This window comes from Ursus arctos, unplaced genomic scaffold, assembly GCF_023065955.2.
Source record: "Ursus arctos isolate Adak ecotype North America unplaced genomic scaffold, UrsArc2.0 scaffold_7, whole genome shotgun sequence".
In the NCBI taxonomy this organism is placed as follows: Eukaryota; Metazoa; Chordata; class Mammalia; order Carnivora; family Ursidae; genus Ursus; species Ursus arctos.
The window spans coordinates 27,945,762-28,017,850 of record NW_026623089.1 but is presented as its reverse complement, the minus strand read 5'-3'; the positions used below and the strand labels follow the sequence as shown (position 1 = coordinate 28,017,850).

The window sequence follows — 72,089 nt, the reverse complement described above, 5'->3', positions numbered from 1 at the left end:
AAGCAAGTTCTCCTCTAGGAATCTATTCTAACGAAGCTTATACAAGTTTGACAAGATAGGTAGGTACAGAAGTATACAGCTGTGCATTGCAGCATTGCTTTAATAGAAAAATACTAAACAACGAGAGACTTTCCAACAAATGTGTCATTTTATAATGTAAAAAAATCAAGTTTTTATTGAAAAAATAACCGATTTGAAAGAGATTTCACAAGAATGCAAAATTAAGATAGTCTCTAACAATGATAATTAATTAGAACAGGAAGAAAAATAGTTGTCCGAAGCACTATAGATGTTGCCATTTAAAACTTCAGAAGGGGGGCATCTGGGTGGCACAGCGGTTAAGCGTCTGCCTTTGGCTCAGGGCGTGATCCCGGCATTATGGGATCGAGCCCCACATCAGGCTCTTCCACTATGAGCCTGCTTCTTCCTCTCCCACTCCCTCTGCTTGTGTTCCCTCTCTTGCTGGCTGTCTCTATCTCTGTCGAATAAATAAATAAAATCTTAAAAAAAAAATAAAAATAAAAAATAAAACTTCAGAAGGTATGAGAGACTACTTTTAATAAAGAATAATGTGGTGTGGGGCGCCTGGGTGGCACAGCGGGTAAGCGTCTGCCTTCAGCTCAGGGCGTGATCCCGGCGTTACGGGATCGAGCCCCACATCAGGCTCCTCTGCTATGAGCCTGCTTCTTCCTCTTCCACTCCCCCTGCTTGTGTTCCCTCTCTCGCTGGCTGTCTCTATCTCTGTCGAATAAATAAATAAAATCTTTAAAAAAAAAAAAGAATAATGTGGTGTGTTATAGTTTAGAGCTAATCTGGAAATCAAGAGAGCTATAAAAAAATCACTCGTTAATAAAATAGTGATTTTTTAAAATATAAATCCCAGACCTAAATAAAACAATTCCTGGCACCTAGTAGACAATAAATATTGGCTGAATGAATGAGAACGACACTTGATCAGGGTTATCCTAAGACTTGATACAAAACTGCCTGAAGATTAGTGCTTGATACATAACAAGTGTTTAGCAGATAACAGTTCACTACTTTCCTGGAGGTCTGTTGGTGCTTAACACCTGCCTGGCACATTACAGGAGTTTGTTTATTTAAAGCCATGTATATAGTGCTTCCCATATGCCAGGTACTGTGCTGAGTGCTTTACAAACACGAACTCATTCAAATTACAATAAGCTGAAGTAGCTGGTCTCATCCCAGTTAACAGATGAGGCAATTGAAGCAAAAGTAATTGAGTAATTCGCCCACAAGGGCCCAGCAGGACAACGGCGGGGATATGAACACAGAGAGTCTACCTTCAGGGCCCCTGCTCCGCTGGGCCACGTTGCTGGTCATGTGATAAAAATTTATCCAATGAAAGAATGAACATTACTGTTTTTAGAAATTACATTGTGCTTTTAAAATCATACCTGAAAGTTAATCCTGCAACTTCCCTTTGAGGGAGAGCATGTTTTAAAAATATTTAAAACGTATTACTAGTTCATGAATTGTGTTTGAAAAGACCATGGGCGGTCCTTGTTCCTGGCGATGAAGTCACGACATTTGCTTTCTGATGTCATAGAATTTCCACACAACAGTTCAAAGTTCTGAGCAGAGATTCTGCTATAGAAATGGAAGAGGCATAAGAGTTTACAGAGAACAATTTTGTAACAAGGTTAAAATTATTGAAAGAGTAAGGGGGTGTGAGTTTGAATCTTCCACGTGACTAAGGCATCGGATCTCCACCTTTTCCAACTAGGAATCCTTCTTCTGTAGCTAGGATGTGTAGCCTTATTGAGAGCTTTTTCCTTGTTCGTTTAAACCTACTTTAACTTCATCTCATTACATCATACCACTGTTTCTTTTTCATGATTTATTGATTCATGTATTCAATTCATTCAGTTAATGTTTACTGACCATCTCCTATCCGTCAGGCAGAGTACCATGTTAAGGATAACATGGTGAACAAAAAGACAAAGTCCCCATCCTCATGGTTTCTCTAATCTGATGGGGAAGACAGATAACAAGAACACTGCATAAATGAAATTAGGAACATCACAGCCAGGATAAGTGTTACATACCTTTGTGGAAAAGGCACATGAGAGTATATGAGGGGGGGGATGAACCTTGTTGAGGCCAGTTCTTTTCCTCCCAGAATGTTCCCTCCAGCATGGATAGCATTCCTCTTCTAATTCCCATCCCAGCAGCCCCACTTAGACCCTGCAGTGAGCACGTATTAATCTTCAATTTCTGGAATCCATTTGGCAGCCAATATATTCAAGAGAAAATGGTCCCCTTAAAAACAATACCTTTATTATTTCAATATCGCTTCTAGCTCTTTTGTTTGAAAAGATAAAAACACCAAAACATCACTTTAAAAAAATCTAATTTCCATTAGTAAGAGATATTTTTTTAAATTTAAAGATTGAATTGGCTTTATTAAATGATTCACGAACGTGCCCCCGTTTAGGGCGTGGTATTCTAGGATGAGGGCATCCTGATTTAGCTGATGTAGAAGACGGGCTTCTTTGCCCTCCATCCTTCCCCACCCTGTATTCCTTTTCCTTTCCTTCTTTCCTTCGTTTTACCAAGTGTTCATCATTCGGACGACACCCTACGTCTGCTGTTGGGTCGGGCTCTCCATTGTATTTAGCTCAGCACCCTTTCCTTACATGTTTATCAGTCAGAGTGCGGTCCTCAGGCCAGTGACATCAGAGTCACACGCGTGCTTGTTAGGAATGCAGTATCTCTGGCCCCACCCCAGGCCAGCTAAGGCAGGATCTGCGTATCGAGAAGACCCCCAGATTTTCTCTAAGCACGTTAAAATTGAGAGGCATCATTTTATCCCTATTAGCTTCCAGGAATGTAAAATGGACAAGGTCATTCCTGCCCAGCCCACCTTGCTCACAGCTTTGAATTAAAGATGCTCTCCGATTTCATAACAAAACAAAACAAAAGGCACTTTCGAGAGAGAAAACTGCTATGTAACTATTAAACACCCAGTGTAGCACCATTTGTTCTCACCTGGATGGCTCGATGTACTAAACCTGTTTCCAGAGGAAACGAAGATTACTCCTGCCGTTTGATGGGCTCAGTTCCTATAAAAATGCCTTGCATTACCTTAAAATACGCTAGAGTTGTTTTATTTTGTGTAATGTATAGATCTTTCAAATATTGCTACACAGGAGAATTTTCAGATTTTTTCCTGAAAATCCAAAGCCTGAGCCCTACTCCCAAAGATTATTCTGATTCAGTGGGTCTGTGGTGTAGCTTGGACAGATGAATTTTTTTAAGGTTCCCCAGGAAATCTAAGGTACTGCTAGGGTTAAGAATCATTGATGGAGGGGCGCCTGGGTGGCACAGCGGTTAAGCGTCTGCCTTCGGCTCAGGGCGTGATCCCGGCGTTATGGGATCGAGCCCCACATCAGGCTCCTCCGCTATGAGCCTGCTTCTTCCTCTCCCACTCCCTTTGCTTGTGTTCCCTCTCTCGCTGGCTGTCTTTATCTCTGTCAAATAAATAAATAAAATCTTAAAAAAAAAAGATGTTTTATAAAAAAAAAGAATCATTGATGGAAATAAATAAGAGATGAGAGTTAGACCTACAGTGTAATACACAAACATAGAAATCGCAACTGCATTTCTGTTTTTAGGAATTCATTCTACAAGGATGTGTGTACAAAGATGTATGTGCACAGAGCCTCATTGCAGCCTTATTCATAAGAGCAAACATATGGGAAACAATTTTAATGTCCACCAGTCAGCGACTGATCACACAAGCAGGACACATCCGTATAATTTAGCAATACCGTCCTGATGTTAAAGTGAATGAGGAAGCCATATCTATTGCCATGAGAATATCTCCAAGAAATACATTATTACAGTTTTAAAAGTTACCTAACAATATGTGATAAATGATCTTGCTCATGTGAAAAGACAAGTGGGCATATGTACATACATGGGTATGTAAATGTTTGGAAAGATCGCTGAAGGATAGTCACCAAACTGTTGACAGTGGTCACCTCTGGGAAGAAGAATGGGTGGGTAAGGGACTTTTCACCGCGTAAACTTCTAAATATTTTACAACAAGAATGTATCCATGCACTACTTGCGTAAGTATTCAAAACACATTCCAGGGCTGCTGGCTGTCATACCATCTGTAATCCTGGATAATAGACTATTTAAACTAATTATTATTTTAATATTATAATCTTGAATATAATTGTATAATAAATAGGAGAGTGGCTGACAAAAACAAAACAAATCTGTAATACCTACGCAACACAAACAGTTTTTTGCTGGGGCACCCAGCATTTTTGTTATTCGACCTGTCACTTCTCAACTCTGGGATTACTGGAATTACGTTGTTCTGACTTCTCCAGATACCATCCCATCCGATGTTATACTTGGCACTGCCTCTACCGACCGCTCTAGTACCTTGAGTAACTCACCTGTGCAAGCAGATCCCACTTCTAGAAGGATCTCTGTATTAGCACTCTGGAAATTCTCCTTTGTCCAGCCCTAGAAATCACTAAGGACAGAAGGCCACCTACAACTCACCCTTGCTGAGAGCCAGGCCTCCTTCGTTTTAGGTCATCGGGAAGAGCAGGCCGATGAAGCCATAGTCTGAAGGAGGTGCACCCCGTCTAGGGAAAAATTCTCCAAGTCGGCTGTGAGAGCGCTTCCTCTTTGAAATGGTGAGGAAGCCCTGGAAGTGCATAATGAGAGAAATTACTTATGAATCTGTCCCTCTCGGCCCCAGGCCACCTCTCGTTCTCTGAAAGAAACTGAAGGATTTCAGGCTAATAGCATTGGAATAAAGTCAGCGCAGAGGCCGCCTGACAAAGAGCAAGGCTCCCAGCCCAGAGCGGGGCCCTGCTGGCAGCTCGTTAGAAACTGTCTCTCTCCCGAGCCCCCTTTCATTTCTGCAAGTTACAGAGCCTAACAGAGTTTGATGGGGAAAGCAAGGCACTAACATGCCCTGTGGCAACCGAGTCCCTGCTCGTCTCTCTGTGTCTGACAGGCAAGGAGAGTGGGTGTCACCTACACAACGTTTCACTCACCTGAGCCGAGTGTGCCGGGACAGGCCCTACAGGAGGGATCCTGACAAGACCCACTTACCCCGATTGAGATTTCTCTCGAAAGAAAATTATCGTCACCAGACAGTTCCTGGAAACCAAATGCCCCCTCCAGTCCCCAGGAAAGTGCGTAACACCTCAGGACTCCCAGGCAGTTATGCTTTGGTTTACGAAAGTCTTTTCCGGGTTACACCCTCCATGTGGTCTTGGAGGGCTGGTGACCATCTGAGATCTGAGAAGTCCGTCCGAGATTCCCAGCAGAGTGTCTGGAACTCCAGCTTTGCCAAATTACTGGGAAGGGGAGTGTGATGAAACAAAACGCTGCTGGGTTCAGACTGCGGGGAAAGAGCACGCTGGTGGCTCAAGGTCTTCTGTCAGCGGCTCTCCAACTGTGAACCCGCCTCTGAAACGTCTCTGAAGTCCATTTAAAATGCACATCCTGACTCAGAAGGTCTGGGGTCGGTCCAAGGAATCTGCATTCTACAAACTCTCTAGGGGATTCTGGACGCAGGTGATCCTGGGGCCCCACTTTGAGAAGCACTGCTGTTACCAGCGCCAGCACCTCCTGCCCGGCTCGTCATGGTGCTTCCAGCACACCTCTCGGCCAGAGCTCCTCTCCCCCTTGGCCCACAAGCCTGGAGCCGGTTCTCAGCAGCTGTTTCCATTGGAAGTGGAGCCAGCTGTCTCTAGGATGCTCCTTTGGGTAACAATAGTCCCCAGAGGCCACACCCAGCAGAGAGCATCTCCCAGAGACCCATCTTTCCGAGCCCCCTGTGGAAGGCGACTCCCAACAAAGAGCTGCTCAGCCCCCCCGCTGCCACATGGACCTAGTGGTTGATTTGAACCAATTGATTTTTATTAGACCACAGGTTCTTAAACTTCAGTATGCACCGGAATGACCAGGACAGCTTGGTTAAAGTCCACGGACCCAGGCCCCGTCCCAGGACCACCCCCGTTGAACCCGTGATTTAACAAGCTACCAGTTGATGCAGATTTACTACAAAGTTTGAGAACCGTCATCTTGAACAAAAGCATCATAACACTCCAACCACGGTACTGCAAAAATTGAAATCTAAAACATTATTTTTTTAAAGATTTATTTATTTATTTTAGAAAGAGCGGGGGGAAGGGCAGAGGGAGAGAGAGAATCCCGAAGCAGACTCCCTGGTGAGTGCAGAGCCCAGCACAGGGCGCTGTCCCAGGACCCGGAGATCATGACCTCAGCCAAAACCAAGAGTTGGCTGCTTAACCAGCTAAGCTACACCCAGGTGCCCGGAAATCTAAAACATTATTAACACTGAACACAATTGGTTCTCCTTCCTTGCTCTCTTAATGTCCCTAATAATTTTCCACCCAAGTATTCAAATACTTTCCTAGAGGAAAATAGCTACCAGACTATCTGACTTGCTAAGTACCAATATGCCGTGGTTTAAGAAAATCTATACTCAAAAATCTAAACTTGTAAAACTAATTAGAGATTATTTTTATCATGACTAAAAGTATAGTGATAATAACTAATATTAAGTTCTTATTATGTGCCAGGAACAGCTCTAAGCATTTTTTAAATGTTAAAATAACAGGGTGCCTGGGTGGTTTAGTCAGAAGAGCATGCAACTCTTGATCTCGAAGTCATGAGTTCGAGCCCCACGTTGTAGCGATTACTTAAATGAGTAAGTAAAAACTGAAATGTTAAAATAACTAGCATTTATTGAACATTTGCTTTGTAATGAAAAAGATTATTTCATTTAGTCTATCGTTTCACCTAAGCATTTTAGATGGAGTAACAGATAAGGAAACTGAGGCACAAGCAAGTTAATTTACTTGCCAAACATTGCACAGCCGTGAAGCAGTAGGGCTATATATTTTTTTTTCAAAGAAGAAATTATAATGGAAATTTTATTTTATTATTTTTTTTATTAATAATGATTTTTTATTATATTATGTTAGTCACCATACAGTACATCCCCGGTTTTCGATGTAAGGCTCGATGATTCATTAGTTGTGTATAACACCCAGTGCACCATGCAATATGTGCCCTCCTTACTACCCATCACCGGTCTATCCCATTCCCCCACCCCCCTCCCCTCTGTAGCCCTCAGTTTGTTTCTCATAGTCCATAGTCTCTCATGTTTCATTCCCCCTTCTGATTACCCCCCCTTTCTTTATCCCTTTCTTCCCCTACTGATCATTCTAGTTCTTATGTTCCATAGATGAGAGAAATCGTATGATAGTTGTCTTTCTCTGCTTGACTTATTTCACTAAGCATTATCTCCTCCAGTGCCGTCCATGTTGTAGCAAATGTTGAGAACTCATTCTTTCTGATTGCTGAGTAATATTCCATTGTATATATGGACCACAACTTCTTAATCCAGTCATCTGTTGCAGGGCATCTCGGCTCCTTCCACGATTTAGCTATTGTGGACATTGCTGCTATGAACATTGGGGTGCATATGGCCCTTAGCAGTAGGGCTATATTTGAATCCAGAGACCAATTTTTTTAAAATATTTTTTTATTATATTATGTTAGTCACCATACAGTACATCCCTGGTTTTTGATGTGAAGTTCGATGATTCATTAGTTGCGTATAACACCCAGTGCACCATGCAATACGTGCCCTCCTTACTACCCATCACCAGTCTATCCCATTCCCCCACCCCTCTCCCCTCTGAAGCCCTCAGTTTGTTTCTCAGAGTCCATAGTCTCTCATGCAGAGACCAATTCTTAACCATTATCACCTTGCTCATATTAATCATAAGAGTGCTTTATTCAACAGATATCTATCATAAGGCTATTGATTGCCACTATTGGGGGTTATGTTCTCAGTATACAGCTACAGAAAAAACAAATATGGGTCTCGCTTTCACAGTGCCCATGATCTGTTGAACTATCCAAATGTGTAAGCAAGTTATTCAGTGTAGCGTGAGGAGCGCAGTACCAGGAAATCACAGGTCGGGGGATAAGACACACAGCCTAGCCCTGGAGGAATAAGGAGGGTTTCTCACAAAAAGTGAGGCTTGAGTGAAAATCTAAAGGATGAGTATGAATTGGCCAAGAGAAGAGAAGGAGAAAGGGGAGTTGGGGCTGAAGAGAGTAGTTGTGAAGGCCCAGCGTCAAGAGAGCCCATGATGCGGTGAGTCAAGGAAATGAAAATGATTGGTACGATGGGAGCAGGGAGGGACGAGGGCAATGTGTGAACAGTGAGATTGGAGAGAGAAATCCACCCAGATTTTGAAGTGTCACATAAAGCATGTTAAAGGATGTTAGTGTGTGGGAAATGGGGATCCATTAAAAGGTGTCAGTCAGAGCATGGAGCTAAGGGGAGAGATTTGGCCTCCTCCGTTGACTTGCATATCACAGGAGATCATATCACCCAGGGAAGGGAAAAGCCAGAGGCCTTGGGACCACCAACATTCCAGGGCTGGAAAGAGAAGGAGGAGCCCCCAGAAGAGACTCAGGAGGTGTAAGTGGAAAACAATGAGAGGTGACTCAATTTACCGAAGATCACAAAGCTAGTAAGTGGCCAAATCAGAATTCAAAATGTCTCTGTCTTTCTCAAGCCACATTCTTGACCTCAAGGTCTCTCTTTTTCTTTTTAAAGATTGTATTTATTTATTTATTAGAGAGAGAGGCAGCCAGCGAGAGAGGGAACACAGGCAGGGGGAGTGGGAGAGGAAGAAGCAGGCTCCCAGTGGAGGAGCCTGATGTGGGGCTCGATCCCATAACGCCGGGATCACGCCCTGAGCCGAAGGCAGACGCTTAACCGCTGTGCCACCCAGGCGCCCCTTGACCTCAACATCTCTTAAATATTGTTTCCCTTACTACCTAAAATTATGGTTGATATAAAAATTTTATTTATACGTATTTTTCCAGTAGCTCATTTATACCAAACAAAAATAAAAGCAAACAAACAAAAACTTGTCAAGAAATTGGTTCACTGGATCCTTGAATTGCATTAAGGTTCTAGCTGCTTCCTCGTTTCTCTGGGGTGTGCCCCACCCTATCTTTGGCTTGGATATGCTTTCATTCTACCTAAGAATGAGTCCTAGGGCATAGCTATGTATAGCCCATGGGCAAAGGCTTAGGATTTCTCTTCAGAAGTCCTCCTGTACAAATCCAGGAACCACTCAGGTATCCGGAATTCTCCAAGGTGCAAACCAAACATTAGTAATAATCTTGTTCCCGACCACGTGTGTCTTCTCCAAAAGACAGATTAACGAAAACTCTGGCTGCTTAAGTTCACTGTTTATTACTTCATTAAAGCAATAAATGCTCATTCTAAAAATATATATATAATTGAGTGCAGAATATAATTGAGTTCCGAAGTTACAGAGTGAAAATAAATTCTTACATTCCCCTGCCTGCCTGTCTCCTCCACGCCATTGCCTAGAACCCCATTCCCAGAAATTCTATTGTTAACAATTCGACGCATAGCTCTATGTGCATTTTTCTGCACATACACAGAGTTCTTAAATTAGAAGGATCACATTATCTGCATTGTTCTGAGACCTTCTTAAAGCAAGCAGTAGGGCCACCTCCTCACATCAGCGCCAGTGGTCGGTGGTCCTAGCTCCTTTACTCTCCCGCAGACCCGCCCACGCACGAAGGTGCCATTATTTCTTCATCCAGACCTCCACTGATGGCCGTTTGTGTTGTTTCTGGGGATTTTTTGGCCTGCTTTTATTCTACAGAGCATGAGGCCCCCAAAAGAATGTTGTTTGGCCTCAACTTTGGACTGATCATTTTTCTGAATTTGCCATTGTTTGTCCTTATGTTTCCTCCCTTTTTGAGCTTGATGGACGCCTCCCCCCTGCTGTTCCCTTGCATCAGACTACCACTCAGTGTAAGGTATGTTTGTTGCTTTAAAGAGCTCCTTACAGAGTCTGGGACTCTTCGGAGGAGGTAGGCTCAGCAAATAAACAAACTATTGTCCTAACTTTACATTCTTATTCTAGAGGATTTTGGAGACACTGGAAAGAGTTCTCTTGTTATCTGGGAATCAGCTTAAAAACCTCCTTATGTTTGGACTGTGCTTTTTATTTCCTTTCAAAGAGCAGCCCAGACAGAGATGGACTGACTGTATTTAAAGTGAAGGCATGTCCGTATTTTCCAAGAGCTTACGTCTCCTACAGCCTGTTGGGAAGCAAAATTAGCTGGGGAAACAATTAGAAAGCAGTTGAGTGTTAATTATGTAATTATGTGTTACGAGCCCCTGGGTAACAGAGTTCAGGGAAGACAGAGCTGGAGGAGTTCTCTGCATTGAAGGGGAAAGCACTTGAGCTGGGCTAGGAGGCAGGAGATGACATTCAGAGAAGTCTAGGCAGAAGGGGGAAGGCTTTTCAAGTACCTGATAACTGTTCATACTGCTTTTTTTTTTTAATCTGAACTTTTCTAGTGTTTGTTTAGGATTTGCTGACCCACGTGAGAACATGAGCTTGACAAGGGCAAGGACCATGCCTTGTTCACTCCGGAATCCCTGGTTCCTGCAACAGTGCCTGGCACATGGTGGATGGCCAGTGGGTACAAGAACGAATGAATGAATGAATGAATGAGCAAATGACCCTCGGGTGTGTGAGGAACTGTGGGAAGACTGGCCTATTTGGAAAGAAGGATGTCTCTTTGAGGAGTGGGGGAACTCTCCAACAGACCAGCAGAGGGGCACCCAAGTGCCTGCATGAGATTCAAACCACAGGGCGAGTGAACCTCGCTGAACAGGGTATGGACACCACTGACAACCGCCAAGATAGACCATGTATAGAGTACAGCAGGGGACTGGAATCTGAAATTAAATCAAAGCACACACAAAACAAAATTGTTCGGCACCGTGCTTGGCCAGCCAACAGTTATACCTAAAAAAGAAAAAAGATCTGTTCAGTCCTTGTAAAGAGCACAGTAAAATGTTAATGGGATCACAATACTTTGATTACCACCTACAATGATTTTCTTCACCTTTTAAGCAGTTAGGCTCATCATCTCATACTGAACCAGTTATTGACCAAAAAATTTTGTTGTTGTTGTTTTCACATAAGCTGTTGTTTTGTAGGTCTTCCCATCTCATAACTGCACAATTGATTATTGGACCTAAACGCAGTGTTTCACATTCCTGCCACATCCTATCTTATTGATTTTAGGCCATCTTTCACCTTATGGAATTCATTTTAAACCTTGATCCTGTCATCGATCACAGTTATTCCTCCTAGCTGGGTGAAATCCATACATGTGATCTGCAGTCCCCCGAGGACTGGGATGCCTGGAGATAATTTCGAGAGCTCTAAGGGGCAGTGAGTGTTTACCAGCGGACACACCACCAGCCAAGTATAAGAAAGAAAGGATGTGTGGCCCTAAGATTGCAGATACGTGGCACAAAAGGCTGGGGGTGCGGTGAGGGTGGGTCTGGGAGAAGTAACCGCTGGAGCTCCAGGATTGAGCAAACCAAGTCAGCCTCCCCAGCTGAAGTCACCCATAAGGTTTTCTTCTAGGAACCAGCATTTTAGAAGTGGGGGAGGGTAGCTTGACAAGTTTTGAGGCAGGCAGGGAGGGGAAGGGGCATGTTGGTCCCTTTGGAAGCTAAACTGGGGGGTGAGAAAAGGATGAGCTCCTCCTTCGCTGCTGGGCAGAATCTCGGGCTGGTTTGAATATCCTTCCCCTCTAGCTCTCAGGACTAGAGCCCACTTTGTGCCGTAGGATCTCTCCCCACTTAGTCACCCTCCAGGTTTTTCACTGGAATTCTGCATCCCCGAGTCTCCTACGTACCTCTCCCGCACTCCGCCTCTGCTGTAAAACCAATTACGACTGGCTTGCATCTCCAGTTATGGGTACACGATCCATCTGCTCCCGGCATGCACACCCTTCCGCACCGCTGCCCGCTCACTGCCTCCCCCTCCCCTCCCCCTCCCCTCCCCACCCCCTCCCCACCAACGCTATCTTCTCCAGCGGCTCAGGAACACAGATGTTTTCACCCTGCTGCTGCGGCACACACGGGTATTTTCCCAGTGTCTCTGTGTGTATGCTCCAGGCACCGTCTCTCTGGGGAGGGAGAGAGTAAATGTTTTCATTCCAAACCCTCAGGGTCAGGTCTTGTTTGTCTAAACTGTGTTTGTTGCTGTAATTATCAGATTAGCTGATCTCTGGCAGCAAGTTGGGGGGCAGGGGAGGGGGGAGTATTAACCCTTTGTAGGACGGTTGCTGTGCTCCGTCATGGGAATCCCTTTGGGGGCAGCTGTCATTTCTCTTCGAACCTGGAAGACTTGGCTAGAATTCTATTTGCCAGCGCTAAGAGGCCTCAGGAAGTCTCTGAGTTAGTCCAACCATCCAGTGGGCTCCACTGCTGGGATCCAGAAGGCATTTAGCAGAGACGCAGGGTTGAAAGGGCATCTCTCCTGGGATCTGCTGGGAAAAGAAAGAAAGGGAGCTTAAGGAGGATCCGGATAAGTAACTCAACAAAGGGTATGGGTGTCTCTCAGGCCGAACAAGGAAACCAGGAGTATGAGGGGGAGGGCTTCAGCTTGTGCCCCCACCCCCTCCCCCTTAGCACAAATGCAGTGAGACTACCCGGCCCCATTTAGGTTGGTTTTGGGATTCTCTGTTGTTCCAAAGAATATCAAGATCATTTTTCACCACTGCTATTTAAAAACAAAAACAAACAAACAAAAAAAAAAACTCAGCAGTCTCGCCTGGTTAAGCCATTCCCAAGCCTTTGTCATCAGACTCAAATGGTTGGTCATGTCCAGTCTTTCTCATCTGCCCTAGTCTCCCACCCTCAACACCACTGACTCTCTGGTCTCCAAAGACGCCATAAACACAGAGATAGCTCTCTCCTCTCAACTCCAAGAGGAGCGACTCCTTTGCATTTTCTTTTCTTTTTTTTTTTTTTTAAAGATTTTATTTATTTATTCGACAGAGATAGAGACAGCCAGTGAGAGAGGGAACACAAGCAGGGGGAGTGGGAGAGGAAGAAGCAGGCTCATAGCGGAGGAGCCTGATGTGGGGCTCGATCCCAGAACGCCGAGATCACGCCCTGAGCCGAAGGCAGACGCTTAACCGCTTAACCGCTGTGCCACCCAGGTGCCCCTCCTTTGCATTTTCATTGTCGATTTTACAAATGAATAAATCTTGTCTCCTCACACTTAGTGTACGCTCTTTGAGGACAAGAAGTATCCTTGAGCCCCACGTGTTGGTCACCTGGTAGAAGACCTAAACATACAAATAGCAGGTGCTTAGTCAATACCTGCTGATAGCATTTTTCTAAATGTTTTTTCCATCTCTCACCTCTGTTCCTTTCTGTTTTTGTTTGATTTTTTTTGTTCCTTTGATTGTTTACAGATCATTTATTCCTAGAATGGTCCTCCAACCTATATTCGTCAACTTAGTTCCTCCTCTTCATTCCCAGTACACACACACACACACACACACACACAGAGACAGATAGAAGGAAACTAACATTTACTGAGTGTCTATATACTCAGCACTATGCAAACCTAATTCCTTGTGCTTTTCAAATATCTTGTTTGAAGATATCTTGTTTGAAATATCTCACATTGGCTTGTGAGAGAAGTGTTATTACATGGAAAGAAGTGGGAACTTACAGAGTTTAGTCACATACACAAGCTTCCACAATCATAAGTGGTACAATGAAGATTCAGCCCCTGGTATGTGTGACCCTAAAATCCATACAAACCCTATCTTTCTAGTTAGGAAGTGAGAAAAGTTCAGACAATTAAGGAAAACACGCTTTTGCCCAAAACCTAATTAAAAATCAACGAATCTCTCCTCGGTATTTTTTCGCAACAAATACAACTATAATTATATCTATATTAAAAAATGAAAGAAGCTCAATCCAATAAACATTTTGAACAATAATCCCGTACAATAAAATAGCTTGGGAATAGCCTTAGCATTAGTTATAAGTTGAATTTGGTCCATCTGTCCATGTCTATACTGTCTATAAAGCTGTCATTATTCGAAGGCAAATATGATTTTTTTTAAGATTATTTATTTATTTATTTATTTGACAGAGATAGAGACAGAGACAGCCAGCGAGAGAGGGAACACAAGCAGGGGGAGTGGGAGAGGAAGAAGCAGACTCATTGCGGAAGAGCCTGATGTGGGGCTCGATCCCATAACGCCGGGATCACGCCCTGAGCCGAAGGCAGACGCTTAACTGCTGTGCCACCCAGGCGCCCCCCAAATATGATTTTTAAAATACTCTATGTGCCCACACACTAATGCACCAAACTCATATTAAAAAAAAAAAAAAAAGCAGCTGCTGACATAGAATATTCCTGCGTCCTGAGAGCATAAAATCTTTCCTCTCTATGAATGCTGTCAGATCTGGTTCCAAATGTGGATTGGACATAGACAGAGGCTCTTGGGAAGAAATATTCACCATCAGAACTGGGCAGGAGTTTCCATATTGTGCTCCTGGGCTGTCCCAGAAGCAAAATTGAGATGGCCTTCCATGGCAGCAGACAGCCAGGGATCCAGCTTACTTCTCTCCTACCGGAGAGGTGTTCTGTTCAACATGCAGCCAGCTGAGACACTATCCATCCCCTTTGCTACCCAAAGGTCTCCTCTCCCTGACACCCAGTCTCCCACCGCTTCTTGTATCCTTCACCACAAGCCGCAAAAGGAAAAAGACCCAACAGATCTTGAATAGGCCAAGTGAGCTGTGTTTGTCAGTTGTTCTGGTAAAAGCCAATGGCAGCAAGGTCGAAATGATTGTTTTGTTCCCAAGCCAGAAATCTCACTCTCACTTGTGGGGAGAAACTCACTCGGCTACATTAGAAAAGTTTTTAAGTAGACTGGGAAATGAAAGGAGAGACGATACAAGCGCTGAAAGGGAATTCAGAGAAGGGCTTATTGTGAAAGATAAGAAGGCAGGAAAACTCGGTGATTTTGGCACCTCATGGCAGAGTTCTCACCTTATGGAGAGCAAAGTGAGGCAGACTCTTTCAACCAAAGAATCTCAGGTTCCTAAAATACCTTACTTGATCCTGGCTCTGAATGGTGGCTTGTTGTTTTTGAGACATTTGAGATCCCACTTTGCCACTAATAGCTGTGTGACCTAAGGTAAGGGAACTACCCTCTCTGGGATGTATCTGCAAAGTTGGGACTTGGCCTGGAAGACATTTCGATTCCTTTCCTCGTTGATGCGCCATTATATTCTAGACCCTTTTAGGAAAGCAAACAGGAAAAGTCATTTAGAGAAATCATATTTTCTTGATTTGATGTGTACAAAATGCTTAGAATAATGCCAGGCATGTAGCAAGTCTGTAGAAGTGGTAGCTGTTACTATTATGCCCCATGATGAGGCTGAAGAGAATGAATCCAGACATACAAACACATTTTTATTTCTACATCTGTAAATTTCAAAAAGACAAAAAAATCCAGTACTCTGATAACTTTGGAGCCCTTTCTCTTGCAAAGAACTTGATTGGAGGGGAATGACCTGGGGCTACTGAAAATGAAGAAGAAACTGTCACTCATAGAGGGATAGTTTGCTAAGCAAACCACCACCATGACCAAACATGAGAATGTTTTCTTTGAAAATTCAACATTCTTACTTGGCCGTGAAAGGGACCCAGTTGCCTTGGAAAATAGTGAGTGTCCCCTTCCCCGGATTCAGGGATGCAGACGTCAAGTGACAGGGTAGACTACATTGACTTTGAAGAGGCTTTCTGCCCGTCTCCATAATTCCAAAGCAAAGTCAACCAAGAATTACAAAGTGTCCCAATGCCTGTGGGCTGTAGAGTAGCCGAGGCTGGGTTTCAACCAGAATACTTCATCCTATAAGAGCATAATATCAGTGGCGTAACATCAGCCTGCCACATCTTCCGTCTTAAACAGTGAAGCTGTGTCTTCTGAACCTGTAGTTGAAATGTGATCCATGGAACACAGTACCGAGAATCCTAGTTCCTTCTCTCTCACCAATGCTGAAACTGAAAATTGAAAGCACTAAGGGAATAACAGAGCCACACAGTAAGAGAAGGGCTAGACCCAGAGCTCTGGATTTTTCCTAGCTCTTCCTCTCTATGAAGAGGTGGAGTTGTCTTGGGCTGAAGATGAGTGGAAACTCATATGTGGCGTTAGAGCAAGATGAATGGCGAGTAAGACAGAAAAGTAAATAAATAACCAGAACAGAAGGGCAAAGGGGCAGGAAATAGAATTGGAGAGACAGAGGGAGAGAAAATAAGGAAGTGAAGGGACTTTTTAAAAAGAGTCTGTGCTCAGAATAAAAGAGATGTAGAGAGACATTTCATAAGGAAGAAGACTGCAAAGAAAGATGGTAAGATGCATCAGGTACTAAGAAATCTAAGTGGGAGAGAGTGATTTGGGTAAAAAGAAATAAAGAAGTCTATTATAATTTAACCTAGGTTATCTGGTGAGAGCATCCGGAAGAGACGATCACTGTCTCTGCAAAAGAGATTCTTAGCCAGAGACCTCAGGATCGGGAGAAGAGATGGCCTGTCTACTCACCAGGGATCTCAGCCTATGCAACACAACACCGGTCCGTTGTCAACATGGAAAGGAGGCAACGCTTTCCCTTAGAGCCTTTAGCCGGCCTGTCTCTGGAGAGCTCCCTTCCTCCCTCCCTCCCCTCACCTCTCTCTTGCTCCCTGCTTGACATCAGTTAGCACTCCTCACTGACTCTGGCGGGGGGGCCGGGGGGGGGTTGGTCTGGAGAACCTTTAATGCCTTCTAACCCTTTGAGTCAAAAATCTCCGTTTTTGTTTTCATAATTCTTTCTATCAATGCTATCTCCTTTATTGGGCTCTGGGGTTCAGGGAATGAAGTGAAGAGAAGCCATGGGGGCAGGGACAACTCACATGACAGCTTAACCATACTGCTATGGCTCAGCTATCTCTTTTTTTCTGGAGGAAAAAGCCTGGAAGAGTTGCTTCCAGAGAGGGTGCTTGTTATCAGGTATTAGTCACCACTAGAGGCAGAAGCCATGTTTCCAAACAGCTAACTGTTACTCTATTAACAACGATAACAATGAGGAAGTAATTTAATGAGTACTTAAAGATAAAACCATGGAACCTGCCCTGGAGGGGCTCACAACCCAGAAGTGGTAGCCCTGAGTCTTGACAGTTCAATAGCGATCATCACTGCCTGATACTGAGCGCCGAGGTGCTGGGTACCAAGCTGAGCATGGGACAGTCATCACGGTATTTAATCCTAAGAACATCCCAGTGAGGCAGGTGCGGTTGTCATCCCCACTTTATGGATAAGGACGTGGAAGCCTGAAGACGGAATGATTCACCAAGATGGCTCAACCTGTGACAGACTGGGATTCAAACCGTGCTTGGAGGCACTTTACTTGACCACCTTCGAGAGCCCCCTTTCTGCATCAGCCAGAATCCATTCAGTGACGCAAGACTGACCACAAGAGGAATGAGGTCCCCAGATTCATCTCACTCCTATTTCAACACTCATTTTGAGGATTCATGCTTGAGAGCCACTCCCATGAGCCCTTTCTTACTGTGTCACCTGTGATCCAACCTGCTTTAACCTGTCTGTGCTCTTCCCTGTCTGAACCTGCAGATCCCCACACTGAGGGAGCCCTGGCCCAGGTTCCTCCCTCTCTTCCCTACTCTCCACCAATCCATCCATAGCTCTAACTACATCACGTCTTCCCAGCAATGGTGGTATTACCCTCAGCTAACTGCGCATGCCTCTCACCTTTGGGGCTCCTACTTGTTGCTTGTCCTCTTCATAAATTAAATGAATGAATCAAGGAACATAACCCTCCTCCGAGACATGAAGTCCTGCCCTTGAGAATCTTGTCCTCGAATCCAAGGCATGGTGTCTTCTTTACAAGTACTTTCTGCCCATAGCAACAGTCCAATAAAAACCTTCGCCTGGACGCTATGCTAATTTCAAATTTGAAATCACTAGCTTTGAGAGACTATCTGCAAAGTATTCATGTAGCCAGGATTTGGGGATAGAAGAGGACAGAAATGTTTTCATATAACAACCATTAATACGGTTATTACAAGTCACATCACTAGTTTTTAGTTTCTCTAACAATACTTTTTTTAGTCCAGTTTGAGGATTATAATGGTCTGAAAACAACAATGTAATATTAAATATTATAATTGAGACTTTTATTTTTTTAGATCAACTTCCCTATTCCTCCACTCTCCCCACCCTGCTTTCCCCCACCTCCTCCAGGCCTCCAAAATGGTACAACCTATATGAATAGGGCCAGATATCCTATGAATACTCAGTAAATATTAACCAACTGACTGTCTAAATGAATTAATCTATTAGCTTCTGGTATAAACGTTTTCTCTGTCTCTCAAATTCAGATCATTTCCTTTGCTTTCACTAACATGGGCATTCATGCATTCAGTTCAGACAGTTGTTTACTTAGGGTTGTATGGCCTCCACAAATGCACTGCTTCGTAATGGTGCAAGACAGTGTAAGAACAGGTACTCATGGGGGGGCCACCGCCATAGGGAAATGGAAAGAACATGGGCCTTGACCACAGCAGACCTGCGTTTAAAGGCTGCCTCATCAGTAGAATTGGAGCGCTGACACCTAGTGCACAGGGCCATTGATAATAGTGACCGTTTGGGGATGTTATGAGTGCTGTGTGCATTGACCTCTTCAGTCCTCCCCGATACCCAACAGAAGAGGGAAATGGGACGTAGAGGGTGGAATGATTTGCCCACCCTGAGGGCTCACCGCCTGGAATCTGAACACACTCTGAACTCCTCCTTACAACACCTGTCCGTGGGCACGCCTCACACTACATGCTCCTCTCACACGAGCGCTCGGTATCTTAGTTTCCTTTCCCACCTTCCCCCCCAAAAGTGGACCATAGGTTTCAGGTATAACATCACTTTAATGTCGGAGAGATGTGAAGGTTCTGGCTCTAGGAGCAATGGTCCGTTTGGCCCGCAGACCCACTGTTGGCCCAGGAAGGATGAAGGAGTCAGAATTCGGCTTCCTTGCCCTTGAGGACAGGGAAGAGAACTACAGCCAGATCAACACTGAGCCACTCTGGACGTTTCTGTGACATCATGAAAAAGGTCCCCCTTCAGTCAGTACGTCTAGTCTGATGCTCTCGTCTTTCCTGATTGCAATTTGGTTTGGTTTCACCTTAAATTCACAGTAAATGTGCCTTCACGTTTGACAAGTGCTGTCCTTGCTTCTGCTCAAAACAAGTACGAAGGGATCTGTCTCGCCCCAGGCTCAGGGAGAGGGTAGAGGTGTCCTCCGGGTTAGATGTGGTGATGGCTGCTGGAGAACTGGGGGGTGGGGGGGTGGGGGGGAGGGTGCCGGCAACTGGGCAGCTAGAGAGGGGACCAGGGGAGGTGAGTCAGAAAGCTGTGATGACTGCCCCCTTACTGCAGGGGATCCCACTGCCAGCTCTCACCAGCAGGCTTTTCCAGTCCCCTGCAGAAGGCAGTCAGTGCCCCCAGGGGGTCAGAAATCCAGATAGCTAATGCCTTGGAGTAGAAGGAAAAGACAGGGAGCAGGTGGCAGAGTGGAGAAAGAAAGACATTCCAAAGCTTTGGAGCCAAAGTCACCACTTGTGAGATTGGATTCAGTTACCCAAGCTCTCTGAGTGCCCTTGTGTGCAATGGTGATGATACACACAGTCTCGGGGAAGCTGGGCAGCCCAGTGAAACTATGTTCATAAAGGGCCTGGCAGAGGTGGTGACCCTGGAGTGAGCGCCTCGGGGAAAACGCAGCATTCAGGCTACGGCCCGATAAGTGGTACAGTTTGGCTTTTGCTGAATCCTACTCAAAATGTGGTTAGGCAAAAATTAACTGAAGTTAGTCTATTTGGAAACGAAAAAAAGGTGGGGGGGGCGCCTGGGTGGCGCAGTCGTCAAGCGTCTACCTACTTTTTTCTTAGCACGTGTTACTTTAGATTTTTTTTAAAATAGGAAATAGCTTTCATTAAATAATTAAATAACTTTTGTTGGGGAGTTCTAAAGGGTTTGGCTCTCTGTACATGCACAGCCTTTAAGCTTTTAGGAAATTATTTTACCACTTTGGTACTTTCAGTTTGCTTGAAAGCAGGCCCTCTTGGGTGAAAGGCCCAGATGGCATTTAAAAGCCGTCGATTTCTTTAGGCAACTAGACTTCCTGGCTGCGTAGAGTGTGTTTGTTTAGTTTTGGTCATGTCCTTTTGTGCTACAAGAAGCTACACGATATCAATAAAAGATGTAGCAATTAAATATTTTCGGATTTGCTAATTCTATGTTTTATTTTTTCTAGGTTTCTTTAGGGCCCACCGTTTATTTCTATATTCTGAGTTTCCCTTGCTAATGAATCCTTGCATTTTAAGTACTAACCATTGAGCAAAGGCCTGCAAGATGGGTAGCAATGTCCGAGAAAACCCGTGTGACACGTTCAGGGCTGGGGTGGCCTGTAAGGGGGTTGAGCCGGGAGGAGATTACAGGCTCCCGGGCCTCTGCTAAAAGCAATGGGAAGGTAGTTCTCCTACTAAGGGACCTCTCTGTTGGTACTGCCCTGCTCCACTCTTTCTTTTCCTCATTCTCTTAAATTTTTCCCTTCTCACTTTGCATCTCCTTCTCATTTCTTTCCCCCTTTGTATTTCTCTTCTGTCCCTTTTTTCTAATTTTCCTTCTATTCTCCTGCTTTCCTGTCCTCTTCTTTCTCTCTTCCCCCATCCCTTCTTTTCTGTCTTATCTCCCATTCTCTGCCCTTTCTGTGAAAACCATTTTCCACTTACGGCATCAGACTGTGGTTCCTCAAGTATTTCCACCAAGTGCTAGATCCATGAGATGCATTGTGGAAAATAAAAAAGATGAGAGGCAGGGCCAGATCTGTGCTTAAATAAGCTCAGAAACTGTTGACCACTCCCCCCCCAACACACACATACCTCAGAGCATCCCTCACTAGCATTTTACAGGAAAAATCCTGCTGTGAAGAAACTGCTCTAAACAGATTTATACCACTATTCCCAAAACCTTCTTGACCCCAGTCTCTTTTCCTTCCAAATAAATGAATTGCACTGAGAATACGTTTAGGGGATCCTGCATGATAGAGCCTCTTATCTTGGGGCTTCAGAGAACTGACTTCATCCAGGCTTGCCTGATATCAAAGAGTCTTTTCACCTGTCTGAGGCTTCCTCAAGGCCATCACAGCCGGGGTGTCCTTTTCTGTCCCTCCTCCTCGCGGCCCAACATTGCAGTCATCCGCCACCATCCCCCACCTAGACTTGAAAAGTTCCATACAGCGTACCTCTTACGTTAAATGTTTCAGGTTGATTAGTTTTGGGGTTTTGCCTAACAAATTGTCAAAGCTGGTTTTTAAAGGATAATGTGCAGTGTGGTAACAAGCAGGGGAAGGTTTTGATTTCCTGCTGGTGGCACTGTACTTTGGTATAATCATTTCAGGGGGCAATTTGACAATACGTAGCCAAAGTCTCAAGATGCCACTTTAGGGACTTTATCCCAAGAAAATAATTAAGGATGTAAGCAAAGATTTAGCCACAAGGATTTGTTTATTGGAGTGTTATTTGTAATTGTAAAAACTTGGAAATAAGCCTGACACCCAACAGTGGTAGGTTGGTTGAGCATGCAATGGTATACTCAAATGGTGGGCATGATGCAGCCCTTACAAGTAGAGTTTCAGGGGAGTATAAAATTCCATGTAAAAAACAACACGTAAACTAATTCCACATAAAATCAACATTCATGAGTGGGATATATACATGTAACTGTGCACAAGCTGGAAAGAGTATTCACCGAAATTTAGCAGTAATTATCTCTTAATGGCTAGTGGGATTTCAGCAGCTTCTTGTCAATCGGTGTTTTCTGATTTTTATATAAAGAGCTTGTGCTTTTTGTTTATTAGAAGGAAACAGTAAGTTAGAAAATAGTTGATGATCTTATACAAGCCTTGCTATGATTTGAACTCCCAGCCGACTCCAGATAGGGTCCTGACAACACCAACTGGGCCTTTTCTGTCTCCTGGGGGGAAAGTGCACCCTAAGGAAAGTCTAAGACAGCGTCAGCCTTCCTTCTGCTATCTGAGGAAATCTGGGTACAAGAGCTGGCTTCTGTGTTGTGATGCTGCAATTTACTGGGAAAAAAAAAGATCAACACATCCCACCATCTATTTATTTAATATTAAAAATAATATTTCACTGAGTTTGGCTGGCGTCAGCTCGAGCAGTTACTCATACAGGAATTCAAACAAAAGCAGCATTGGCTCTGAGCCAGTGGGCTGGTAGCTGGGTGGTCCATGTCCGTCCTTAGCTCAGAGGAGCTCCTAGTAGCTTTCAGACCTGCTTCGGGTTGGGAAGATGATGTATTCATTTATTTATTAGAAATGTTTTAACAGGAAATGCTAATAGTTTGCATGCAGGGAGAGTCGCCCGGGACAGCTGGAGGCACACAGCAGACATGGCTGGGGAGGAGATCGCTGCTTTTAGCCTTGGAGTCACATCAGGGCCTGTTGTAAGAGTCTACACTGCAGCCCGGCACACCATATTAGCCCAAAGGATCCCGGTTGCTTTGCTTCAGGACAGAAGAGGCAGGAACAGGGCCATTCTCTTAGCTGCCCTGTTTCCTTTCTCTGTTGCCATTTGTTTCTAGGAACACGGAGATGTGTTTTTGATGTCACTGCGAATGCAGATGTTGGCTGCACTGGGCATGAGCAGGCCCTGTGTACACGAACCTCCAGGTGGGAGTGTGCGAGCTGAGGTGGAAGCGAGCTCCCGTGTAACTCGAACCCACTTTGAGTGTGGCTATGGGCTGGTGGAGTCATGTGTGAGTTCAAGGGTTATATGTGCACATCCTTTCTGTGTGTGAGGAGGGGTGAAAGACAAGGGTTTGCAGGGGATTTCAGGCGTGTCCTCGAGCTCCAGAATGCATTCCAATGTTGGGTCGCATTCGTGGGTAATTCTGTGGTGCCCAGAGACAAAAGGAAATACAGAGGGGAGTAGAAATCGAGCACAAATGTGTGTGTCCGAGAGGAATATGAGTAGGCTTGAGTATTTTTAAAAAATCCTCTTCCAGCTGTTCTGGAAGGGTATAGAACTTTACTCATGGGGGAAGGGCGTGATTCCAGAGCCGTGGGGAATGGGGTCCAATGTGTAACCCAGTCTGGCCCGACAAAAGGGCTGTTCCTGTGTTTCCAGATAACAATGGAGGTGAAGCCTGACCCTGGAAACCAGTCAAGATTCCCGGAGATAAACCCTCGGGCAGCGAGAACACTGTCAATGAAAAGAAACTGACCTTTTGCCTTCTGGAGTCACAGAATTCCCACAAATGCTGTGTCCTCATCAGCCCTGGCAGGCTCGCCACCACAGCCCCAGACTTCGACGCCAGTTCATAAACAGCACAGAGGGTGCTGCTGGAAGCTCTGAGGAAGGGGCCCTGCCAGAAGTCAGGCCTCTCCACCTCCAGCATCTCAGAAAACAGGATGCCCCCACCTCAATTTTCTTCTGGAGGTTTACCTCCCCTCCAGGCTCACGAAGCTATGAGAGAGGCCCTTAAAGGGTTTTCCTCAGCCCATGGGGTCAGATCTGCCAGAGTGCTGTCTTTGATGGCTTTGCTAAGCCTGCCCTGGATAGAGAGTTCTGCCTTTCTCAGCATGGCCCCTCGGCCTCGTGATTCAAAACCGGGAGAGTGGATAAACAGAGACAAGACGGAAAGAAAGAAGGAGGAGAACAAGAGACAGGGTCTTGTGGGCTGACACTGCTGAGAGTTTCGGGACAAGAGAAATGTAAAGTGAGGGGTGAAGAGAACGAGACGTTCCAGAGCTAATAAAATGTAAGAATTACTGAGAAGAGCGAAGCGATACTTAAGAATTGTTCCTAAAGCTTATGAATTGCATGCTTTCTAACGTTCTTGGAGAATAGCAAGCAAAATTCTTAATTAGTTTTAAAATAGTTTCATCTGGGGCGCCTGGGTGGCACAGCGGTTAAGCATCTGCCTTCGGCTCAGGGCGTGATCCCGGTGTTATGGGATCGAGCCCCACATCAGGATCCTCCGCTGGGAGCCTGCTTCTTCCTCTCCCACTCCCCCTGCTTGTGTTCCCTCTCTCGCTGGCTGTCTCTGTCGAATGAATAAATAAAATCTTTAAAATAAAATAAAATAAAATAAAATAGTTTCATTTGCTAGAGTTTTTTCAGTTCGTTGTTGCTCTGAGACTGGGTCACGTGGATGTCCAGCTTTTATCAGGGTTATACACGACACCCCTTCCTCTTCATTTGCTGCATCTAAACCATATCAAACCTGGTAATTTTTTTTCCCTTCCAGGCTTACCACTCTCTACTGCCCAGCAACACCATACACGCCGGCTCGACTTCCTCGTATCTCAAACTTTTTTTCCTTTGCACATCAGCTCATTCTCTGTCCTACACCCAGAATCACTGCCCCTTTCCATTGTTCTTTCTTTGCTTCAAAGCCCAGCTCATATTCTACCTTCTCAAGGAGACCTTCCTCTTAATGCTCTATAGTCTACAATCCTTCCGGCTCCTGCATACGCAATTCTCGAAATAACAACAATAACGATGACAATACCGATAGCTAAGGCTCTATTGAGCTCATTCTAATGCAGACACTGCTCTAAGTGCTTTACACATACGATTTCATTTAATTCTTTTTTTTTTAATTTTTTTTTATTATGTTATGTTAGTCACCATACAGTACATCCCTGGTTTCTGATGTAAAGTTCGATGATTCATTAGTTGCGTATAACACCCAGTGCACCATGCAATTCGTGCCCTCCTTACTACCCATCACCAGCCTATCCCATTCCCCCACCCCCCTCCCCTCTGAAGCCCTCAGTTTGTTTCTCATAGTCCATAGTCTCTCATGCTTATAACAACCCTACAGGCGGTACGACGGGAACTAAGACGGGAAGGATGAGTGACTTTCCCGAGTTGATACAACTCTTGGGGTCTCAGATAGGACTTGAACCCAGGCCCCAGAGTCTGCCTTTTTTCTGTAGTGCACTTCCACTTCCATACTTCAGTTCGTGCCTGCGACATCCCTGTCATTGCTCTGCGTGTCCAGGCGGTTTTTATTTGTTACTACTTCACATCTTGCACCTCCCTCCCCATTCAACACTGTCAAGGAGGGGCTTGTGCTTCCCTACCGTCAGATTTACACAGTTACTTAGCAGTTCCCGCTGGTGTCCAAACAGCAGACCTCAGCGGGTGCATGTGCTGGTCTCCGACTTACGGAGATCCACTTTAGGTTGAAGTCTTTAGGGACACTTAATCTAAGAGCAGGGAGCGTATGTTTATAAATCTTACCTTTGAGTTTCATCTTCTTCTTCATAATGTCTTTGACGTGTCAGCTGTAAAGCAAACCACAGAATGGCCAGACTTGAGTGAGGCCAAGATTTAGGGCCGCCGCTCTAGTTCAAGTGGCCATACCTAGAACTACAGTTGTGTTTTGCCGTCATCGAGAAGTACACACACAGTGATTTAATGCAGCTTGGTTTATACTCAGAGGCAGTCTAGTCCAACAACTTGGAGGGAGCGGTGGCGTTGCTACGAAAGCAAAGGGCCATTCACTTGGTCAGGAATAGTTTTCAGGTGAAGAAAACTATAGTTTTGGTTGACAAAGACATAAATCAATTCTTTTTCATTCTTTTAAACAGATAAAGAACTTTTAGGATAAAAGCATCCTTTAAAACTCAAATGCGGACTTCCAATTCTGGCCAAGATAAAGAACTGGTCTGTCCCATCCGAAACAACCAAAAAAAGTTGACAAAACATCTGAAACACGGTTTGAAAGGCACCAGAGATTAAGTAAGGGATAGTGATCCCTGCCGGATGGGAAACGAATGAAGTCAGCACTGCAATTGCCCCGGCTGACCGCCTTGAGAGAGCTTCCAGGTCATAGTGCAGAGAGGGGGAGCCCAGGCCGAGCCGCGCAAACTCAGTGACTTGAGAAGACAAAGCTGAGAGCCTGAGGAGATCAAGGGTGCTAGCCCAGAGTATAAGAAAGGAGGGACTGGTGCAGAAAGAGGAAGTTCTGTAAGTTTGCAGAGGGTTCTCACTTGGGTATTTAGCTGAGGACGGATCAACACCTGCATGTAAGGAGACTCTCTGAGGTCAGACAAAAAACCATCCCAAAAGATTAGAGGTAATTGACTGGCACTCGCATAGAGCTGGGAACGGTGTGTGTCCTCAGCAGCTGGACTTGAAAACCTCAAGATTCACGGACAGGGGGAGGCATAGAGTATCCAGAAGGGTATTGCCTCAGTAGTAAGGACTAATGAGTCCTAGACTGAACGCTGCTCCAGTCCTGACTAACAGATCTGAAAAACAAGACCCAAAGGATCAAACTATTTCCAGGTGATCTAACCAAATCCTAGAACAAAGCTCCAGAGTATTTATAGGAATACAGAAATATCCAGCACCCAACAAAATAAAATCCAAATGCCTAGAATCCAATAAAAAAACTACTAGCCATGCAAAAAGGCAGGAAAGTACAATCCACAGTGAGAATCTATGAAACAGTCGATTGGAACTGATACAGGACAGATACAGATGTTAGACTGAGCAGAAAAGAATATTAAAGCAGCTGGACTGTGTTACCCATGTTTCAAAAATTAAGTGAAGACATGAAAGATATATTTCTTTAAGGAAACAAATACCATTTGTTTTATTTCTAATTATATGGTTAGAAAGAACATATTTTTAAAGCAGACCACAGGGATGAACAATATTTTACTTTTTCCAAAAATATTTTGGCATTATCTTAATAGATTCCTTGTTTATCATCTTTTTGCTTTATAATCTATTTTGTGTTTTGCTGTGGATTTTTTATTGTGGTAAAAAAATGCATAACATAAAATTTACCATGTTAACTATTTCTACGTATACAGTTGATTAGTGTTAAATATATTCACATGGTTTTAGAACCAATATTCAGAACTTTTTTATCTTGCAAAACTAAAACTCTATACTGATTAAACAACAATTCCCCATTTCTCCCTCCATCCCTGGAAACCACCATTCTACTTTACGTTTCTTTAAATCTGACTACTCAAGATACCTCATATAAGTGGAATCAGACAGTATTTGTCTTTTTGTGATTTATTTCACTAAGCATAATGTCTGTAAGTTTCATCTACGTTGTAGCAAGTGTCAGAATTTCCTTCCTTTTTAAAGTTGAATAATATTCCACTTATGTATATACTACATTTTGTTTATCCATTCATCCATCAATAGACACTTGGGTTTCTTCTACCTCTTGGCTATTATGAATAGTGCTGCTGTGAACATGGGTGTGCAAACATCTCTTTGACATCCTGATTCCAATTCTTTTGAATATATACCCAGAAGTACAATTGCTGTATCATATGCTAATTTTATTTTTAATTTTTTGAGGAACTGCCTTACCATTTTCCATAGTGGCTGCACCACTTTACATCTCCACCAATAGCCCACAAGTGTTCCAGTTCCAACAGATCTTTACCAACACTTATTTTCTGTTGTTGCTTTTTTTATAATGCCTATTCCAGTGAGTGTAAGGTGATAATTCACTGTGGGTTTGATTCACAATGATCAGTGATGTTGGGCATTTTTCATAGTTATTGTGTATTCGTATATCATCTCCGGAGAAATGCTTATTTAAGTCCTTTGACCACTTTTTGATTGGGTTATTTGGTGTTGTTGTTGTTGTTGTTGTAGTTGTTGTTGAGTTGTAGGAGGAACATACGCTTTGAAAAGAAAAAGATCCAAGTCACATTTGTTGATACGAAAATGACAATGTATGAGATGAAAAAATACACTCGAAGAGATTAATGGCACGTTAGATATAGGGAAAAAATGATTAGGGTCCTCGACGATAGGGAATAGAACTACCCAAAATAAAACAGAAATAAAATATGGTAATTTTTACTCTGGAAAACACTATGGAGGATCCTCAAAAAGTTAAAAATAGAACTACCCTACCACCCACCAATTGCACCACTAGGTATTTATCCAAAGGATACAAACATAGTGATTCAAAGGGGGCATATGCACCCCAATGTTTATATCAGCAATGTCCACAATAGCCAAAATATGGAAAGAGCCCAGATGTCATTGACAGGTGAATGGATAAAGAAGATGTGGTGTATACACACACACACACACACACACACACACACACACACTGGAATATTACTCAGCCATCAAAAAGAATGAAATCTTGCCATTTGCAATGGTATGGACGGAACTAGAGGGTATTATGCTAAGCAAAATAAATCTGTCAGAGAATAACAAATACCATATGATTTCACTCCTATGTGGAATTTAAGAAACAAAACAGATGAACATAGGAAAAGGGAGGGAAAAATAAAATAAGATAAAAACAGAGAGGGAGGCAAACTATAAAAGACTCTTAATCATAGGAAACAAACTGAGGGTTGCTGGAGGGGTGGTGGGTGGGGACTGGGGTAATTGGGTGATGGGCATTAAGGAGGGCACTTGATATAATGAGCACTGGGTGTTATATGCAACAGATGAATTTAGTGATCCATAACCCCCGAAACTAATAACACACTATATGCTAACTAAATTGAATTTAAATACAAAATTTTTTTAAAAAGAAAAAGAAAATATGGTAATTTTAAAAAATGGAGTATCAGCGATCTGTGGGAAAATTTCAAGCAGTCTAAAATATATGTCCTTAGAATTCTCTAAGGAAAGGAGGGAGAGGAGGAAAGAAAATATGTTTAATAAATAATGGCAAAAAATTTTTCTGAACATTAGGAAAACCCATAGATCCAAGAAGCTCAGTGAATTCTTAGCACAAGGCACATGAAAAACTATACCAAGGCACATCATAAACAAATTGCTCAAAAGGAATGATGAAGAAAATATATTAAAAGAAGACAGAAAAAGAAAAAAAGGACTCTGCTCTGCAGGGGAACAAAGATAGGTTGACGGCAGATTTCCTTTTAGAAATAATGTAAACAAGGAGACAGTGGAGCAACATCATTAAAGTATTAAAAATATTGTCAACCAAGAATTTTAAGATTTTATTTATTTATTTGTCAGAGAGAGAGAGTGAGAGAGAGAGCACAAGTAGGGGGAGCAGCAGGCAGATGGAGAAAAAGGCTCCCTGCTGAGCAAGGAGCCCAGTGTGGGACTCAATCCCAGGACCCTGGGATCATGACCTGAGCCAAAGACAGCCGCTAAACAGACTGAGCCACCCATGAGTCTCTCAACCAAGAATTCTACATCTGGTGCAAATATCCTTCTAAAATAAAGGCTGAAAGAATTCATCAGCAGCAGATCCATACAAGAGAATTTTTAAAGGAAGTCCTTCAGGCAGAAGAAAAATGATAACAGATGGAAATATAGATCTATACAATGTAATAAAGAAAACTGAGGGGCGCCTGGGTGGCACAGCAGTTAAGCGTCTGCTTTCAGCTCAGGGCATGATCCTGGCGTTATGGGATCGAGCCCCACATCAGGCTCCTCCGCTATGAGCCTGCTTCTTCCTCTCCCACTCCCCCTGCTTGTGTTCCCTCTCTCGCTGGCTGTCTCTATCTCTGTCGAATAAATAAATAAAATCTTAAAAAAAAAAAAACTTAAAATGGTAACTACATGGCTAAATACATGAATTTTCTCTTTATTGTTTAAGTCTTTTTGAAAGCTAATTGAATGTCTAAACAAAAATAATAACAATACATAAAAGTAAAATGTGTGGCAACAATAGTACAAAGGTTAGGTGATGAGAAATGAAAGTATACTATTAAAAGGATCTTATACTATTCATGAAGTGGTATAATATCATTTAAAGGTACACTGTGATATATTAGAGATGTATATTATAAACCCTAAAACAAATGCTAAAATAAAACAGAGTTATAGGTAATGAATCCACAAAGACAAAATGGAGTCACTTAAAAATTTGCTTCGTCCCAAAGAAGGTGGAAAAAGAGGAAAGGGGTACAAAGAATAGAAGGGACAAGTAGAAAACACATAGCAAGATGGTAGACTTAAACCTAATCATATAAATTACAACATTAAATGTATATGATCTAAATACCTCAGTTAAGAGTCAGAGATTATTAGATTGGATTACATTTTTAAAATGCAAGACCCAATTATATGCTCTATAAGAAAGGCACTTCAAATTTAAAGCTAGATGGGTTAAAAGTAAAAAGAAAGGAAAAGACACACCACACTAAACTTAGTAAACGAAACCTGGAGTCTTTATGTTAATTTAAGATAGGATAGATTTCAGAGCAAAGAATATTACCAGGGGTAAAAGAGTCAAGTCATCAAAAGGATATAACAATCTCCTAAACATTGATATACCTAATAGCAGAGCTTCAAAACATACGAAGCAAAAACTGATAGAACTCTAAGAAGAAATGGACAAATCCACAATTTTAGTTTGATATTTAAGTCCCCTTTTCTCACAATTGATTTTATCAATTCTATCAAAAGTAGAAAGAAAATCAGGATAGAGAAGAGTCAACCAACATTATCAATCAACTTGACCTAATTGACATTTGTAGAACATTCCACCCAACAGCAGCAGAATCCACATTCTTGCCATGTGTAAATAGAGCATTCACCAAAATAAATCATACACTTAGACCCAAACCAGTCTAAATAAATTTAAAAGAACTCAAGTTATACAAAGTATATTCTCTGACCACAATGAATTATGATATAAATAAAACCCAAAAGATCTCTGGAAAATCCCCAAGTATTTGGAAATTAAATGACAACTTCTAAATAAACCATGAACCAAAGAAGAAATCAAAATGGATATTAGAAAATATTTTTAACTGAAAGAAAATGAAAACTCAGGGCGCCTGGGTGGCTCAGTCCTTAAGCATCTGCCTTCGGCTCAGGGCGTGATCCCAGGGTCCTGGGATGGAGCCCCACATATCGGGCTCCCCGCTCCACTGGGAGCCTGCTTCTTCCTCTCCCACTCCCCTGGCTTGTGTTCCCTCTCTTGCTGGCTGTCTCTCTCTGTCAAATAAATAAATAAAATCTTAAAAAAGAAAGAAAAAGAAAGAAAGAAAGAAAGAAAGGAAGGAAGGAAGGAAGGAAGGAAGGAAGGAAGGAAAAGAAAATGAAAACTCAATTTGAAAAGTTGCTTCCAAAATTCATATGGAGATGCAAAGGACCTAGTCATCAAAATAACTTTGAAAAAATACAAAAGTAGGAGGACTGACATTATTTGATTATAAAGCTACAGTAAGTAGATAATGTATGAAAGTAAAACAATTAGGTCAATGAAACAGAATAGAGAGTCCAGTAATAGACCCACACATTTATAGACAACTGATTTTCAACAAAGGTAGAAGGCAATTCAGTAGATTGTCTTTTCAACATATGATCACGAAAAAATTAGATATACATATATAAAAAATGAATTATAGGGACACCTGAGTGACTCAGTTGGTTAAGGGTCTTCCTTTGGCTCGGGTCATGATCCCAGAGTCCTGGGATCAAGCCCCACATCAGGCTTCCTGCTCAGTGGGAAGTCTGCTTCTCCCTCTCCCTTTGTTCCTCGCCCTGCTCATGCTCTTTCCCTCTCTTTCTCTCTCTCAAATAAATAAATAAAATCTTTTTAAAAAATGAATTACAGATTTAAATGTAAGACCTAAGACCATAACATTTCTAGAAGAAAACGTAGGAGAAAATCTTTGCAACCCTGGATTAGGTAAAATTTCTTAGACACAACCCCAAAAGCACATTCCATTAAAAAATAAATTGATAGGAGCACTCGGGTTGCTCAGTTGGTTAAGTGTCCGACTCTTGGTTTCAGCCCAGGTTGTGATCTCAGGGTCATGAGATAGAGCCCTGGGTCAGCTAGGCACTCAGCACAGAGTCTGCTTGGATTCTTTCCCCCTCCCACTCCCTCCCCCTCTGTTCCTCTGCCCACTCGTGCACACTCTCTCAAATAAATAAATACAATCTTATAAATAGATGGATGGATGGATAGATAGATAGATAGATAGATAGAGCATCTGAGTGGCTCAGTTGGTTAAGCATCTGACTCTTGATTTTGGCTCAGGCTATGATCTCAGGGTCCAGAGATCAAGCCCCATACTGCGTGTGGATCCTGCTTAAGATTGTCTCTCTCTCCCTCTCCCTCTGTCCCTCCCTCCCTCGAAAAAAATAAATAAATTGATAAATTGGACTTCATCAAAATTTAAAACTTCTGCTATTTGAAAAACACTGCTAAGAGAATGAAAAGGCAAACCATGAATGATGGAAAGAAAAAATATATAAATTACATATGTAATAAAGGACTTATACCCAGAATGAAGAACTCTCAAACATAAGAAGGAAAAAAACTCATTAATTAGCAATTAACCCATGCAGTAAGAAAATGGCAAAGGATTTGAACAAATACTTCACCAAAGGGTACATATAGATGGCAAATAAGTATATGAAAAGATGCTGAACTTCATTAGTCATTAGAGAAATGCACATTAAAATCACAACAAAATACTACCATGCACCTATTAGAATGACTAAAATTAAAACACAGACCATGCCAAGGGTTGGTGAGGACGCGAAGGAACTAGAATTCTCTCCCACTGTTGGTAGGAATGTGAAATGGTCCAACCACTATTGAAAATAGTTTGCCAATGTCTTAAAAATTGCACATATAATTCACATGATCTAGCAATTCTACTCCAAAGTATTTACCCAAAAGAAATTATAATATATATCTGTACAAAGATTTATACATGAACGGCCATAACAACCTTATTTGTAAATTGCCAAAAAGTGTGGTCTCTGAGGCAGCAGCATCAACATCAACGGGGAACTTGTTAGAAATGCAAGTTTTCTGGGGCGCCTGGGTGGCACAGCGGTTAAGCGTCTGCCTTCGGCTCAGGGCGTGATCCCAGCGTTGTGGGATCGAGCCCCACATCAGGCTCTTCCATTATGAGTCTGCTTCTTCCTCTCCCACTCCCCCTGCTTGTGTTCCCTCTCTCGCTGGCTGTCTCTATCTCTGTCGAATAAATAAATAAATAAAAATCTTAAAAAAAAAAAAAAAAAAGAAAGAAATGCAAGTTTTCCTATCCCACCTCAGACCTACTGAATGAGGTGGTTTACGGGCTCACCAGTTTCCCTTTGGACTGTGAATTGCCCCAACAATCTGAGATTAGAAACCAGACAGGTAATCCTGATGCAAACTAAAGTGTGAGAACCACAACCCCCACCACAACCCTTTAGCCCAGATGATGGTGTACCACACGTTGAGAACAACTGCTTCAGAACAATGTTTCTCAAACTTCAACGATTACATGAGTCACCTGGGAAACTACAGATTCTCATTCAGTAGGTTTGGGAGGGTTGGGGCTTGGGATTTTGCATTTCTAATAAGCTTCCAGGTGGTACTGATTCTGCTGGTCCTGGGAATTATGGTGAAGACCATTCTTGAAAACGTCCTAACTTCTTAAATGCAGAGCACATAAACAATTCAGTTCTTCTCCCAGAGAAAATCCATTGAGTGATAACATGGAATCTTCTGCTCTATTACTTACACAGTTTTGCAAGGAAACTAAAGCCCTTCATTTTCCAGCAGAAAGACACCCTGTTCTGGAACATTCTATTGGCTGCCTTAGATTCTTACACTCCTTTAGAGCCTAACCCAGAGGTTTCCAACATTAGATTCACCTATGCAGCTTTGAAAAAATACCGATGCCTGGGCCCCACCCCAAGAGACTGTTTTAATTAGTCTGGTGTGGGGTGTAGGTATCAGTATTTTTAAAGCTCTCCTGGTGATCTTACTGTGAACCAGAGCTTAGAATCACAGACTAGCCTCATGTGTACTCCCAGATTGCCCCTCCCCCTCTAATATCCATTCAACAAATACTGATAAGCCATCTTCTATTTCCCATACTCGGTGCACATGTGCTCAGGAAATGAAGAGGAGTAAGCCAGGTCCCTGTTCTCAGGAGGCTCATATTCTGGCAGGAGAGTCAGACAAGTGTATATACATTTTCCGTACATATGATAACTGCTACCACAGAGATATTTCATTAAATAAATAGATGCTGATTGGGAATTTTTAAGTTTTAAGCACCAGGGATATTACAATAAGCAAGACAGACACAATGCCACCTTCATGGTGCTCACGTCCAATGGAAACTCCAAATCACCTGGGACACAGAAAGGGGTCCCTAATCCAAATGGCGAATGATCAGAAGAGGTCCCCCAAGGTCCTGAAGCTTCCATTGAATCTTAAAACTTCATATCATTCAGGGCCAAGAAGAAGGGAGAATATTCCAGACAGGGCAGCACGGGCAAAGGCATAGAGGTCTGAAGAGCATGGCACATTCAGAGAACTGGCAATACCAAGCTGAGGGGCTTCCCATAGCCCAACCCTTGGCATTTGTCTAAGGGCTCCTCCCTCCCTCCACCCCCCTGCTTAGGGCAGCCTTCCCCCTTGCACTTAATAACCCTCTTCATTGTTCAGGCAGACGTGCACAATTCTCTTCCAGCTCATTCTATCAACCCAGACCTCCACAATTCTGCCACTGTTTATGAGAGTCTTGGGTGAAGAACCCTCCTCTCCAAGACCCCAAGACCACTGCCCGGACACGCCCGGGTTTCACTTTTCTGCTACCACCAGGTGGAGCCCTTTCATTCAATTCTTCGGCTATTGTCAGACACTCCCATTTTAGGTTCCCAACTAATTTCCTCTTCGCTGAATTTCCTTCACTGGAACTATAATCATCTTTAATCTGAGGAAGAGGATCACAGGAAGTGTGTTTAAAACACAAACCAGTCGAGCTGCTCAGTTTGCGCCTTTCCCGCAATTCAAGCAATGCACGGGTTCATTCTGAGCTCTCACCTCACTTCACCAGCTTCCGCTAAAGCCCATTGTGCTCCTACCTAAAATACTTCCCCACCGTGAGTTGGGTGTTTCCCACCCCTTGGTGAAGATTTCTTTCGACCCAGACACTGCATGCTCAAAGAGTTGTCCTCCAGATAATTTGACATCCAGGTATGGGAAGAGGGTAAATGTTGAGGAAAAAAGTCAAGATCCAAAGTGCCAATCCCCGTTCTTACTCTCCAAGAAAAAAACGTAGGGGTCACACAGAGGCTGCTGCCGAGATGCAACCTGCTGACTCCCTCACAGAGTAACCACTAAAACCTGTTACACCATCCCAACTACTGTGGCAGTTCTATCCCCTAACCATTTCCCCTTGCCACCCAGGGCCTCTCCATTTGTCCAGTCGTGCTTAACGCTTAGGCTTAAGTAAGACCCTAACAGAAAGGTAGGGAGGACTTGCTATCAATGTTTCTGAGAGAAGGAGCCAAGCCTATGTCATCTTGGTATCCTGCACAGTCCCTAGCACAGTGCCTTCACTAGTCCAGGCAGATCACTTTGTAACAGACACAAATAGAGCAAAAACTGTCCGATGGATTCCAGCTTCTTTGGAGAATAGAAGCTATGCCAGGACACGGCCAATTCCAGGTTTACCCAGAAGTCCACAGAGTTATTCGCTACTTCCCTGTTTACTTCTACTTCCTATGTATGGGTTTAAAAGGTGATGCAATTGCCCCATCAGACCACGTTTATTGAGCACGCAGTACCTACCAGTGCTGTGATACCATGACAGGAGGAAAATTCTCAGACGTAAGGATTTACCCTTCCAGTGACCTAAATAACACTTCTAACGAGCTCTTCCTTCGCATGCTTGTCCTCCTGGGGACCACCACAACTGCTCTGCAGTTAGAGTAAAGAGAGCTGTCGATTTTTTGCTATTTGTGTTGTGACGTGGAGTGAATTCCTCTTTCCTTGAATCTGGCTGGCCTGAGTGACTTGCTTGACCAATAGAATGATATGGAAGGGAAGTTCTGGGACATCCAAGACTAAATCTTAAGAAGCCTTGCAACCTCCGCCCAGACCTTCTGGAACAATTGCTCTAGAGCTAGCCAGATACCACATAAAAATCTGATTACCAGGGTGCCCAGGTGGTTCAGTCGGTTAAGCGTCTGCCTTCGGCTCAGGTCATGATCCCAGGGTCCTAGGATCGAGCCCTGCGTCAGGCTCCCTGCTCAATGAGGAGCCTGCTTCTCCCTCTCCCGCTGCTGCTCCCCCTGCTTGTGCTCTCCCTCTCTGTCAAATAAATAAAATAAAGTAAAGTAAAATAAAGTAAAATAAAATAAAATAAAAATCTGAATACACTGAGACTGCCCTGATGCTTGAAAGTTGGAGTTACCTACTTGGAGTAGCCATGTATGGAAAGAGATGCCTTAAGAGGCCAGCTTCACACGAGTGAAGAAACCTCCAGATGGCTCTAGCCTCGGCAGCCAGCTGATAGCAACTGAAAGAACCCCACAGGAACGACCAACCGAGCGCATCAATCATAATAAATCGTTTGTTCTTAGATGCTACATCAAAAACAACTGTGGTTACGTACGCTATTACCATCGGGGGAAGCTGGGTGAAGGGTATACGGGAATTCTTTGTGTCATTTTGCAACGAATTCTGAGTCCTACGGTACTATTTTTTTTTTTTCAGATTTATTTATTTTAGAGAGCAAGAGCACAAATGGGAGGGGCAGAGGGAGAGAGCGTCTCAAGCAGACTCCATGCTGAGCGCAGAGCCCAAATCGGGGCTCAACCTCACCACCCTGAGATCACTACCTGAGCTGAAACCAAGAGTCAGACACTTAACCGACTGTGCCACCCAGGCGCCCCCTAAAGTGTTATTCTTTAAGTTGTTAAAAACTGAAACACTAGCCCACATGATCTAGAAAAGGTCCATTTTGAAAGAACTAAAGACAGCTGAAGGTTTTCCCTGAGCCATGTCCCAGATGCTGACAATGCTGGCGCTGGCGGCAGCCAACAGGTGTGTGTAACTGCGTCCCTAAGCACACTTGCTGGCTTTAAAAGCTCAGGAGAAGGCTCTGACCGCCACCCCCACCCTCCCAATGCCAGTGACTCAGCCTCAATCCTAATGCCTCACTCATCACATTTGGCTCTCCTACCAGGGAAACACCCAGCTCTTCCTTTTGTCTAGTGAGGAAAGAGACTACTTTAGCTCTTCACTTTTCAAAGACTGACATAACGATTTGAACAGGCATGAAATGTCACTCAGCCAAAGGAGAGAGATTTTCTCTGCTAGTGTTTTTTAAAGACCTCTTTTCTTTGGTTCAAAAAAAAAAATCTCACACAAACAAGTGAAATCATGTCCTTATTCTGCCATGCTTTAGAGATATCCCCCCATCTGTAGCTCTTCAGGGAGACCATGCCCCTCACAGATGGCATCTCTTGAAAAAGAGACCCCAGCCCCACTCCCCAGATACAGCTTCCATCAGAGATGTAGTGTGGGAAGAGAACTTCTACCTCTGGTAATTTGTAGACTTGTGGTTCGTGAAAAAATGGAAACCATCACTTTGGGTTGGGAGCAGGTGGGCTGTAGGAAGAAAGATGAAGATCTGACAAGATCAACAGAACAATCTAGAAATAGTTATCAGAGTGCCTAATTTTTCTCAGCTCTGAACTACGTACCGTTGAGGTATAGAAGTGTGAGAGAAAGACAAAAGATACTAGTGGAAAAGCTTTGGACTTCCAATACCTGAGCTGACATCCCAGTTTTGCCACTTGCAATATGGTCTTGGGATGGTTTTTCATTCTCTCTGAGGGGTCAAGAAAGTTCTCCTGACCAACCTCAGGGGCTTGTGGAAATCACAAGTGAGTGCAGTGCTTTGTCAACCACTGGGCCAGAGAAAGCTATTATTATCCCCTGCCATTGTGTACTAGGAGGTCAGAGAAGGAAGAGGGAACTGGGCAGGAGCTGTCAGGGAGGACTTTGATGGAGGACATTGGTCTAAAGTGGACCTTGGAGGAAGGAAAGGATTGGGAAGCAGAAAAGGCATTCCTCCCTAGGGGAACTGAGGGAGGGATTTGTATCCTGTGGGGGAGGGATGAAAGTAAGGAAACTTGACTTAACCTGTGAGGGGGGTTTTGATTGAGGAACCATATGGAAAATAAGTTAAGGGAGATAAGGGAGCCTCTGATTATGAAGGATCTAGAAAAACAAAGAGATAAGGAACGGTAAAGAAACAAGGTGAAGGATGCTCACCAACTTCTTACCTGCACGTCCCACAGAATATATCCAATGCTCCAATATTCTCAAATATTTATTGCTCTGGTCTCAACTGCAAAACCACCATAGTGAACTATGTTGGATAGCAAAAACGATGACAATAATTTTATAATCAAACAGTTACACTGATCGATGCTATATGTAGGGAAGAGGTACTGTGAAATTTTTTATGCTCTCAGAAACAAAATGATGTTTATCCAGTTGGACATCTTCTAAAAGATACAACAATGTATCTTACTAACTAGAAATTTCTAGGAAAGGGAAACCTGTACTTCTCTTTTCTTTCATACACTGGCCTCCTCCGGCATTAAATCAGCGCACTGAGAAAAAAGGGCAGCACGTGTCCCTACACTGTCCTTCACCAAAATTCAATCTGGCTGGAATCCCAAAATTCCAGTCTGTCATAGTCCCTGACCATGGGCATCTTGCAACTATTCGTAGATGGGGTATCTTAGGTGGTAAATAAATCTCCTTATAGAGTAAAGATAATGAATCACGAAAAGATCAGTCTCTCTCTTTCTCTCTCTCATTTGGTAGAGTGTTCTAATGTTTCTTTGGCATCCCACTACTTACTACTTTGGGGGCCCCCTTTTACCCTAAGCTTTACCCTAAGCTTTTTCCTCATGAAAAGGAAATAGCTAGAGGAGCCTGGTTGAATGCTACAGAAATGCAGAGATGCCAACTGTAAGAGTAAATTCAGCCATATTGTTTATTAATTGATGCCTCAGGACTTCAAGTCTGAGATTGTCTTGCTATTTTTTTCTTTATTCCTGCTACCTAGCAAATAAGTGTTTGTTGAATGAATAAATGAAGACATTTAGTAAAATCCAATGATAATAGTAATAATGTAGAATGACAATAAGAAAGGGTGATGAACTTCTGGGTCCAATACAAAAAGCAAATGAAAATGGTCATTGAAGGAATTCTGTGTGCGCAATGTAAATACAATCACATCATCACCAGAAGAAAACATGTATTAACTTCCCACAATGCAAAAATAACTACGCTACCTTCTCAGTCTAGAGAGCAAAGAATAGTCATAATTCCTACCCTGAGGGAGCTTACAAATTAATGGAGAAAACAATACCCCAGCTTACTCAATAGAAATATTTGAGAACAGTTACGTACAGACTGGCGTGAGAAAGACGGCGTGTCAGAAATCGTGCTGGCAAGTTGGAGGCTAGGTGGGGCTACTCAGGAAACATAAAATTCCTTCTCATCAACTACAATTCATTGAGGCTGATTCTCCCTGATCATGGGGAGGAGAAGATGAAATTAAGACTGAAAATGAGTTTGTGATTGAGAATAAATGAAGTTGAAGTGGAAACGAAGAGCAATAAGGGAGTGGAGGCTAAAAAGGAAGTAGAGGCCGAGGTTGAGGAATGAATGGGGCTGGGTCACCTCTACCTTCTGGGATATTTTTCTAAAAGGGATGGTGGATGGATTTCCTTTAGTACTTGAGTATACTGAGCATATCACTCATCCTGGGATAATAAAACTTCATTCCCCCATACAATCTACCACCCCGCTTTTCTAGGACCTTACATGTGGTAATATACATAAAACATGTCTTGTCATGCCTGGCACTTAGTAGGTACTCAATAAATTGTGGGTGGCTGCCTTCCTCATCTATTTATCTGATGAATGCTTTCATGAAAATTCTACAGATTTTCTTCTCTGTCCTTGTCTTGTTAATTGTCCATGGCTGTTAGTCCTTGTTCAGACTCTGCCATTGATTCACCATATGACCTTAGGCAAAACTCACGTTCTCTCTGAGCAAGAAAACGGGGATGATGTCTGTCCAATATACTGCCCGGGCTGGCTAGGAGGCTAGGACGTGTGAAAGCACCAAGAAATGCGTTCATTGCCCAGTGAATCTGGAGTATTAGGATTAAGCCGTCTTTGTATCACTCCCCCAAAGAGTACGTCCATCACCCAGAGGCTGAGGTAAGGCTGGCGAAGACTGAGTACCTTTAGTGACCTAATTACTGCGCAGCCCCCCCCTCCGCCCCGGGGGTGGTTTCACCAGCTCCGTGGTGCTTCCGTGGTGCTTCCGTGGGGGAGATTTGTGTCCCAGGGTGTTTGATCCTTTTAAATACAGTTCAAATAAAATTAAACTGCAGTTGCAATTTGAAGTTAGAAAAGCAGAGGGAATCAAATGGTTCACAAGTATTTATCAAGTAATCACAGAGATCCTTATAAATACTCATCAAAAATGAACATAACCTCTCACTTCCAGAAGTTTGGAGGTGATTCCAAGTTGATAAAAAAGACAAGGCCACCAGTTATAAGCACACACACATGCACACAGACATCCATGTTCAGAGACACAGAAAGGGTCATGCTTATTTTCAGATGGAAAAACAGATTCAAGACCTCAGGAAAATATTCTGTCAAATACCCCAGGGGGCAGGGGATTAGACGGTGATGGACATAAAATTCAGTTTCTGTCCTCTACCCACAAGCATGCTAAGAACAAAAAATGGAGTTGATCCCTCCATGAGATGGTTAAAATGTGTTTGTCTTGTTTTGTTTGTTTTGTTTTGTTTTGAACGCCATTATGCCATGACTTCATTGGGATTGGATCCCAGCAGCTCAGGTCCTTTCTGCTGGTTCTCATGAAAGTGTGATTCTCTGGGAGGAGCAGGCTGGTGCCTTTCTCTTCAGCCTCCTCCTTTTTCTCGTCATTTTCCTTCACACACGTCAGGAAGCTACCTCAGCTCTTGGAGTGTTTAATATGCTGAACACATACATTAATTTTGGGGGCAAGAATCATGCCCTTGTTCATTATGACAATGCCAGCAACAAGCTGGATAACTCTGTAAGCTCTTCTAGTTCTGCCACAGTAACATTTGTGGGATGGGTGCCCATTCCCTTGACAGTGACAATATCACCTTTCTTGTAGATTCCCACGTATGTGGCCCAACAAACAACTCCATGCTTCCTCAAAGGCCTTAAGAACATAAAATGGGTACCTCTCCTCTCTCCCTCTGTGATGATCATTTTGGCAAATTACTGGAAGATGGTGGTTCCGACCCCCCTTAACCCCCCCCCCAAAAGCAGATACAGTTTTAACATAGCTCATAGGGTTAGAATCACATATAATAAAAACTATGCTTGAGGGGCGCCTGGGTGGCACAGCGGTTAAGCGTCTGCCTTCGGCTCAGGGCGTGATCCCGGCGTTGTGGGATCGAGCCCCACGTCAGGCTCCTCTGCTATGAGCCTGCTTCTTCCTCTTCCACTCCCCCTGCTTGTGTTCCCTCTCTCGCTGGCTATCTCTGTCGAAAAAAATAAATAAAATCTTTTAATAAAAAAAAAAAAACTATGCTTGAAAAGTCCTTAAATAGGCCATAAAGTAGAATAGCTGTGCCCACACTTCCATGTTTCTCTAAAGACATACCCGCAGGTCGCCCTAGCCAGTTAAAGTATCTTTAAACCCCAGGATCACACCCACTGCAGCACGGTGCTTACCGTAGGACAGGCACCTGGCAATGAGACCACAGGAGCTAAGAACAGACTCACCTCTCCGGTTTCACTTCCTTTTGGGACAGAATCAACCCTAGCGTTTTAAGTCCCAGCTCTCTACTCTGGCAAACAATAAAACAAACAATAAAATACATCTATCTTAAGTACACAGTTTGACGAGTTTGACAAATGTATACACTCATTTGACCACCACCACATTGAAAGGATAGAACATTGGGGTGCCTGAGTGGCTCAGTCCATTGAACGTCAGACTTGATTTCAGCTCAGGTCATGATCTTGGGGGTCATGGGATCCAGCCCCACGTCGGCCTCTGTACTCAGTGGGGAGTCTGCGTGAGATTCTCTCCCTCTGCCCCTCCCTTCACACATGAACTCTCTCTCTCTCTCTGTCAAATAAATAAATAGATTTTTATTTTTTATTTTATTTTTGTTCAAGATTTTATTTATTTATTTGACAGAGAGAGACAGCCAGGGAGAGAGGGAACACAAGCAGGGGGAGTGGGAGAGGAAGAAGCAGGCTCCAAGCGGAGGAGCCTGATGCGGGGCTCGATTCCAGAACGCCGGGATCACGCCCTGAGCTGAAGGCAGACACTTAACAACTGAGCCACCCAGGTGCCCCAATAAATAAATTTTTAAAAAATAAAATAAAAGGATAGAACATCACCATCCCCCCTCGAAAGTTCTGTTGGGCCCCATTGCAGTAAATTCCCACTCCTAACATTAGATAACTATTAATATGCTTCTCTTTTCAAATGTCTTCTAGAATTTCATATAAATGGAATCATACAGGATGTACTCTTGTATGAAAATGACCCATTTAAACAAGGGTTTAACCCATTCATAGAAATACAATGATTGTTATAGGTGGTAAAGTCTTTGAATGTAACTTAAAGGGGAAAGAAATAGTCTGACAATTGAGGAGGGAAGCTGTTCTGTAAATACAGGGCAAACTGCTGATCTTTTAAGATAGGAGAATCAGCTGATAATCAAGCTCAGGGGACCTCAATAAGACCAACTTCGGGAGAAGAATGGCTTGGGATGGAGCTTTGTGGAAGAATAAGGCAGATGAAATCCATTCAGGAGGACGTGGAGGAAGGAAGGAGGGAAGTAGAAAACGCCTGGAAATCAGTGTCAAACCTTATTTCCAGTCCTGATTTTTGTCGCTAAGAAGCCACATGACTGAAGACTATCTTCAAAGCTGTCCCTGAGTTTACAGCTGTGAGAACAGGGCAGCCCAGAAAGCCAGGAGTGGAGATGGATCCTGCAGGAGAAAGTTCATCACAGTGGATGACCTAAAGCGATACCTGTATAAAAAAATTACCAAGTGTTGAAGGGCTCCATGCAATCGTTGTGTCAGATAGAGACGGAGTGCGTGGGTTGAAGAGGCCAATGGTAATGTTCCAGGGCGTGCTTTGAGAGCTGGTTGCCTATCTACCTTTGCCCTTGCAACAGACCAAGGAAGCAAACTGGGACTTTCAAAAGACAAAAGTATCATCTGTTATGATAATACCCACCAGGCAGTTCAATTCAATCGTTTACCTTTGGGGGGGCGTTTCATAGCCAGCAGCAAATCCGACACAGGACTCACTGTCAGCCTAGAAAGGCAGCTTGCTCCGTTATTTGAAGAATTGAGACAAGTCGTGGATGTCTCTTAATCTGGCCGTGGTTTTGATGTATACCTTATTTTCATTATAGCAGACACAGTACCAATCCGGCAGTCTTTAGACCACAACAATATTTGTACCCATGTACTCAAGAAAGGGCCCCTTTCCCCACCTTACACTAAAGAAAGAGCTTCAGATAGATACAATCTATGGACAGATTGATTGTTCTCTTTTCTTGTATAGAGTCTTTTCTTAAGTTAGTGAGATCTGGGGATACCACAGAAATGGTTCAGGACATCACAGCTCCCATGGGCTTAGTCCAGTCACCAAATATGCATGGGACCTCTATTCAGTGGGTCAGAATCAAAATGGTACTTTGGTCCACTTGTGCCATGAAGTGTCCCTATTATATAGTATGCCCGGGACTGCAGAATGAAGCAGACCTGTTTTATTATGAATAATAATGAGGTCATATTTTTCTTAATCTCGTTTTATTTCTTTGCATTTAGTGCGAGGAACATAAAATGGCTTAGTAAAAGTAATGAAGACAGTACAATCAAAAAAAAAAAAAAAGAAAGAAAAAGAGCCACATGACTTTAGGCAATTCACGTGCCCTGGTTTCCTCGTCTGTATAATAAAGGCATCAGACTACGGACATGATTTCTGAGTAGCTACATTATTAGATGTAAGTTTCGTGAAGGCAGGGACTTTGTCTTTTATTGCAGTGACCCCAGCACCTAACAAAATACTAGCACTTTATAAAAATTTATTGAATGAATGAATCATCTAAGGTCTCTCTGGCACCTTACTACTTTGGACAGAATCGTCTGATACGGTGTTGGTTCCTTAGCCCCTGCCAGCCCCCAATAGTAATTGGGCCCCTGTCTTGGCCCAAACAAGCTCTTTGCCACAAAACTCATGTACGTGTGGAGACTAAAGGTTAATCTTGCCCACCCACTAAAAGCCATTGAGACCAACACTTCCCATATACTCGAAGGGAGAAACTGTCTCCAGCCTCCCAGGAGAACCAAAGGTAGAGGACAAAATGTGGAAAGATGTGACCCTAGAATCTGCGGCAGTAAAACTCATGGCATATGGATCTTCTAATGGGGTTCACTTAGTGGACAAATGAGGCTGAAAGGTCAGGTGTGAGACCTTCCAGAGTTAATAAGATGGTTGTAAGCATGGTTTTCCTTGGCTTCACAGCTTTCATTCTAAAAGTTTGGTGGTCTCTGCCACATGGCAGAAGACCTTATCCCAAAGGCTGCAAACTCAGATGCCCTCAGGGGCTGGATGAGTGCTGGCTGAAGGGGGTTGGGACTATGCCAAGATAGAATGAGACAAGTAAGTGTGAAGACCTGGACAGGGCACACTCAAACTTAAAAAAAAAAAAAAATCAAATGCACTTTTTACATGTTGTGCTGTCAAAAATATTGCTTCCAGAATTAAGCTTCTGGGTTACCAGTTTACAATCCAGGTGTCTCTTCATGACTAATGATGGCAGGAGCCTCTCAATGGCAGCTCTTTGAAAAGCCCTGTACATAGTAGGAGTGGAAAGAACACTTCTTGAAGTACCAAGTTGCAGTGACAGACTGGGGTTTCACTGGGCTGAACAATATGGTGGACTGAGTGCCTTTCATACCTCTTCTCTCCACCTTGCTTCCCAGGAAAGTGCCTACTCCAGTGCTGGCTGTTTATTCTTTTCCACACTTACAGCCTAGTCGCCTTGAAGCAAACCTGGCTTCAGCGGGTTGAAAACACTCCAGTTCTGTCATGCCCCTCTCCCTCTTTCTCTCCCTCTCTTTCCCTCTCCCCCCCTCCTTCCCTCCTCAGCATGACCTCTTCCTCTGAGGGCAGAAGCTGGGTCATTTTACTCCCCATTCCTTCATCCACTCCATGATTTGTCATCCCAGCGTTCTCTTCTGTAACATTCTAAGTTCGCGCTCCTCTTTCTACTGTAAAAACTACCCAGTAGACCTGGTCACACAAAGGTATTGACTCAATACGTTACTCCTCTAGGAATGTTTAGTTGCAAAGGGGGTATAAGGGCAATACTGAAAGCAAAGGCAATGAAAAAAACGGATCTTTGGCCGGTTGACCTTCAGGTGACCCTCAGATCACAGCAGGACCTTCGGCTTGTCCGTGGAATAAGATGGTGAAGAGTCAGGGAAACTTTGTGCTAGGAAGTGGGAAGAACAAAGCTGAACTGGCAGAAGGTTTAGCAGCTGTTCACTTAGGGTCACATTTCAGGTTTGCTTCTTCCTAGAAGATCTTGGGCAAATTACTTAACCTATCTATGCTCAGTTTCCCCATCTCTAAGACGGAGATCATAGCAGTACCTACCTCATACGTTGCTGTGAGAGTTCAAAGAGTTAGTACATCCAAAGTCCAAGAGCATGCTAGAATTCAATGAGCTTTAGCTATTATTGTCTGCAAAGTAGGAGCAGTGCCTGCTTTATAGAATTGGAGAATTAGATGGGTACTGGTGTTAAGGCAGGCAACACAGTACTTAGCACACAGTAAATGCTCAATAAATTCCTATTGCTATTACAATAGATATGTGATAGGCTGAATTATGGCCATCAAAAATATCCAGGTCCTAATCTCTGAAACCTACGAATGTTACCCTATATGGCAAAAGAGACTTTGCAGGATCCTTTTTTCTTTTTTAAGATTTTATTTATTTATATGAGAGAGAGAACAAGCATGAGCAGGGGTGGGGGAAGGGTAGAGAGAGAGGGAGAAGCAGACTCCCCACTGAACAGGGAGCCCGATGCAGGGCTCAATCCCAGGACCTGGGATCATGACCTGAGCCGAAGGCAGCCTCTTAACCCACTGAGTCACCCAGGCGCCCTTTCAGGATCTTGAAATGGGGAGATTACTCTAGATTATCCAGGTGGGTCCTCAATGTAATCACAAGTGTCCTGTAAGAACCCAATTCAAAAATGAGGAAATGACTTGAATAGACATTTTTCCGAAGAAGATATTTAAACGGCCCATAAGCACCTTGCTCAATAGCATTGATCATCAGGGACATCAAATCAAAACTCCTACAGTGACATGCCACCACACTCATACCCAGTAGCGTGACTACTATCAAAACAATGGAAAGAAACAAGTATTGGTAAGGACTTGGAAAAATTGAATCTCTTGTACACTGTTGTTGAGAATGTAAAATGGTATAGCTGCTGCGGAAAACAGCATAATTGTTCCTCAAAAAAATAAATATAGAATTACCCTGTGATCCAGCAATTCCACTTCTGGGTATATACTCAAAAGAATTGAAAGCACAGTCTCAAGGAGATTATCTGCACACCCATGTTCACAGCAACCCAAGCGTCCATCGCCAGATGAATGGATAAGCAGAGTGTGGTGTAGACATACACAATGGAGTAGTATTCAGCCTTAAAAGGAAGGAAATTTTGACACATACTGTAACATGGATGAACCTTGAGGACATTATGCTAAGTGAAATGAGCCAGCCACAGAAAGACAAATACTGTATGACTCCACTTACATAAGACACTTAAGAGTTGTCAAATGTATACAGACAGAAAGCAGAATGGTGGTTGCCAGCGGCTGGGAAAAGTGGGAGATGGGGAGTTAGTGTTTAATGGGTATAGAGTTTCAGTTTTACAAGATGAAAAGAGATACAGAGATGGATGGTGGGGACGGGGGCACAGCATTATAAATGTATTTGTCACTCAGCTGTAGGCTCAAAAATGGCTGAGATAGCAAGTTATATTATGTGTATTTTACCACAGTAAAAAATAATGATAATAATTGAGGGGGAAAACGGAGGCAGTGGGAGATGAGACCACAGAAGCGAAGGCAAGCAGATGGAGAGAGAGAAGCCGCTGTCCTGCCGGCTTGCAGGCTGGAGGTCGGGGCTGCAAGCCAAGGACTGGCTGCAAGCCGTGTGGCCGGGACGCACGAGGACTGGATTATCCCCTGGAGCCTCCAGACGGCACCAGCCCTACCAGAATCCTGGCCTTCACCCCATGAGACTCAGTTCAGACTTCTGGTTTCCAGAAATATCAGAGAATACATTTCTGTTGTTCAAAGCCACTCAATGTGTAGTTTGTCAGGGTAGCCATAGGGAACTGATACAGAGCGCTCATTAAAATAAATAAATCCTGAGTCTCTTTTATAGCCTAGCACGGTCTTCAGGGAAGTGAGAGGAATACGAATCCGTAGAGGTAACCAGAAATGTTAGCACTCTTGGGGAAACTCACTCTCATACCTCTCTTGACCGCGGGTATCCAGTTAAACTGTCTTTTCGCCCTGGGTTTGGAAGGAGGGAAAGGAGTCCATACTCCCAATCTATTTGTAGCAGTGTGAAAGCCAACAGCCAAAATGGTAGTTTTTGCAGTTAAAAAAAAATAAAACAAAACAATGGCGTTTGTTATTTCTTTTTTAAATGCATCAGCAGGGCCCGTGGAGAAGGTCTGGAAAATGACAGCTAAGATTAGCTCCCAAGCTCCCCACCGAGACCTTGAGTGGCTGTCAGCTCTGCAGGGAGCAGCAGCAAACCCTCACGCAAATGGCCTATAAAAAAGGCCTTGTCAGAGGCACCTTGACCTGCCAGGGCTTCTCTGGTACTCGGATTCCCAGCGGCCCTCCCAGGGTTACGCTCCCTTGCATGATGTATTTCCCCTGCCTTTTTTAGAGCTGCATTATGCTTGCTCCAGGAAACAGCCTCTTCCTTCTCATAAACACAGCCTTGGGTTCCTGACCAAGCACCCTGCCACTCCACAGCTCCTCGTTCATCCATCACACTTTGCTGTCACCCTGGCCGCGATTGTGGAGAACTGGTCTAATTCCAGAGGTGAACCCAGGGTGGGGAGAAGGAAGGGGAAAGCCCTGGGAGCAGCTGAGGGTCACACACACCCCAGTTCCAGCCTGCTGATGAATTCCCTGGAAGCTGACTCGCCGGCACAGTGAGCAAGCCTTTCCGATGACCCAGTGGGTCTGATGGAAAATTCTTGATAAGGTCACCACCAGAGCGAGGCTTGGCGTCTCTACTCCCTTGGCTGAGTGCAGTGCCCAGGGATAGGATAGAACAGAGACCTTATGGAGAGACTGGGGAGACCTAGTGAAAAGCCCTGGCTCCTTATAAGCAAGGTAGAAATGCTTAAGGGGGGGATTTGAAGGGTCGACGTGACCCACCCCCAAATATACGCTCCATTGGCTCTGGCGGTGCACCTGGAATGCCCACCAATGGCTTCAGGAGAGCTTACATTTATTGAGTGCCTCCTGACAGACACTATTCTCAGTGCTTCATTCAATTTGCACCACCGTCCCGTGAAGGAGGTACCCTTATTGTCTGGTTTACGGATGAGGAAATTAGGGCTCAGAGATGTTAAGTAAGTTGCCAAAGGTCACAGAGCTGCTAAGTCACGGAGCCAGTGTCTACATGTCCAATATTATGCTATCCTACTTTCCAGGGGCAGTTACACATTGAAGTCAGGACTTCTCCCCACCATGGGTTCACCTCAGGAGTTGGCCCAGTTCTCCGCAATCATAGCCAAGGGCATTGAGGGCACCTTCCAGGGAGCCGAAAATGTTCTATATCAGACTGTAGATAGCGGCTACCCAGGTACACACTGCATAACGATTCATTAAGCTGCATACTTAAGATCCGTGCACTTTCCTGTGTGTGTGTTATACCTTATGTAAACACACACATTCTCTCCTCTCTCTCTCTCTCTCTCTCTCTCTCTCTCTCTCTCGTCTCTTTTCTTTCTCCTTTCTCCCTCTCCCTCCCTCCCTCCCGCCACTCTCTCTCTCATTATTACCAGAACCGTGGTAATAAGAACATTTTGAAGCACACAAGCTACGTAGGACATTGGGTGGTGGAGGGCAAAGAGCCTTGTTTTATAACCTCTTGCCAGTACTTTTGTTTAGGAAGAAGGTAGTTTAAATGAACAACAGCAGATTTGAATGTAATATGTACTTGCAAGAGAACAGAAGCTGGGACTTGGAGGTGCAGGGAGACAGAAAGCAGTGAGCCATTACTTTGTCCTGGTTTGAGCAAGTGACACCTTATGCTCCTCTGGGTGATGGAACGATATTTGTTGATTTTATCCATACTTCATCCCATTCGCAACCCTTCAAACTGGTGTTTCTTTTCCCTAAACCACTCAGTTCAATAACATACTCTCAGCTTTCAACACATCTAATGGCCTTTTCTTAGTTCTCATCTTCCATGACTGCCCCGAAATCTTTGGTCTATTGATAAGCCCCGCCTTCCTTGGTGGGACTCTTCGTCAGACTTTGATGACATTACACCATCCCATCATTCTCTTCTCTGATGCTCTTTCTCTGTCTTCCTCATTTGTTCTCGGTTTTCTCCTTCCTTCTCCTGATGACCCTATGTACGGCTTCATCCTTGGCCCACTCCGCTTCCCGCTCTTCACTCTCTCCATCCATCTCCTGCCATGGCCTCTACTTACCGTTGCCTCTGCTTCAGTGATTCCTAACTCTACAGCTTAAAGTTTCCTTTTCTGAGCTGCAACCCTGAATCTCCAAACGACCACTCAACGCCTTTATCTAGATGTTTTCCAAAGGCAATATGTCGAAGTCAATGGTTACTGTCATCCTTTCTCCAAAACCAGCTCCAAGCACAAATTCTTCCTTTCATCCAAGCTCAAGCCTTGGCATTTTCTCTGATTCTTCTTCCTCTTCCTCAGCATCCAGAAAATTCCCAAATCCATTTAGCTCTCCCTTTGCAAAATCTCCCTAAACTGCTTCCTCCCCCAAGAAACTCCCTCACGCATTTGCCTCCCACTCCAGATGGAGCAGGCAGAGCCCGGTCTTTGGAAGGGTGGTTCTTCCCCAAAATATCTTCCTCTAAAGCCCAGAATCCCACACCACCAACTCATCACTGTTTACAAAGCATCCTGTGGTCCTTTTTTAAGATACAAAACTCCTGTGGGGAAGGTCAATTTGGTTTTGAAGTAAGAAGATGAGTTAGAATTCCTGTTCATTAGTGTGTAAGCCTATATAACAAATTCTTAACTTCATGGAACCTTGGTTTTGTGGTCTGTGAAATGGAGATATTAATGTCTTCCCTGGCTACCTTATAGCTAATGTTGCCTTAAGAAAAAAAATTTAATTTAAATTTTAGGGGCATGTGGGTGGCTCAGTCAGTTAAGAGGCTGCCTTCGGCTCAGGTCACAATCCCGGAGTCCCAGAATCAAGCCCCACATAGGGCTCCCTGCTCAGCAGGAGTCTGCTTCTCCCCCTGACCCTCCCCCCTCTGGTGCTCTGTCTCACACACTCTCTCTTTCAAATAAATGAATAAAATTTTTAAAAAAATAAATAAATTTTAGTTAGTGAACATACAGGGCAATATTGGTTTCTGGAGTAGAATTCGATGATTCATCACTTACATACATCACCCAGTGCTCATCACAGCAAAGCCCTCTTTAATCCCCAACAGCCATCTAGCCCATCCTTCACCCACCTCCTGCCATCAACCCTCAGCTTGTTCTCTATCGTTAAGAGTCTCTAATGGCTTGTTTCCCTCTCCTTTTTTTCTTTTCTCCCTTCCGATGTGTCCATCTGTTTTCTTTCTTAAATTCCACATGTAAGTGAGATCAAAGGTATTTGTCTTTCTCTGACTGACTTATTTCACTTAGCACAATATACTCTAGCTCCATCCACATCGTTACAAATGGGAAGATTTCATTCTTTTTGATGGCTGAGTAATATTCCTGCGTGTGTGTGTGTGTGTGTGTGTGTGTGTGTGTACACCACATCTTTATCCATTCATCAATTGATGGACATTTGGGCTCTCTCCATAGTTTGACTATTGTTGGTAAATGCTGCTATAAACATCTCGGTGTATGTACCTCTTCGAATCTGTATTTTTGTATCCTTCAGGTAAATACCTAGTAGCACAATTGCTGGATTGTAGGGTAGCTCTATTTTTAACTTTTTGAGGAACCTCCATACTTTTCTCCAGAGTGGCTGCACCAGTTTGCAATCCCACCAACAGTGCAGGAGGGTTCCCCTTTCTCTGCATCCTTGCCAACACCTGTTTCTTGCGTTGTCAATTTTAGCCATTCTGAAAGGTATGAGGTGGTATCTCATCGTGGTTTTGATTTGTATTTCCCTGATGACGAATGATGTTGAGCATCTTTTCATGTGTCTGTTGGCCATCTGGATGTCTTCTTTGGAAAAGTCTATTCATGTCTTCTGCCCATTTCTTAACTCGGTTATTTGTTTTTTGGGTGTTGGGTTTGATAAGTTCTTTATAGATTTTGGATACCAACCCTTCATCAGATATGTCATTTCCAAGTATCTTCTCCCATTCCATAGGCTGCCTTTTAGTTTTGTTGCTTGTAAGCTTCACTGTGCAGAAGCTTTTTATCTTGATAAAGTCCCAGTAGTTCATTTTTGCTTTTGTTTCTCTTGCCTCTGGTGATGTGTCTAGTAAGAAGTTGCTACGGCCAAGGTCAAAGAGGTTTCTGACTGTGTTCTTCTCTAGGATTTTGATGGATTCCTGTCTCACATTTAGGCCTTTCCATTTGAATTCATTTTTTTTTAAGATTTTATTTATTTATTTGACAGAGATAGCCAGCGAGAGAGGGAACACAAGCAGGGGGAGTGGGAGAGGAAGAAGCAGGCTCATAGCGGAGGAGCCTGATGTGGGGCTTGATCCCATAATGCCGGGATCACGCCCTGAGCAGAAGGCAGACGCTTAACCGCTGTGCCACCCAGGCACCCCTTGAATTCATTTTTGAGTACAGTGTAAGAAAATGGTCCAGTTTCATTCTTCTGCATGTTGCTGTCCAATTTTCCCAACACCATTTGTTGAAGAACCTGTCTTATCTCCATTGGATATTCTTTCCTGCTTTGTCAAAGATTAGTTCATCAGAGAGTCGAAGGTCCATTTCTGGGTTCTCCATTCTGTTCTACTGATCTATGTGTCTGTCTTTGTGCCAGTACCATACTGTCTTGATGACTACAGCTTTGTAATAGAGCTCGAAAAAGAAAAAATTTTAAAAACTTATATGCCTTCAATATTTATTGTGTTTTTTAAATTTCTCGGCAACTTTGTGTGAATGTTTTTTTTGGGTCTCTAGAAAAAGGACAAAGGTGCAGGACAAAGAGTTCGTTTGGGTCTACATTTTGCCTCAGGGAAGCCCTGTAATTCTATCATGTACATAGATGGATAGTATCATATAATCATATGTATGTGCATATGCATGTGTGTTTATCCATATATGTATGAATACATGTATGTGTACATATGTGTGTATATACTTATAAATATATATACACAACTATATAAAATTACTTGGAATAATACCAGATTAAGGGGAGAACTGAGGAAAAGTAATTTCACTAAAACCTAGGAAAACATATATAGGGTAAAACGTCATCATGGCCAGCAAGTATGTTAAAATATGCAGCAAAGAAATAAATGGAGTGAAAGGAGAAAATGTTAATAATGTGTGAATCTAGGCAGTGTGTATAAAGATGTTCTATGATATTCTACTTTTAAATGTTTCAAATTTTTAGTAAAAAATGTTAATGTGTTAAAGACAGAGAATAACTAATAATATAGAAAATGTTCATCATGTTATTAACTTTAAAAAGTGAGTTAAGAAACAATGTGTGTAATATGTTACCGTATTTATTCAAAAAAGAAGAAAAAGAAGAAGAAGAAGAAGAAGAAGAAGAAGAAGAAGAAGAAGAAGAAGAAGAAGAAGAAAAGGAATATAAACTATAGCACTGTCAGTAAACTCCCCCAAGAGTGTAACCTGGTTGCAGTTGGGTGAGATTATGGTGTTTTTTTTAATTCTTATTTTGTTTTTCTGTATTTTGTAAATTTTATTTAGCAATCATTTACTTTTTGCATAATTACATTGTGGAAAATGTTATTTAAGAATAAACATATAGGAGGGCACGGGGGGCGGGGGGCACAGTCGGTTAAGCATCTGACTCTTGGCCTCTGAACAGGTTGCAATCTCAGGGTCCTGAGATCAAGCCCCTAGTCAGGCTCCATGATCAGCACAGAGTCTGCCTGAGTTTCTCTCTCTCCCTCTCCCTCTTCCCCTCCCACCTGCTCTCTCTCTCTTTCTCTCTCTAAAATAAATGAATAAATCTTTTAAAAAATTAATAAACAAATAAGGGCACCTGGCTGACTCAGCTGGTAGAGCATGTGACTCTTGATCTTACGGTTGTGAGTTCAAGCTCCACTCTGAGTGTAGAACTTACTTTAAAAAGAGAGATAGAAAGAAGAGAAAGAAAGAAAGAAAGAAAGAAAGAAAGAAAGAAAGAAAGAGAAAGAAAGAAGAAAGAAAGAAAGAAAGAAAGAAAGAAAGAAAGAAAGAAAGAAAGAAAGAAAAAGCAAGCCTATTAGATGGACAAACATTTCAGAGATTGAGACTAACTTTTATTGGTGAAGTTGTGAAAAAAGGGCACTTTCTCTTTTTTTTTAAACAGCTTTATTGAAGTATGATTGATATACAAAAAACTGCACATACTTAACGTATACAACTTGATGACTTTGGACATATGCATACACCCCTGAAACCAGCACCACAATCAAGGAAATAGACACATCCATTACTTCTAAGAGTTTGCTCATGTCTGTGTGTGTGTATACATGTCAAAGATACTTAATATGAGATCTACCCTCTCAACAAAATTTTAAGTGCACCATACAATATTGTTAACTATAGGTGCCATGTTGTACAACAGGTCCCTAGAACTTCCTCGTCTTGGTTAAATTAAGCTTTATACCAGTCGAACAACTCCCATTTCCCCTTCCCCTAGCTTCTGGTAACCACCATTCTGTTCTCCGCTTCTGTGGATTTGACTGTTTTAGGTTCCTCATGTGAGTAGAATTTTGCAGTATTTGTCCTTCTATGACTGGCTTATTTCACTTAACATAATGTCCTCCAGCTTTACCCATATTGTGGCAAATGGCAGTACTTTCTTCTTTTTTAAGGTTGAATAACATTCAATTGTGTGTGTGTGTATATATATATATGTATATATATATACCACATTGTCTCTATCCATTCATAACTGCCAACACACAGCTGGATTATTTCCATATTCTGACAGTTATGAAGAATGCAAAACAGGCTCTTTCATATATTTGGTGAGAATGTAAATTGCTATAACCTTTTTAGCGTGTCATTTGGCAATTAAAATTCTAAATGTTTAAATCCTATTTTTTAAAAATAAAAAATAGAAATTTAAAAGGAAGGTAAAGGAAAGACTAGGAAATACAACCTTAAAAAGAAAAAGTAGAGATGAACTACTCCTCAATAGAGGGTTGGCTGAATGCACTGTGGTTTACCCACGCCGTGGGATACTGTGTAGAAGTATGTGAAACAGTAGTAATAGTGCAGTTCGGTGGGGAAAGAGGTGCAGAAAACTGCCTACAGAATGCTAGCAGCTGTGCAAAAGGCAAAAAAGGAGGAAAAAAAAGAATGCATATGTGCACAAAATATTTCAGAAAGATACATTTGAAAAACTGTAACATTGGTTGCCGCTAGACAAGGACACTGGGAGCTGGGCACACCGGAAAATAAGGGACGCGTGCATCTTGAAATTTGAAAAACATGAATTTAATAGCCATTCACACAAGTAAATACAGTTAAATACAAAATACAATGAAACAAACAAGAGAGGATGTGGCGCCAAGTCAGCATATTACCAGGTGAGGGAAATTATAAAAGAAAAGAACAACCAGAACGACATCAGAGATAATTTTAGAAGCCTCTGATTCCTATTTTTTTTTAATTATGATTCTACCAAGTAAGGCTACTGGGAATAACACCACTCCATACTGACTTACAGCATGGCTTGGGTTTTAATGATGGGTTTGGAAATTGGGGTTCTAGCTTTGAATTGCCCCCGGTGAGGCAATGGGAGGTGAGGTGTTCCTCCGCCATTTTTTCTTGTAATCAGGCTGTCATCTGCTCCTCCAGGAGCAAGCTCTTCCTACATGTTCAGAACTCTATCACAAGGGGCAAAACCTAATGAGGCAACTTGTGTACAGCTTGCTTTGGGGCACTGATCACCTCTGAAATCCCTCAAGACCCAGACTTCCGGGAACCCTCTCTCCCCCTGGGAGATGTGTGCTCAAGGATCTTAGCTAGCTGTACATTAGGTCGGGCAAACGCGGCTCAGAGAATGCTTTCTGGAGCACATACATGGTGACTGGCTTGTCACATGTCAGGCTCGCATTAGTTCCAAAGTGACTTCCAATTTTGACATTCTGCTGTTGCGGGAATTCAAGATTTTCATCATTACCTCCAGGTGATTAAAGGGTTAGCTGAATATCTAGGACATAGACAATTTTATTTTATTTTTTCATCCTCTTATACATGTCTGACTCCTCTCTGAAATAAAAATTGGGTATGAGGTGGGGCACCTGAGTGGCTCAGTTGGTTAAGCAAATGCCTTCGGCTCAGGTCATGATCCCAGGGTCCTGGGATCAAGTCCTGAGTCAGGCTCCCTGCTCAGTGGGGAGCCTGCTTCTCCCTCTCCCGCTCCCCCTGTCTGTGCGCTCACTCTCTCTCTCTCTCTGTCAAATAAATAAAATCTTCTTCAAAAAATTGGATGTGAGGATCCAGAATTTAACCTCACGCCATGGTCCTACCTTTCTTTGTTCATCCTTTAGTTTTTTTCACCTCTCATTGGAGTCAGATAAGGACAGATAACAGAGTCAAGAAAACTGAATCCCAAGCTAGCAGTGGGAGAAGCTGAGAACCAATCCAATTTATACCACAGAATCCCCAAAATTTCAGAATGGGAAGCATCGGGGAGGAGACTGGAAGATTCTTCCCTGAGAATTTGACCAGCCCAAGAGGAAATACCTCAAGATTCTGACATGGGGGTTCTGCAACAAACAGCTCACCCAGATCACCATAGAGTGAAGCTCAGTATCCAAAACTCCATTCCTGCTCTCAGAGGCTCCGATCAGCATTTTAGGTGTCCATTCTTCATCACCACCATTCAAGTATGACCAAACATCTGAGGAAAGCCATTGTTATGAAATGCAAAGACAAAATAAATAAATAAACAAATGAGCCAAACAAAGAAAAAAAACCCAAAGCATAAAAAAATGTAACTTGGTAGAAATAGTTATGCAGACAGAAGAAAACACAACAAAACAAAATTATCAATATCACCTTCAGAGAAATAAGAGAAGAAATTGCAATCATGAAGCAAGAACGAATGTGTTTCGGCAAAGAATATTCAGAGGACAAACTGAAAAGGAGCTCCTGAGAATTAAAAACAGAAACACAACACTGAAAAGCCAAGCTATTAAGCTGGAGAATACCATCAAGAAAATCTCTCAGAAAGTTGAGCAAAAAGTCAGAGATTTAAAAAAGAAATGAGGGGCGCCTGGGTGGCTCAGTCGTTGAGCGTCTGCCTTCGGCTCAGGGCGTGATCCCGGCGTTCTGGGAGTCCTGGGATCGAGCCCCACATCAGGCTCCTCCGCTGGGAGTCTGCTTCTTCCTCTCCCACTCCCCCTGCTTGTGTTCCCTCTCTCGCTGCTGTCTCTCTCTCTCTGTCAGATAAATTAATAAAATATTTTTAAAAATAAAAATAAAAAAGGAATGAAAGTTAAATAGAGGATCAGTCCAAAAGATCTAATATCCAAATAACAGAAGAGAGCAGGAAAAAACCCAGATGATAATAGTAATAATTAAAATCATTCAAGAAAATTTCCAAAACCAAAGGACATGTATTGATATACTCAAAGGATCTATCAACTGCCTAGCACAATGAATGAAGACAGACCCACATTAGGTTCGTTAGTGGAATTTCACAAGATTGGGTGAAAAGTTTCTCCAAGGTTCCAGAGAGAAAATACAGGTGATTAGGGAGGAGTAGAACTTCTCAACACTAACAAGGAAGCTAGACGACAATGAAGCTTTGTTTTCCAAATTCTGAAGAAAACTTATCTTCTAAAAAGAATTCTAGATTCAGATAAACTATCAATCAAATATGAAAGTAAAAGTCACTTTAAGATACCAAGATATTGTTGGCTTCCTCCCTTGTACTCTTCTTCTTCCAAAAAACTCTTGGAAATAGTGCTACTACAAACCGTCAAGAGAACATGGGATACAGGAAACCAGTAAGCCAACCCCGGAGAGAGGTGAATGGAATCCCTAAGACAGTGATAGCGATCCCGAGAGAAGAGTTTTCTCCCATAGAAGAGGACAGCCAGTTCAGACTAGAGCAGTAAGATCCAAGGACCAGACATTCTTAGCACTGTCATCACCAGGATTTCCTTGGCCATTGCATCCTCTTTTTTAACCTGAGGACAGAGTGTCCAGGTAAGCCTGGTCCAGATTCTGTACTGGCCATGTGTGGATCAAATTCCAGTTCTCCCTTCCATGCTAGTTCTATGGGCCAACTGAAGACATTCGTTTCACCCCATGGAAGTCTTCTGAAATCCACAGCATTAGAGAGAAACTGTAGGTGCTTAGAAGCAGAACATATGAAGCATGTTTATCTACTGGACATCCTCTCTCTATCCCATACTACAGCCCTTAGATTCCCTGGTTCCAGAGCCCTTAAACCTCAGGACTTGTTTATGGTCTTGCCCATTGACTTCTCCCAGGCGGTTCAGGTAAACTCTTAAGAAAGCTACAGGAGGATTATGACCCAGAGACTGTTCACCTTCCCCCGGGAGCGTTCACGATAGTGGCAACATTGTCCTTTTCTCACACAGCTAGATTTGCTTGACACTCAGTTTCTTCCCCAGATTAACAATTACTATGTTTCAGGACACACACAGAGGTGGAAAAAATCTAAGCAAATAGTTAACACTACCTAGGGGGAAAGGAAGGCATACAATTGGGGAAGAGCATGTAGGAGACTTTGAAGTACCATAATGTTTTTGTTTTGTTTTGTTCTGTTTTACCTAGGTGTGAGCTCATAAGTGTTCATATTTTTGTGGTTATTAATAAACATATGTGTTTTACACCCTCCTTTCTGGGTACTTAGTACACACACACGCACATGTATGCACAAATAACTATATAGAAGGGGGAAAAGTCCATAATCCCAACACCTAGATTCAACGAGTATTAACCTTTAGAAGCATCTCCTATCATCTTTTTTCTGTGCATTTCACATCATTGAGATCATGTTGTGCATACATTTTTGATATATGCCTTTTTTGAGAGGCCTTATCACATAAGCATCTTATGTTTTTAAATGCTTTGTGTATTTACCATTTTAAGGATCATTGTAACAGTATATAAACTCTTCCCTGTTTCAAAAACCATAGCTCTTGGGAACGACATGCTCTGAATCTTTGTGCTAGTGGAAGCTTGTTCCCTGAAATCTTGTACCCTAAAAATGCTTACAGGATAATCCAGACTGTCTTCCCGCCACCCAATCACCTTTCAAAACACACCCTTCTTCAAGGCCACGCTCAAATCTCTCCACCTCCAGGAAGCCTCACCACCATCCAGGGAAACCTTCTTTAACCTTCCAGGCTACCTGTTATCTCTTCTGCCACTTTCTATAGCTATTTGTGTTCATTTCTTTTCTCCCCTCATACAGTATAAATTCTTGGGACAGAGACCTGTCTCCAGAGGGACTGGAAAACACTAAGTACTCCATAAATAATAAGTGAATAAATTTAAAAGACTACTTTTTTACCCTTTGCTTTAATATCCTGCATTACCAATAGTGTTTGTCTATATAATTAAGTCACTTATGGGCTTTCACCCAAATTGAAGGTTCTCAAATGGAAACACATTCTGTTTACCCATAATTGCCACATTCAGAAATTGAGAACATGACCACCCCTGCTGTCTCTAATATTAGATTTGATATTTGCTTTGAGGGTCGGATTAAGGAATGTTCAAACTCTGAAGATAACAATTTGTGTTTATTGAAGGCCTAGTATGTGCCAGGCACGAGCCGAAATGGTTTGTATATATCTGTGATTTAATTCTCACAGAAACACCATGAGATAAAAACTATTTAGTGTCCTCATTTTACACCTGAGTCACTTGTACAGGGTCAACTAGGTTGTACATGGAGGAATTAAGACTCCAACCCAGACCTACCTGCATCTCATACTCCCCACTTCTAGGCAAAAGTCTCTCTTCAGAAATAAAGGTATTATAAGATCTAAATCCTGATCTCCAACTTTCAATTCTGTATTGCAAAACGAGTTCTCCATCAAATGGCTAACCCTTGTGAAGATACATTTATATCGATAGGTACCAAAGAATGGCAGATAATGTTTAACAGAGATATAAGAAGGAAATCTGTCATTTTACCACCTAACAAATGCCATCATTTTGGAGTGCTCTTCTCCAGCCCTTTTACATATATGTACCTTTGGGGGGGGGGATCCTCAGACAGTTGTATATGTGCTTTAAAAAAAAAAAGATGTATTTATTTATCTATTTATTTGGGCAGGGGGTGGGGCAAAGGGAGAGGGAAACCCAAGCCGACTCTGCACTGAGCATGGAGGAGCCTTATGAGGGGCTCGGTTTCACAACCCTGAGATCATGACCCTGAGATCACAATCTGAGCTGAAACCAAGAGTCCAATGCCCAACCACCTGTACCACCCAGGCGCCCCGGCTGTATGTGCTCTTTTAAGCAGAGGAGTCTGTTTAGTGATATAAACAAGAGTGGCACCAAAGACAAACATCAGCTCTCCTGCCGCTTTGCCTGGGGCTCATCTTGCATCGGATGGAAACCTGGGAATAGGACACAGATAAAGTGTAATTAACAAGGGGTTGATTTCCGGCACACTCAAAGATAGCCAGCGTGTAGCACGAACTCCTGAACGAGAAGAGGCAGCAGAAGACTGGCTTGTGCTTTGAGTATCATATGTTATGTCTCTAGCTGCTGAATGTGTAGCAAAAAATATAATTTACTAGAAAATGTTGAATTTCAGCTGCATTCTTAATTCTTTAAAAATTTTGTTTTATTTGAGTAGAGTTGACACACAATGTTATATCAGTTTCAGGTGTACAGCATAGTCATTCAACTTCTCTATATGTTATGCTATGCTCATGACAGGTGTTACCACACAACACTATTTCAATACCATTGACTATATTCCCTTTGCCATGCCTTTTATTTCCATGACTTATGCATTGCATACCTGGAAACCTGTACCTCCCGCTCCTCCTCACACATTTTGCCCATCCCCCACTCTCCTCCCCTCTGGCAATCATCAGTTTGTTCTCTGTACTTATAGGTCTGATTCTGCTGTTTATTTGTTTTGTTTTTTATATTCCCTACAGGAGTGAAATCACACCTTATTTGTCATTCTTGATATGACTTATTTCACTTAGCATAATACCCTCTACGTCCATCCACGTTGTTGCAAATGGCACAATCTCATCCTTTTATATGGCCGCGTAATGTTCCTGTGTAAATGTGTGTGTGTGTGTGTGTGTGTGTGAGACACATCTTTTTAAATTTATTTGTCTACCAATGGGCACTTGGGTTGTTTCCATATATTGGCGATTGTAAATAATGCTGCAATAAACATAGGGTGCATATATCTGTTCAAATTAGCGTTTTTGTTTTCTTGGGGTAAATACCCAGTAGTGGAATTACTGGATCATATATTTCTTTTTTTAATTGTTTGAGGAACCTCCATACTATTTTCTACAGTGGCTGCACCAATTTACATTCCCACAAACAGTGCACAAGGGTCCTTTTTTCTCCACATCCTCACCAACACTTGTTATTTCTTGTTTTTTTGATGCATTTTTAATTCTTATTGTTCAGTTATTGGAAGTCCATTTTTCTGGGAAAGACACCAGGCAAACGTTTCTTGTCCCCCTCCTTCTCTGCACTCCCCCTCCTCCCACATCTCTGCTCTGCTGTCTCTGTCTCTCCCTCTGGTAGGCAGACTAATGGTCTCTAAAGATGCCCATATCCAAATCCCTGGAATCTGTGAATATGTTACCTTACATGGCAAATTTGCACTGTGATTAAGGATACACACCTTGATACAGGGAGATTATCCTGGATTATCTAGATGAACCCAAGCTAATCACATGAATCCTTAATAGGAGAGAAACCTTGCCAAGTGTGGTCAGACTGAGACTTGGCTACAGAAGAAGGGTCAGAGAGAGAACCAGTGAGGTGGCAGCTGAGAAGGCCATAACCTGTCATTGCTGGCTTCGAAGATGGAGGAAAGGGGCTATTAGCCAACAAATGGCAGCAGCCTCTAGAAGCTGGAAAAGGCAAGGAAATAGATTCTCCCCTAGAGCGAAAGGCTAACACTGCTTTTAGCCCGGTGAGACCCCTGTCAAACTTCTAATCCATAGAACTGTAAGATAATACATTTACGCGGTTTTAAATCATTACATTTGTGCTAATTTGTTACAGAAGCAGTAGAAAACTAATTCTAGGGGCACTTGGATGGCTCAGTCAGTTAAACGTTGACCTTTGGCTCAGGTCATGGTCCCAGGGTCCTGGAATCGAGTCCTGCATCAGGTTCCCTGCTCCATGGGCAGCCTGCTTCCCCCTCGCCCCCTGCCTGCCACTCCCCCCTATTTGTGCTCTCTCTCTCTCTGTCGAATAAATTTTAAAAACCTTAAAAAAAAAAAAGAAAACTAATTCTATTTTTCCCCTGCCTTCTCTCCCCCTTCCCCTTCCTTCCCCTGTTAATTGTGTCCTTATTGACAAGTGTGTATGACTATGCTTGATTCTCCAGTTCTTTGTATATCCTTGAATTCCTCAGAGACCACCTTCCCAGGGACAATCACTGCAGCACCTTCCCTGCACTTCAACCTCCATATTCTCAAGTTCACTTGTCTCAAAAAGAAAATCAGTAAAGAGATAGCAACTCAAGGTGTCACTCTCTGCACTGGCTAAAGGGACTGATGACAGAAATCTGTCTGTCTTATTTTTTGCTGAATCCTAGAACAGTGTTTGGTACACAGTAGTAACTCAATAAACATTTCTTGCTTGACTACTTGATTGATGAATTTAATTTAGAAACTTTTATCTTTTTCCCAAGCCATGTGCTGGAGCCCTTTGCTACTATTGACTCTCTGAGTATCATCATGACCCCATCTTTCTCCAGGGAAAAGGGTGAATGCAATGGGTCTGCTGGGGTGGAACTGAGGTTGAAACTGACCCAGAAGTAGCTCTGCTTGGTCAATGAGAACTTTGTGTAAGCATAGCTGATGCTGTGTCTGGTGATGTACATACAAAGCTTCCTGAATCATTCATTCAACCAAAGTTAAGAGCTATTAAGAGCTATTTGCAGCACCCTGTGCTATGGTCTAAGGACACAAAGATAAATAGGACACAGTCACTGCCATCTCAACATTGACAACCTAGGAATGGCTGTTGACTGCTTTACAATATGATGGACGCTATTTTTTTTAAGATTTTTTTTAAAGTAATCTCTACACCCAACGCGGGGCTCGAACTCACAACCCTGACATCAAGAGTCACATGCTCCACCAACTGAGCCAGCCAGGTGCCCCGATGGACAGTCTTTCACACATGGTGATCTCATTTAAATCTTAGAACAATGATCCAGAGAAATAGGTATCATTTCTCTCATTTTATGGATGAGGAAACCGAGCCTGCAAAGTCAAAGAACTTCTACAAATGGCAAGTAAGTGGTATATGCCAGGCTTGGAATCCAGGTCCATTCGGCTCCAAAAGCATGTAATAAACTACACACATTGTAGAGTGGCTTACCATTTACAAAGCACCTTTATCATACATTACCTTACTGCTTCCAACAAGTTTATGAAATAGGCATTACTATACTCATTTTACCAGCGAAAACTCAAATTCAACTTATTTGCCCAAATCAGAAAGTTCCTAAGTGACAGACACAGAACTGAACCCAAATCTTGACTTTAGACCCTGTTCCCTTTCCACTCTTCCCTGTTTTTATTAAACTCTAAATTCTGTACACAGACCCACCTGCTATCTATGTGAGTGTGATATGAGGCCCTGATGAAGACACGTGTGAGAAGACCGAGGGAGGCAATCGGTAATGCTAAGGTTGAAGCTCACACCAGGTGAGAACTGGTTCGTTAGAGTTGTCTTGTGCGGTCTATGATAATCATTTGTTTAATCTGGAGTCAGCAGTGTTGTAGCTGTACTCAAGTGTCATGTTGGGTATATCTTGCACATTTCTTACATTTGGAACAAGCCGCCCTTGTTTCAACATTTTGACATTATAATGGTGCTCATCAAACCTCATGGTCTAACTAGTCACCTTTTACAATAGAAGAGACAGGTCCCTAACTACTCATGATGCTGCAAGCCCTTCTTCCCTTCCAGTAAGACCTCTTTGGCCTCCGGTGATTGCACAAACATCAAATCAGACCTGGGTGAAAAGAGGTTGGATGCTTATCAGGGTTACTTAAGATTGGTGGGGACAAGAGCAGATGTCTGTGAAAATCCCTTAAGGGTAGTGATCATCTCTTTACTCATTTATGCATCTTTTATAGCATCTAGGACCAGTCCTGGTCGGTGGTACCCATTAAGTGAGTGAATGAATGAAAGCTCCAAAAATGCCAACAGGGTAAGCCTCTGTAAAGGAGCTCAGAACTCAGGTGCACTGAAAGCAAAAAGGAAACCAGGGCAGAGAGCTGATGGAAAAGTTTACATAGGGCCACGGGGATGTGGCTTGCCACCGACAATGAGTTATGGCCTGAACTAACCAGCAGCAAGAGTGACGACTAAACTTGGCATTTCAGTATAGTGGACTATAGACCTCCCTCTGCCACTAGAAATGTGGCCTTTGGCAAGTTTCCATTATAATGTGTAAAATACTGGATCAAAGTGGGGATGGGGACCAGTTAATACCCAAACTTTTTCCAGAGCCTCTGCCAGCACGTTGGAACCCTTCATTAAAATCTCCCATTCCATAGCTTCTTTCTCTGGTGTTCTCCCAGGCCCCCGCTTACTGTGCCTGTTCGTGTGTACCACTCAAAGTAGTCTGCATGGCAGAGCTTCTGCCCAGAATCCCCGCTTGGCCACCCCTGCCCCTCAGCTCTCCAAAGGGATCTTCCTTCCTTTCATCATCCAAGCAGCCAACCAAAGTGCCGATGTTAGTCAGTGAGATCCTGATGCAGGGATTCCCATACTCTGCATGAAAATAATCCTTCAATTATTAAGTTTAAAATGCATTTTTCTGGGTCTACCCAAATCTCAGAGAGAGCTCCAGAATTTTCTAACACCCCTAGAAGATTCTGTTGTAGGTGATCCAAAGACTACTTCTTGAGATGAAGCAGTCTAAATTTTGACCCTAGACCACTGGTTCTTAACCTGGCAGTTTATGGATTCCCAAGGGACTTGAGGATAGAATTCAAGGGATCCATGAACTTGAAAGGGGAAAAATACATCTTTATTTTTTATTAGTTCCAACTGTACTTTAGCATTTCCTTTAGTTTTGAATTTAGGTAACAAACTCAGTAGTATTAGTAGTACCTGTGACTTTGTCACCAATAGAAATCCTTCATACTGTCACAGCACATTACTGCTGCTGCAGACACCTCGAATTCCATTTATATTTGTCACTACTTTCAATTATGGTTGTTGTTAGACCTGCCACTAGCTTCTGTTAATCAATTAATAAAGAAGCACATATATTACTATATCACTATTTTTTAAAAACATTTTGATTACTGGGGTGCCTGGGTGGCACAGTCCCTAGAGCACCCGACTCTTGGTTTCGGCTCCAGCTGTGATCTTGGGATCGTGAGACGGAGCCTTGCAATGGGCTCCATGCTCAGTGCGGAGTCGGCTTGAGACTCTCTCTCCCTCTGCCCCTCCCCTTATACTCTTTCTCTCTCACTCCCTAAAATAATTAAATAAATCTTTTAAAAAAGATTTTGATAACTGTATCTTAATATCATTGTGCGTATTTTATTTTAAGCATTTAAAATATTATTCTGGGGGGTGTCTATAGGCTTCACCAGGCCAACTTTTGTCAAAGTTGTCTAAGGGGTTCTTGGCACAGGAAAAAAAAATGCTTGAAAGACCCTGCTTTAGATAGAGCCCGTTACACTAAGGGACCAAAACCAATTTCTGTCACCTTTCTGCTCCCTGCTTTTTCTCTATTGCCCCTCCCCAAAAGCCTACTCATTAGCCAGGTGGAGGATCTCACAAGAATTACTGAATTCTCGGGGTTAAAGAAGGAGCTGCCTCCCCGCATGGACTACGTCCTAAAAATGACCTTGGCAAAGGTTAGGAAAGTCTGGGTTCTACTGAAGCTTCCCTTGGCCTGGATTTGTTTATCTCTTTGTTTTCTCAATCAGAGCCACCTTTCCTAGTTCAAAATCTTCTGTTTTGTCAATATAAATATTGACTTGAGGGGGTAAGAAAACCACACTCTAGATGAACAGAAACTTCCCAGAACAGGTCATCAGATACTCATCAGAAAGAGAAACTCAAGCAGAGAAGGAAGACTGTCTCCTGTGCTGTGTGCCAGCACCATCATCCTGACTTGATTTCATCTACCAGCCGGCCCAAGAGTGAATACAGCGGGCATTTCCTTTTGGAAAGAGAAGTAAAAGCCAAGACCATACAAGCTGGCAAAATGAGTGCCCTAGGTCACAGGGTGTTTGGGCAGTGCCTACCAGTTATAATTCTCTTGTGCTTTATGGACTCCTAAGTAGCTGCTGAAAGCACTATCCAGTTTACAAATGAGAAAGGAGCCTGGAACACAAGCATTCTGGCCCCTGGCACCATCTCCACTGGTTGCTCTCTAAGAGCTCCTGGGCACCTGCGGAGTTTATCTGTGCATCCACAGCCGGAAAGGAATCAGCATTCCTGGCGTTGTGACTTAAAGAACATTAATGACTGAGCTAGACGTGTCCTGGGGACTCCCTACCCTTGAAGTCCTAACACCGCTGGCGGGATTTGTAGGGAATGCCCTACCCTCTGGCGTTGGTCAAGACTGGGATTTCTTAGAAGGTTGGGGGGCCAATCAGTGGCCATAAATCTTGGAAAACCCTCACCCTTTTACAAGGGAGTTTGAGGGGGCTGCTCTTCTCCCTCTCGAAGTCTATTTACAACGCCAAACTCTCCGTGTTAATGGACCTGGGATAATGGTGTTTACTTTACCGCGATAAAGCGCTCAGCTCCCTGGGGAAGCGGCTGTAAAACGTCCTGGAGTTAGAGGTGAAGGGGGGCGCCGTAAAAGGGGGCGCTGGAAGGGGCGAGGCACGGGCTTCTCTTCCAGGCGGGCTCTCGCCCTGCACCCCCTAGGCCCGGCTGAGCAGCCCGGGCCTCGCGGGTGAGGACGGTTCCCACATAAATCACCAGCGCCAGAGTCTCGGGAAAAGGCGCATTTTTCATTGCTGGCTGCAGGGCAACTCCCGACAGCGAACGAGAAACAGAAGTTCTCTTTAGATAAACCGTTTACCGGAGCGCGCGTCCTGGCAGCGCGGCCCACAGAGCACAGGGCAACAGGGTCCTGGCGCTGCGCCCCCACCAGCTGAGTACCTTGCAGAGGCCCCCAAGAAAACCCAGATCTTCCAAAGGGCGGGCCCCACGTCTTCCCAGAAGAGGAGAGAACCTGAGAACCAAGAGGGAAGGAAAAGGAAAACTTCGGAGAGACTGGAGAAGTAGTGCCCCCGAAGACTCTATAGAGTCCCAAGACCTGAGAGGTCGACTCCACATTTACCAGCTGTGTGATCTGGAGCAAATGACTTGACTTCTCTTGCTCCAGGAATCTTCCGTTATAAAACGGATAGAAAAAGTATTACCTTCCTAGTCTATGTTCAGAATTAAGAAATAATATCAAATGCAATTTGTATAACCTGTAAAGCCAAAATTATTACATGTCCGTGGTTGAGCCTAGGGGTTTCCAAGAAGCCCCATGCGCATTCTTCCGGGGAGAGGGTCCAAAGCTTACATCCGGTCCCAAGCAGGTGCTCCAACCCCAAAAGGTGAACGACTACGGCTCTAGTCCTGTAGGGTACTGCATGTTGGGGTTCTAGCTGCCACGCTGGCTGTGAGAACCTCCTGTTTTCTCCTCTGTAAAATGGGATAATAGTTCCTCGGATTGTTGGGGAAGATACCGATGCTTGGCATAGTTTCTGGCACATAGTAAATGCTGACTGAATGTTAGATATTTTTACGCATCAACCCTAGCCCTGTAGTAAAGACGTTTGGCTCTAAAGCCAGGAATTCCGGGCCTAGTCTCTTCATGCTGAGGGCTGCCCCATCTCCAAACCCTTCCCTGGTCCTGGGCGCCAGCGAGCGTGCCCCTCGCCGGCCTTCAGGTGGCGGCCGCTCCACGGCGCGGGCTGGGTGCGCGGCCGCGTTCTGCCCCCGAGCACTCGGCTGGCGGGCGGCGCGCACCTACGACCGGTCGCGGTGCCGCCTCTCCAGTTCGGGGAGCTGCGCTCTTGCTGGGCGGCCCCCTTTGAAGGCAGCTCTAACCCTGCCGGCCGCCAGGCGCCCGCGGCTCAGCCATAATCCGGATTTGGAGGCCAAAGCACTAAGCTGGCCGCCACCGACAGGGGGAAATCAAAGCGGCCGCCGTCCTGGTAGCTCCGAGTCTTGTTTACTTGTTGACGTGTGCGCACCCAAGTGGGACGACCTCGGGCTTAGAATCAGCCTTGAGAGAAGTGAGCGCCCCCCCCACACACACCCCGGGAGCGGGCACCTCCAGCCTCCACCCCACCGGAGGCCGAAGCTTCCTATCGCGAGCAGACACGTTTCCTTCCCTCCTAAGGTCAGAGGTCGAGCCCAGGAGGGGCCTGCTCCCTCTTCCCTCGCGGCCCACCCCGCGCGGCGGCGGCCCGGAGCCCCGTTTCCAGCCGCGCCTTCTTCCCCCCTCCCAGCTCCCCATCCATTAGTGTAATCCGCTGTCCAAACACTGCGGCCGGGACGGACAGACGCTGGTGTAAACAGACCCGGGGGACAATTCTAACGATATAAATAAAATAACCATTAATAGCGCAAATCGTTCGACGAGCAGGAGGCCGAGCACCCGGGACTCCAGTCTCGCTCGGGTTTGTGTACACAGCGTGGACACCACGCATCCATCAGGTAAACCGGAGGTCCTTGTCCCCGCCGAAATCTAAATCCAGCGCAGGTGAGGTCCCCGCAGGCGCGTCAACGGCCACCCGGCTCCTGACACGCACAGGCCTCAACACGCACGCGGCTCGGGACAGACGCACACGCCCAGCGCGCAGTGTCGCTGGGGCCCGAGTTCACGTAACCGCCAGAGCCCGGCCCCAAACACAGCGCGACCCGGGCTAACCCGGCCCTTCTCCAACAGCTCGCGCGTAAGCGTCCAGCCACGGGCAGCGGGCGCCACCCGGCCCCATCTGCGGCCTCGGTGTGCTTAGGGACGCAGAGCTCATACCCAGAAACGGAAAAAGTCAGCCTCCACTAGTCCCGGGGTCAATAATAATAAACGAACATTTATTGAGCTGGGCACCGCGTAAGTGCGTCACGGAGGTAATCTCCTCTAATCCTCAGAGCGACCTAGGAGGTAGGTACTTGTAGTATTCCCAGTTCTTCCAAGTCGGGAAAGCAGGGCTTGGCGTGGAGGAGTTACCCAGAGACAGGATTTGAATCCACCACTCTACTGCAGGAAGCGAACCGTGCACACCCCGAAGGCAGGCACTTGCTCCCATTCCGACGTGCCTGGCTCCAGCGTGTCCCTGGCCCCGCCGGGCTGCGGTGATTTTCCAGTGGGAAGTTGCTACTTCTGCGGAGGGCGTGGGCCGAGTGGCCTGAGATGTCGGGACAGAGAAGGAAGGGAGACGCCTGGAAAAGCCCGGTGGCCTGTTCTGGGAGCCCCGGAGTTGTGGGCTCAAAGAGCTCCCAGAGGCCTCGGCGGCCGGGTGGTGGTGCTCGTGCTCTGGCGTTGCAGCTGCCTATGCAAGCGAGGGCACCTGGGACAGGCCAGAGAGGAGTTGCCCCCAGACCAGGGCCTCCAGGCTAGGGAGTCAGCTCAAGCACTTCTCCTTGAGGCCAGGTGGCCGTGAAGTCCAGGTTCCTGGAGTTGGGCTGGAGTAGGGCATTCTCTCCAGCCCACCCAAGCCTTGGAGTCTTGTAATGGCATCTAGCTCACAGGCCTGGAAGTCTTGCATCCACCTCTTACCTGCTCTGTGACCTTGGACAAGTCATTGCGTTTTTGCGAACCTCAATTTCCATGGCTCTAAAATGAGGGGGAGAATCAATATCTGTCCCATGGGGCTCTTGTAACACTAGGGAAGAGATCACACATGTGGAATGCTTTGTTCACCCACAGGAGGTTTATTATCATGATTAATATGAGCTCCATGGCAGGTGCCTCAAAAGGCAGAGCAGAGGGCTGGCAGCCCCTCTTCTTTCTAAAGAGAAAGCAAAAAAGGACAGAGGTGGGGAGAAAGGAAACAGCTCTGAGGGGGTGCTGATAGGGAGAAGAGGGGAGGGGGCTCTACGCAGCTCAGCCCCACTGCCAAAGCCTGCTTATCTTCAAGGCAGCTTCTCTTCTGTCCTGGGGCCTGGGGGCTGTGGACGACCGCCTGGGCCTTGTAGGAAGATTTGCAGTGGGGATGGGCTGTCCAGTACCCAGCAGGAATTCACAACAGCAGAGAGAACAGTGCCTGAGCAAGCAGTCGCTGCCTGGTGCACAGCCTGGTAATTCTGGGGCTGCCCAGGGAAGAGAGAGGAGAGAAGAGAGGGATCTCAGTGTGAAAGGCAAGGAACTTAAGCTTGAGCAAGTTAGTCACCTTACCTCTCAAGAGCCTCAGTTTCCCACTCTAATGGTTACATTAACAGGGCCATAGACAAGACCTGTTGCAAGAAGCAGAAACAATAACCAGGATGGATACTTAAAAGAGTTTACAGCAGGCCTGGTGCCAATCTCCCCTTTTCATGCCCATGACTCTCCCCGCCCCACCAAGGGCAGCTTGCCCACAGTCAGTTTATGTGTGAGTTGGTGAGTGCGGAGGCTCTTAATCACTGAGCCTTCCTGTGTGCTCGTAAGAAAGCCCTGAAAGGTAGCTGATGTTATCTATATGACCATTGCTTATGAGAGAATTATTGTTGTTACTGTTAGCACCAGTATTCTTCTGCAGTTACTGCTGCTCCCTCCCAATCCCGAGAGGTAGTAATCATTAACCCTCTGTACAGACGAGGAAACAGCCTCAGAGAGGACAAGGGACTTGCCTGAAGTCACACAGAAGACCTGGGACAGAGTGAAAAGGTTAGAAACCAAGCGATTTCGAAGGCCACATGTTCTCCCATCCCAGGAGGGGAAAGGAGAGAAGTTGGAGCGCAGGGCATCCGTTGAGCCGGGGTGGGAGAAGGACGCCCCCCCCCCTGGGGTAGGTCCAGGGCAGCTGATTTATTTACATTCCAGTGTGGACACCGATTGGCCAGATCTTTATCTAAACATGGTAACAATGACATGAGTCTTTGGGGATTTGTTTACCGCTGCTAAAAATGATGCATTTGTGGGAGCGGGAAGCTCCGTCTGGGTGTGGGTTTATTTGCTGCAGCCCCAGAGGCTGGGGAGTGGGAGCGGGGAGGCTAAGAGGAGGCTGCTGGTTCTAAGAGTATATCCTAAAACTCCAGTGATTAAGAGAACTGGTCTCCTTGTTTGGGGACAACCCCCCCCCCCACACACACATACATATACACACTCAATTTGATTGATAGTTTAATAATGCTTTTTTCCCCCAAGTAAGAAAAAGGAGCGCCTGGGAATCCAGCTCCCTGATCTCTGCTCAGGGGAGGAGAGGTTCACTCCCTCCTTGAGTTAACAACCACCCCGCATGTCCCCCTTCGCATTTACTACATGGCTCTCTGTGCTCAGAGCTCTGTAAGTGCTTTCCGTCCAACATTGCTTTAATTCTACTACAGGCCTATAAAGTCCAAACCATTATTATCTCCTTTTGTAGGTGAGAAAACTGCTGGTTAGCAAGGTTGAGGGACTGGCTCAAGGTTACAAGACTACGAAGTGACAGGACAGGGCTCCAAACCCCTCTGATGGACTCCAGGTCACCGCCTTAGCCCAAGGCAGACATAGGAGGTGTGATCATGAGTTAGAGAAAGCCACATCTCCCCCCATGGCCCACCCCAGACCCAGCCTCCTTCACTCTGTGGGCTCTCCCTGCAGAAGAGGGTGTCATAGGCACTGTCTCTTACACGCGCATGCTTGTGAGGTTTGCCTGCCTCCTATAATAACGGGGGAGGAGCATGTAAAGTTTTTAAAAGTCTAAATAACAGAATAATTTCAGTGTGGTTTTATTACTTTCAAGAACACACACAGTCATTACAACTCTAGTAATAAAACCTATGCCCTCTTCTCTGACTGCAGTGGTCCCTGTGGGGCCACTTGGTACAACACTAATTGTAATGATCCCATAAATTGCCTGTATGGAAATAGTGCGTCTCATGGTCATGGAAGCTAGTTTTATTCTTGGACCATATAAACATTTCTCTCCAAACTTCATGTCACTACCAGCAATACATAATTGTGGGAGGAAAAAAAAAAGAAGGGAGAAAGATTCAGAATGAGCGCCGACCCAGCCCCCATTTTGCCCGCATTCTCTGAAACAGCAGAGCCCTAATGTGGGGTCTACATTTATGGGCACAGTCCTGAGAGCCTCCTTTCCCGTGCCCACCCACGTGTGCATGTACTGATGTGTTCACACAAGAAAGCACCTTCCTTTTCATCCAAGGAGAAAGAGAAGCCCTCGAAACAGACATGTCAGGTCTGTGTCCATCTGTTGGAAACCCATATTTATCAGAGTGATGCAACTGTCATCAACCTCAGAAACGTGGTTGCAGATGGGACGGAAAAGGGTAGAGGCGGACAGCTGCTTACTATGCAGCTGGGGAGCCTGACTCACAGGGGAGAAGGTCCCAGACCCTGTCTCCTCTCTGGAAGCCAATGACTCAGTGGCCCCACTGGCCCCATACGCAGTAGATAG

At 43.9% G+C, this 72,089-nt stretch overlaps 1 pseudogene; it reads left to right on the top strand.

Annotated features, from left to right (window-relative positions):
* Positions 1–36,802: 36,802 nt before the first annotated feature.
* LOC125282754 (ragulator complex protein LAMTOR3-like) lies at positions 36,803–43,246 on the top strand (annotated as a pseudogene).
* Positions 43,247–72,089: the final 28,843 nt, after the last annotated feature.